Source organism: Phaethon aethereus (assembly GCF_964289735.1).
Source record: "Phaethon aethereus genome assembly, chromosome: 7".
NCBI lineage: Eukaryota > Metazoa > Chordata > Aves > Phaethontiformes > Phaethontidae > Phaethon > Phaethon aethereus.
In genome coordinates, this window is record NC_138583.1 from 23,068,408 (window position 1) to 23,140,496 (window position 72,089).

Below are 72,089 nucleotides of genomic sequence, written 5' to 3' on the forward strand. Positions count from 1 at the left end.
GCAAGGTATTTTGCTATGTAAATAACTATGTAAGTATTTTGATTACATCATTAAGTTACTAGCACCAAAATGCAGTCTTGCACATTTTACAGGGAAAAAAAAAAAAATCCTTCAGTAGTTGTCACCTCCGAATCTATATTTAATTACTGTAAGCAGCAAAGGGACACTTCTATTTTTCTGGAATGGATTGCTAGCTCTGCATTTGGGTTTTCGTGCTACAGATCTTCCCCTAAAAAGGAGTGGGCTGCAGGTCACAGAGTATGTGAGCAGTATCTTGCTTCCTCCCCAACTTCAGAAAAAGTGTACTGAAACACTGTTTCACATTAACAGGAATCCAGTTTCAGATTTTTTCCAGCGCAGCAAGGGCCTTCGCCGGGGGCGGGAGGAGCAAGGCGGTACTTTTTTGAGACGAGAGTGCCGTGGAGATGGCCGGTAGACCGGGAGCCCCCTCGGTGCAAGCACACCTCCCGCAGCCCCTTCCCGGTTCTAGGCCCCAGCGATGAGCGCCCGCCTAGCCAGCGCCTCCCAGAGCGCAACGGTCACACCGGCTGCCGAGGCAAGGGCCGAGCTGGGCTGGGCCGCGCAGCCCGCTCACACTACGCTCAGCGGCGCCCGCAGGCCGCGGCCACGCCGAGGCACCGGCGCGGACAACACCGCCAGCACCCCTACAGGCACCTCGCCGCCCCACTTGCCCATGCTCGCTGCGCTCTCTCACGCGTGCGCGCCTCGCGCGTGCCCAGCCTGTCGGGAGAGGGAGGGAGCGCTTGCGCAGCAAAGCCGGCAGTGGCGCCTGCTGCCGCGGCCGCTCCGCCTGGATCCCTCCGCCGCGATGCGGTGGGGCGAGCGCCCCGCCCAGCGGCGCGTGTCGAGAGCCGCTGCCGCGCAGGGCTGCGGCCTGTGAGCAGGACGGCGGGGGCTGCTCGGCCGCCTGCGGCGGGCCCGGCATGGCGGGGCGGCGGTGCGCGGGCGGCGCGGCCGCCTTGGTTGAAGCGGCGGGCTGCGGCGTGGCGGCGGCGGAGCCCGCCCGGGAGCTCTTCGAGGCCTGCAGGAACGGGGACGTGGAGCGGGTCAAGCGGCTGGTGCGGCCCGAGAACGTGAACAGCCGGGACACGGCGGGCAGGAAGTCCAGTCCGCTGCACTTCGCCGCAGGTACGGGCCCGAGGCCGCCGTTACCGCCTCTGTGGGGAAGGGGGAACCCGAAGGGCAGCTCCGCCGGGTGCCAGGCCCGCTGCCTTGCCGCGCACCTCCACCTCCCTCTCGGCGCGGGGCCTGAGGAGGGCCGGGCCTGGCCGGGCCGCGGAGGAGCACTGGGTGTGGAGGTGGCCGGCTGGACCCGCCGCAGGGGCCGGGCCTGGGTGCAGCGGGGATCGGGGCGGTTCGTCGGCCCCCGTGTGCATCCGGCGCCCGTCCCGCGGCTGTCGCCGTCTCTAGGCGCGACATCCGCTCTCGTGTGGCCGATCGGCTGTCACCCACGCGGTGGTGGTTGCTGAGTGGTACAGGCGGCGTCTTGGGGGGGGGGGGAGGGGGGCTGGCCTCAGCTGGCCTTGAGGACATCTGGGCTGAGGTTTTGACTGTTCGCGTTGTGGCACGTGAGCTCTGACAGGTTACCTGTGTCCCGGATACTGTTTCCATTGATTTCTGTAGGCCTGCTCATTTTTAGAATTTCACCCATGACGGATGCCTGTCAGCTTTTTGCATTCTTATCTTTAGCAAATAGATTTTGTTGATTCGGACTCAAATATGCAAACAACTGACATCACAGAACGACTGCTTTCACTGGCAACAGCCAGAAGATTGTATCCCACCTTTTCAAAGACCTGACTGTGACTGTTGTTTTCATGTTGTTTGTTTTGATTTGATTACAGCGTTAGATGTAGGACCCAAGGCTGGCAGGCTGCAGGAGACAGTAGCTTCTTTTCAGCTAACGAGCACAGATAGTAATAAAGGTGTTTGTTTTTTCACTGAATTGTTTTGGAAAAGGCTTCTACTTAAGGTGTCCTTTCCTCGCATTTAGTAGTCTTAACAGGTCTAAGTTCTTGAAAGCCTGTTCAGGACACATGGCATTTCACAGATGTAAGAAACTTGATTAACAAGAGAGCCCAGGAGACAAAATACCCTGTCAGAGGAAAACCGTTTTGCAGATATCTTTCTGTATGCAGCAGTCCTGCCGGTTAGCTAATAAACGCTGAACTTTTAAACAAATGAGTGTGTGTTACAGCATTTTTGGAGAAGTGATGGGTTTTCTTTTTTTTTTTAAATGTGCCTAAGGAGTTGCTCATGGAATATAGTGATGTGGTGTATCTCTTTGGACAGGATTGATCTGTCTTGACTTTAAAAAACAGAACTCCTGATCTATAGAAGGCCTTTTCTTTAAAAAATATATGGCAGAAAGTTCATGTAGTTGTTAGACTTCTAATATTAAACAGGTTGGTGTGTAACCATTGCCATACTTAAGTCTATTTCAGACTTGATACAGAGAAATTAATTGCTCCTCTTGCAAGACTGTAGGAGATGCCAAAAGTTTCTGGTTGACATGTGACATAAAATACTTGTGTAATTTCTTGATTTAACACTCTTCCACTGCTTCAGGTAGAAATCACTGTTGTCAGCCTACCTGCAATAGTCTCAGTGTGAACTATGGACATGAGTAACTCCTGGATTTTGAGGTTATTGCTTTTGTTTTGTTTTGCTTTTCCTCTATTATTCACAGTTGGAGTAATAGTAGCTTCTTTTGTCTTTTGTCTCTAAAGGAATTTCATTCCAGGAAGTAAAAGATAAAGTCTGCTGTATTCTTGCTTTGTTTTGCCTAGGTGTGTATTCTTAGAAAATGCATTACAAAACTTCTCTGACTAGTTTCAAGATTGTTTTATGGAAGAGGTGGAGCTGAAATATGAAGATAGGTTTTGTATTGCCTTTTTTCTTTTTTTAGTGGCATTCAGAGGTCTGAACTTGGGTTCCATTTTTTAAAATATTTTTCCAGATCTTACTTAGCAATTTAAATAAAACAAATTCCTCTTTTTGTATGTGTCCTTTTGTAAACGTGGGTTTTAAAATATATTTAAAAAAATATGCAACCTCTCCATGGGCATGTGTCATTATGAGAAGTAATATATATTGGGATCGTTGTGAAGGTTGCTCTTTGGATTCCGTAGCACACAATTGTGTGTGTGGTCGACAAGTTGTACTGAAGCTTAAGTGAAGAGCCCACCACCCTTTGCAATGTACTAGGCTCAGTCCCCTCTCACCATAAGCTGCATATACTTCCTCAAGTCAATCCTTTTCATCACAGTGTATGACAAACTTGAAAGTATCACAGGGTTTTAGGGACTTGGCAGGAACCAATATGCCCTTCCTGCAAGCTAAAATTCATCAAAAAAGTGAAGGTCTGGGGCAGGGGAGAAGAATCGGAGCTCAGTTGTTTTCTGTTGTCATCCCGTCAAAACGAGGTGAATGTTAATTATGACACAGCAGTGACTGTAAATAACTTTTTTTTTTGAAGAAATATTTATAAAGTTACAAGTTTCTATTGTGATTAATACTCAAGATTTGTCACCTAACCTAAAAGTTTGTAACTTTTTGGGGAACAAGTGCAGTGAGCTACTCAGCCGTCGGATTGTAGAAGAGTGTGAGCTGGAGGCCCTGAGTAGCCCTTCTACTTTGCAGTAAGAAATAAAGTGCTCATGATGATGACACAGTTACCTTGCACGGCTGCAAGTCGTGATACCATTTAGTTGGTCTTTTGATAGAAGCTCATGAGCCAGAAACCTCCCCTGCCCTTTAAAAATTATCATTTTGGGGTTTTTTTAAAGTGGTGAAATTGTTTTTGTAGCAGTGGACTAATAGCAGAGAGGAACTGTTACAGTAGGTAGCGGCTCCCTGCCCTGTATCAGCAAAGGCCCCTCTTGCCACTCTCAGTGAAAATGAGAGGAGGGAGACACCATTGTACGGAGTTTGGCCACCTCCTCTGTACACATACATCCTTAGAAAATAATGAGGAAATACTTCTCTTTCCATATATGGTGCCCTGTTGTACAGATGCTTCCACAAGGAAGTAAGGAATCCGTGTTGTGCACTCAATGGTGAAGAGTGGTTACAAAAATTGGTATGGTGCAAATGAGCTGTCTCAACCTTAAAATAACTATAGGTAGTTTAGGGGTGTTGCTGTACTTCTTAGGGTATTTTCCGAATGGATGCAGGCTTTGCGTGGAGGGAAGCTATGAGGTGGTCATAAACTGTATCCTATTGAACCTATGTACTAAATAGAGGCCATCCAGGTGAATGCTGTACAGCTATAATGAGATTTACTACAGATGATTTTCAGTTATGGTATTGATTCTTGCTAAGGTTGGCATTTTACATTCAAAAACATGGCTAAACATCAAAGCTTTGAGGGACAGGAATGCCTTCTGTACAAGAATGAATGATGTTTAGCTAGCAGGCATATAACTTCTGGACAGAGAATTTGATCAGAGGCTCTTCTAACATAACTAAAGCGGTTCTGGAAAATATTTTTTGGTACTGAAAGAAGATACCAAGCACTCTGTCATCAAATAACAGCTTTGATGTTTGCAGGACTCTGGTACTTGTGAAAAGTCTCACCTGAGAAGATCCTTGAAGAATTTCGCAAATTTTGAGTATGCATTCAAACTAGAAACAGAATTTTTTTTAATTTTGAGGAAAAATTCAGGAGGACACATTTAAGAAAAATAACAATATTTATAATACCTAGTTTTGAAAGCTAAATTTATTTAAGAGTGAGAAATATGCTGCATGTAATTTACTGTATAGCCCATATGGCTACATGGGTATATGTTGTATAGGTACTGATTTTTTTTTTTTTTGGCAGCAGAAACATGCATGCATGTGCAGTGAACAGGTCTTACTGTGCCTGTTCAGTTAAATTGTTTTTGCATGGACCATAGGTCTGATCCAGTTCTCATCTCAACTGTGCTGAGCTCCTGTTCTCTGTTAGGACAGGCAAGATGCCTTCTGGCAGTTGTAAGATGAGTAACTGGTGTTGAGACTCAAAAGTGAATTTGCTGTACAGTATGTGCTTCGGTTGAAGTTAAGGTACTAGCAAGATTTGTATTATTCATTAGTAATGTATTTTGAAGAATTGAAGCACATCACCAGTATACTCTTGTGCCTGTTACTTGAAAATACCTTGGAGTTCATTCTGGGATTAAAAAGTTTCACATAAAATTATTTCTATAATAATCAGAAATCTGTGGGGAATGTGGTTCCTTACGGGGGGGGTGGGGAAAGGTGGGGTATAGAATTTACAAAGGCGTTTCTGAATACCTTTCCTGGCCTCTTTATCTTTGGCATATACAGCTTGTATATGAGATCTCTCAGTCAGTAGGAACCAGAAATTGCTTAATAATGGCAATGTTTGGTTTTTTGAGCTCTGAATAGCGAAGGTAAAATTGCTGCTTGCTCCAGGATTTCAGTTGCTGTCAGTCTCAGAGAAGGATTTACTGAATAGTCAGGTTTAGTGAAGAACAACAAATTGAGTTACAACTAAACTAAAACTAGAAAGTTCAGTTGTAACAAAAAATGCTGACACTTCTCATATGCTTGTGTGATTTTTGTCACTGAAATGCTGTGTAGTTACCAGGAATAAACATCATTTCTAGGTTATGGTTGCAGGGACTTACACTATTGACATTCCATGGATGATTTGTAACAAAATATAAATTCGCTACAATCTGAGTATGCTGGTGTTGGCAACTGTGTGATGATTCAGTCTGATGGAAAAGCTCAAGACTTTGTCCCCACCCAGTTCTTGATCTCTTCAGGAAAATGATTTGCAACTCACATTCAAAGCAAGGAAGGCCAAGTCCTGCACACACAAGTTGTTTTCCAGAAGGTACTTGGCACAAGTCTGATACGCACCAAAATATGGTTCTTACCTGCCCTAATAATCCCCGAGACCCAAAGAGACCTTAATGAAACTTTTGAGGGATTTCTGTAGGCAGTGGCCTTTGGAAAGTAACCAGATGGGCATAATGGCTACAACCAGAAGTCCTAAGTCATTCTGGCCTCTTGTGAAGATATCGGAGAAGACACAGATACAGTTGATAAGTTTGGTGTTTGTTCTGGTTTGTTTGCTATTATACAAATGTGCAATATACAGCTGAAATGTAACAATAGTAGCTCTAGAATTGGCTTGTAAGAGCAATTACCTTATTTATGATATGTTTCTAGCCCCAAATGTGCAAGTGGGCATATTTTTTTGCTGTCTGCTAACTTGAATGACAGGCTTGTCAAAGTGCCTCAGAATGTGTAAAAGCATTTTTGTGCTTTAGTCATGATCAAATTTTTATAATCATTTTAGGCATCACTTAGTATAGACATTATGAATATCTTTAAATTATGGTTGTGCATCCTCTCATAATAAAATTCTTCAATAGAGGATGGTCTCGGATAGATGACTTATATCCATAAGGGGTTTTTTTAAGTGATTATTTCAGGGATGGAAACTGTGTGCACATTATGTTAATTACTCCTTAGAAAGCAAATAGCCATGCTTCTAGTTTTAACCTAAAAGCAGTGCTGCTTACTTGCTTTTTTTAAAAAACAAGGAACGTGTTTCTGTAAAATACTTTTTGTCTTACATGCATCTTTTTTTAAAAGCTTAGAATATGAATTGTACATGCATTGGCTTGTAGCCAGTCTCATCCTTATTGCTCCCAGGGCTCATCTATTTGGTCATTCCACAAACTGGCTGTGGGTTGGCAGAGTATCATATAAAATATTGTTTGGCTTAATAGCCATATAAAATTACTGAAAAAGAGGTTTCGTTGTCAGCTTTTTGTTAGCTTTCAATAAACCGTTGACTCACGGGAGCCCTATCAAGATATTCACTGTTCTGGTAATCTTGAATATTATTTTTCTACTGATTTTAAGGTAATTTTTAGGAGTTTCAAAAATAACCTTGGTGTGTAAATGCTCCTTTAGTAAAGAATGCCAGTTGTGCTTGTTATTTAGAGTGGTTACTGTTCTTTAAGTTTGTTGCTTTAAACTGTCTGTGTGGGACAGGGAATCCTCTTACCCTACCCTAACACCTTTCCTCCCTTTATCTCTTCCAGGCTTTGGTCGGAAGGATGTAGTTGAATATTTACTTCAAAGTGGTGCCAATGTCCACGCGCGAGATGATGGAGGACTTATTCCTCTTCACAATGCTTGCTCTTTTGGTCATGCCGAAGTTGTCAATCTTCTCTTGCGGCATGGTGCAGATCCTAATGCTCGGGATAATTGGAATTACACTCCCCTTCACGAAGCTGCCATTAAGGGCAAGACAGATGTCTGCATTGGTAATTTTTTCCCACTCTTCCTGTGACTGATTCATTTCTTTTAACTGTGAAAAATCAGTAACTTTTTTAAGATCATTTTTACTATATAAAGCAATTGCTGGTATAAGGATTAAAACTAAAAATCTTTCCTAAACTTAAATTCATATGCCAAATTTATAAGAAGCAAGTTTTTAGACCTGTTTTTGGTAATTGCCTAAGTATAAAGGTTCACATTGGCATCATGGGCAAAGAGCTTTAGAGTAACGTTATAGACCTAGGTTATCTTCTGCTTCAGCCTAGACTTAATGCTGCCTTCTGTTGCTACTCACAGTGCAGTGGAAAGAACAAAACTGGTTTTAGTAATGCATTCATTCTGTCTCTATATGTAACAGCCATGTTACATTAGTTAAGGATAGGAGCTAAACTTCAATTACATTGACCACTTGTTTTGCCTACGCAGTTCTTAAGAGTTAGGAAGAAGTAGAAAGTTATATATGTGGTCAAGAAACTTAATTTTTTTGATTGTGTGGTTTGCTCCCACTTACTTCATCCTAATGCTGGAGCACATCTGGAGAGTTGTATATATAACGTTGCCTGTTTGGCCCCAATATCAGTGCAAGGTGCATGGCCTGCTACTGCTCTGTTTAGGGTATAGTCACTTATGGGTTTGAGGCCGCATGCTCTGGAGCTGATGGGAAGTAGCGACTGTTTTTTTGTGGTGTGTCAGTCAGAGTCTTTAAACTGAGGTTGCCCCTCCTGCTAGTTTGTGATTGTTCCATTTCTGCTCCGCTTTTGTCTCATAAAATGTGTCCAGGCATGTTTCACTAGTTAAACTGTTCACAGCTGACATTAAGGAATTCTGACATTAAAAATTTGAGAGGGGAAGTTAGGATCGGTAACTGTATATTTCTTTTGTTGCTTGCAGCTTACAGTAACGATACATCTCTGTCTCATAAGCCTTATCTTGTAGAATTGTTTTCTCATGGAAAACTTTGGCATTTTGTAGTACTGCTGCAACATGGTGCTGAACCAACCATCCGGAACACAGATGGAAGAACAGCTTTGGATTTAGCAGACCCGTCTGCCAAAGCAGTGCTGACTGGTAAGTGATAATCTTTAGATTACGTTATGACTAATAAGAGTTGAATGAATGTAATACAGTATTTGGGGTGGTTTTCCTTCTGATATTACTTCTCTCTTTTATAATTCTAAATAGAAATTCCCGTATGGCCTTCATCTCAGTCATGGAATGTGTTCTGGATAAATGTTTTATTGTGCTAGTTCAGTAGTCATCTGTCACATTTTTAGCACTTATGTTCTCTAAAATTTTGGAAGTGGAGGATAAGTGCTGCATTTCACATCTATAGATATTTATTTAACAACTAAAGAAACTCCCTTTTGTCTTCCAGGTGAATACAAGAAAGATGAACTCCTAGAAAGTGCCAGGTATGCATGTTTGGAAGATATCTGGTATTTAGTTACATTTTCAGAATTGTCTGGAGGTTTGTAAGATTGCTATATATATCTATATATGTGTGTGTGTGTGTGTATATATATATGCTTTTGAGCTGGCATTCTATCTAGATGCTAAGCTTTGTCTGGTACCTGTGAATAAAGCTACAAAAATAATTATATAAATGCATTTTTGTGTTCCCTTTAATGCTTCTAGTACAGAAGTAAATGTATGACTTCAGAACAGATCTGCTGAACATTATAGCAAAGAAAAATATAAAAACATAATACTATACAAAGTAATATAATTAATATCAAAATAGTGCTAACAAATACAGCTACTTAAAACTGGAATAAAAGCATTTCTGCCCATTTCATGTCTTGTTTTTCAGGAGTGGAAATGAGGAAAAGATGATGTCTCTTCTTACACCATTAAATGTTAACTGTCATGCAAGTGATGGCAGAAAGGTATTTTTGTTTAAAACCTGATTGAAAATTAGTTCGCTCTTACATGTTTCACGGTTTTTGTTTGACCAGATTTTAAGAATGTTAAACATAGAATCTTTCTATTTTCTTTAATGTATGTGGGAAAATAAGATTGTACCTCTCTAGTGGCTAGCTGATTTTTTTTTTTTTTTGGTATACTATGTAGGTGTTTCCACCTAGGAGCAATAAACACCTTTTCAATTGGAACTTCTGCTTGACCTTCATATCTACAGTGATAAAGAAGGGAGGCCTTTTCACACATTCTTGTGTCTATTACAAAGAGATACACACAGGCTCCTTAGTTGCCATACACTCTAGGCAAGTTATTGCTGCTGTTTCAGGAATAAACTATTCATCACTATAAGTATTGGTGAAGAACTACATGAAAAATGTTGAAAATCTCCATTCTAAAAAATCCTGATAGTCTTGTGGGTTCAGCCCCTAGCCTACCGAAGGTTCAGATTATTGAGTATCGATTTTTGGCACCCTCATTGTTCTCATTAAGTATGTGTACTCATTCACTTAAGTTTTGTTTGAATAAGTTTCCCTGTTTAAGGCTTTGTGGTAAGGTATTGGGATTTCCAAAACACCTATGCATCTCTATTTTCTGATCTTTTAGTTACAAGACTCATCCTTGAGGATGAGCCTGTGCAAACTGTACAAACCCAGTTCAGTTGATGGGTTTGTAAAGGAAGAGGATAAGATTTCTCTTCACTAATTTGTAGCTCTGCCCTTGGTGCTGCTGATGGATATGCTTGAGTAGGTTTGCTAGAAAAGATCGTAGAGCAGTTACCTGATTGCTTGGTGAAGGGTGAGAATTTAGAAGATAAGATTGTTTCCCCCACATCCCATGAACTTCCTGCAATCGCATATGTGCACAGCAATCTCTGATAATTTCTAAACTTAATCTGTTGATTAGCAGGGAGACCTGTTTATAATTTAGCAGCCATTGTTTCTAATGACCACCTTATTTCCCCTTTCACAAGGGACATAGTTTGTCCCAGCAAAGTATTAGTAGTTGTGGTAGGCTAAAAGGCAAAAATGGACTGCAGGACTCAAAAATCCGTTAAGAGGGCCTTTGCTGCCAGAATGTATTAGTGATGGAGTAAATTCAGGATTTGTGTTTATGATGACTTGCAAGAGTAGTCAGCAAACAATGAACATAGTTATCAAATGTCTGATTCAGTCACTGTGGTTTTTAATTTGTTGCAAGTATTTTAAGGACTTCAGTAATTAGTACTGTTAAAAAGTTTTGGAAAAAGGAAAAAAAAAAAAAACACCCTTGATTTTGTGTTACTGATTACTTCTACATGCTGTCTTTTCAGTCTACTCCTTTACATTTAGCAGCTGGGTATAACCGTGTAAAAATAGTACAGCTCTTACTGCAACACGGGGCTGACGTACATGCTAAGGATAAAGGGTATGTTCATTTTTTCTTTGTTGAGAATAAACAAAATTTGTTAACAATTGAGATGAAGTAAAGAATAGTAATACTATTTTAACAGTGAAGAATTTCTAACTTGAGGCCATTATGCCGTCTTTAAACTTTCTGTTACGACAAAAATACAAAGCGTACAGGCTTAAGGCTTGTGAATCAGTAGAATCCAAATTGAGCTGACCATAGAACATGCTGCCTTTTAGGTATCATTAGCCAAATTATTCTCTCTTGTTCAATAAAATATGTTGATACACTACTGTGAAGTCAGCAAACATTTTGATGATTGAATCAATCTTAATTCTACTTTTAACTTTCTATGCTGCTTTTTGCAAAGAATATGATAAAAATTGAAGATCTGTTTCCCAGCAGAAATATATTTGGACTATATTTTCAAGCATTTGGTTGTTATGTCAGGAAATACAGTGAAATATAGACATGCTAAATTTATTTAGCTACATAAAATATAATGAAAAACCTGCTTTTAAAATCTGTATTTATGTACATTAAAGATTATGGAAAGCAAACTGTTTATTCCTCTATTTTCCTAGGATTACTTCACAACTACATAAGCAGCTGCCTGATCAGACAGCTTTAATTGTCCCCTTGGGGCTGGGGACTCTTTTTTTTATTTCTCCCTTACCATCCCACAGAGAAAGAATTCGCTTTGGGCAATTTCTCACTTGCTCCTAAGACCACTGGGTTTGAGAGAGTATGAAGCCAGCTTTAAAACCTTAGTAGCTCTGCTGTTACTGTAGAATATTGTACAGTTACTTAAACATTAGCCAGTGAGACTGCTTTCCAAGGGAGAAGATAATCTTAGAGCAATGCTTTTGTGAAAAAGGAACTGTCACAATATACTTACTGTCACTCATGAAAATCCCATGCAGATAGTTCTTCCTGCTTAGGGTTCCAAGTCTGAGCGGAACCGTTTCATTTGCAGTAAGACAGTGCAATTAATTTCTCATCTTCTGATTATTTTAAACATTTATTATTCTGAAAAATGCTGATGGGATTTTCTTGGTTCTTTTCCAGCTTCTCTATTTCTTCTCAACTTAATTTGAAGGTCTCTGACACTATTTTTGTAAAATGTTCAAGGTGCAATATAGGTACCATTTACAGTGTTATAGATGCATTTGGAATTGAAATATGTGTATTAAGATAATCCTCCCCCTTTCTCTCCTATATAGAGATTTGGTACCACTTCACAATGCGTGTTCCTATGGTCATTATGAAGTAACAGAGCTTCTAGTAAAGGTTGGTCTTGAAGAGATTAAATTGCATATTATTAAATAAGAACAGGGTATAATAGACTAATGCGAATTGCATTTTTTTACTTTTCTTGTACTTAGGTTTACAAAGGTTAAAGAATAATAGATTGCTTTTGCTCTACATGTTAGTGATTATTAAGCTGGAGCTACAGAAGCTTCTGCTTGCAAGGAAGTTTCGTCATTATAAATGTGCTTTCTGTTTTTAACTCTGTGCTCCCTAGTTGAATGTTTTTGTACCACCAAGTATGTACTTCTTATCTCAACCTTCCCACCTTCACCCAAAAAACCAAACAAACCAACCCCCCCCCCAACTGAGCAACATTATGAGTTTGACAATAGAAAAATATTTCAGAATACAGAGTATTAAGAGGTTTCTGAAAAGAATACTGATAAAGATTGTAATTTTAACATTAAAGAGTAATCAGTCTCTTGAGGGAATGGACTTTACAACATCAGTTCTGGCCTTGAATTGTAGCCTTCACCCCAAAGAAAGAAAACTGTGTCAATTTTCCTAACATAAGGGAACTCTCAGAACTGAAGTGGCTTATCTGGATTATGTTAATCTTGAAGATAAAGTATGATGCACATTAAACTAGTGGCTCGAAGATGTGGCCTGCAAAAATCTGTGAGTGGTGTCCACCAAGGGACTTTTGAACTGTGCCCATTCTCAGCTGCTACAGCAAATCATGATCATTGTAACAGCTGAGAGTGTTCTGCTAGATAACTCTAGTTGTTTGGATGCTCAGGGAATAGCTGCTGTTGTTCTATCCTGTATGTCTCAGTCACTGCTAATTCCCTGTGTCTTTCTATTTGTTTAGCAAAAATTAAGTAAAAAATTCTTTAAATAAGCATATATTGTAGTAAGTGTAAGTAGTCAAGTTTTTGGGTTTTTGGGGTTTTTTTTTTACTTCAGAGGCCAATTATAAAGTGAATCTTTACAGTTGTGGTACTAGACCAAAAAAAACCCTCTTGCCTTGACACTACTGTGTGACTTAACTGTTAAGCTGGAGTTTTATTCCCTCTTGGATTTCTGCTCCAGTGAATCTTGAATTATTTTTTGCAAAGCACTACAGCTTTAAGAGGAGCAATGGGAAAGAGCACATTCTATCAGACTTGCTTACAGACAGAACTCAAGGTACATCTAGAATGTTCCTAGAGAAGAATTACACAAATATTAAACATCCAAGAGTATTACTTGCAGAACCTTGTACTTAAATGTTTTGAATTGAAGGAAACTTTGAGTGCTTGTCTCTTCCTAGATATCTTGGCATTCATATCTTAGGGAGTATTCACAGAACATGTATTTATCTTAGTGCAACTATTCACTCTAGACTTTTTCTAGAGCAATAAGAAGTGGGAGTTTGTTCAAAGGTGACTTGGAGTATATGAATTAGGCTCTTTCTCCAGTTTGACCTGTAGCAGAGCTACTGTCCTTTTAGAAGTGCTGGAGGAAGCCTGAAGAGACTAGCCTGCCTGTGGCTTCTTTGAATGTACCTGTGAGACACTAGAGGATTAAAAACTGCAATGTGCTGAAATGTTGTTATATTGAAAATGAATGTCTTCGATACAGTTTGCATACAAGCATTGATTTTTTTATTATTATTATTAACAGTCTACTGCATTGAAACTAATGACAGAAGTCTTTTTCTAATGACCTGTTTTTGATACTGCATCTTTTTTACCCCTTTCCCTTTCAAGCATGGAGCATGTGTGAATGCAATGGATCTGTGGCAATTCACCCCTCTGCATGAAGCAGCTTCTAAGAACAGGGTGGAAGTGTGTTCTCTTTTGTTAAGTTATGGTGCTGACCCAACACTGTTGAACTGTCACAACAAAAGCACCATTGATTTGGCTCCAACACCCCAATTAAAAGAACGATTAGCATGTGAGTATAAAGTGAGATCAGTTCTACAGTTATAGATTGTAATGTATACTTAGGTTCCCTAGACAGTGACCTGCCAGAAATCAGATTTGGAAAATGCTTACACTTTCCAGGCAATTGCGCAATGTTGGATAGTACATTTCACTGTTTATAATTTGAGAGTTCTAGATTTTCCAAATGTAGGCATTTAAAATAATTTTATTGTCAGTTTTAGAATCATGTGGTTGTGATGGTTTTTGTAGCTTTTCTTCCCTGAATACGCACTTTCCCTCACGACGCTTTCATTTTCCATACTTGCTCCTGTCATTGCATCAAGACTGTTGAAATCTTAATTTTTATTCTTCCACTGTGTTTTGTTTGAAGAAAAGAAAAACCATAAGTTTAGAATGCTGAATATGTTTGAGTATGCCACAATCGCTGAAAGTTCAAAGAAATTTATGAAAGGCGTTGATTTTTTTCCAGCAAATTTAAGGAGTTGAAAAGAATGCCCTTGAATTCTGTCCTTAAGTGGTCAAACAATAACTTTCTGGGATATGTACAAAAATTATCAGTAAATGCTGCATTAGACTTCATGTTAGCATCTAGAAATGGTTTTCCAAAGAGAGGTCAGCAGTAGAGATTTATATATGCCTGAATTGGTACATATGTGAAGAGTGGAACCTAGAACACTGGTGAGTGAAGTACATGTTGTTCAGCCCATTTGGATGTCTCTGGCTTTTGTTTAGAAACAGAGCACATTCTTGTAGTGCTTTCACTTAGCTAGCAAGTTTTATCAAGTGATGTAAAAGCTGAAGTCTGAGTTGGAAATGTCTGCACCGTGGTCTGCTGAATAAAATGAGTATTTTTATCTAACTGAAAGAAACAATCCTGGTGACCATTCTTGAGTTAAGGTGTGTAACCTTCTGGTATGTATTTCTTTTTAAAGATGAATTCAAAGGTCACTCACTGCTACAGGCTGCAAGAGAATCAGATGTAGCTCGTATAAAGAAACATCTTTCTTTGGAGACAGTGAACTTCAAGCATCCTCAAACACATGAGACAGCATTGGTAATATCTCAGGATTTATTTATTATTTTGCATATGTTGTGGTTGACCTAAACGTACTAGGCAATAGTTTAGAACTAAAAATTTCAGTGTCAGTGTAATTCAGACCAACCTGGAATACCCAGTGCCTTGTTAAACAAGTAATATTGATTAGTATTTTGTTCTTAAGGTTAATGTTGAGACTAATCTAAATTGCTTGTTTAATTTCGGTTGTCTAAATTACTGTTTTTCTGTAGAATAGTCTCGTTTTAAGCAACAACAAGCTACATATGTTAGCTTTTGTTTGTAAAGCTTGAAGGTTTCCAGCAGTTATTGGAGAGGGAGCTCTCGAAAATACTGGAGTAAATTCAAAAGCCCATGTGGAATCTTCCAAATTAATAAGCTTCTACATGTTGGGTTATTTTTTTCTGTTGACTTTGCACACAACCAGCTCTTAACTGCCAGCTGATCAGCAAGCAGTAAAACCTGTATATTTCTAGCTAGTTGTTAATGCTGCAATTATTAATGTTCACAGCATTGTGCTGCTGCATCTCCATATCCTAAGAGAAAACAAGTATGTGAATTGCTGCTGAGGAAGGGAGCCAACATCAATGAAAAAACAAAAGAGTGAGTGGTTACAAATGAATACTTCTAAGTGTTTGTTTAGAAGATTTTGCAAATTACATTTTGAATTATTCTTCCTTTTTTTTTTTTTAAAGCTTCTTGACTCCTCTGCATGTGGCATCAGAAAAGGCTCATAATGATGTTGTTGAAGTAGTTGTGAAACATGAAGCTAAGGTATGAGTTACTATTCATACTTTTTTTTTGTTGTTGAGGTTTGCCTACTGTATAGGTTTTCGTAGCATGAGAATGGACACCTGAGTAGACAGACTTTTCTAAAATAATTCATTTTGGAAGGTTGTAGATTTATACACTTAAGACATAGGCCATCAATCCATCAATACAGCCCTAAACATTGAAGCATCATCACTGTTTTGATCCTATTTTATAAGAAGTGCAGATAACTTCTCACTGTTAACTGAAAGCTTGTAGAGTGTGTTATTCAGTGCTTCATTGTCCAGCAGTACTAATGAAATGCTTAAGGGGAAAAAAAAAAGGTAGGGGTATGTATGAACAACAAAAAGCTAGACTGAGCTGTAAAACACGTAGACTTTATGTGATGTTGTGTGCAGTAAAAATTACAAGTGAAGGCAAAATGTTAAATCATAACACAATGCTTAGTTCAAATTTCCACAAAAAGAAAAAGTGGAAAGGAGGTACTCTCTGTATACCTGAATCCTCCAAAACTAGGAGTTGAATCTCTCTTTCCTGGAAGTTTGATTACAGCCTGACTGCTGCGAAGTTTCCAAAGCAATGATCAAAACCAGAGGAACAGTAGGGAATACAAGTAATCTTTGCGTGCAGATTTTTAAATTGTTAAATACACCTTGACTGAAACACATAGGAAGTCCTCGATCTGAAAGACCAATAAGCCAGTGCAGATAAAAGCTGTTCTGTATGTTGGCGCTGAGAATTTGTGCTGCCATGAGCAAAATAATGTCCTACTTCTAACCAGCAGTAGTAATTTTATATATTAATATCAATATTTGATAATTAATAGCAGTGTAAAATTTCTGTAACTGTTTACATTGGTTTATTCACATGCCTCTAAAAGGGGGCTATTCTTCCTCAGTAAATGTAGTTGTAACTTTATGAACTGCTTTTGTTTAAATTTTATCTTTTGAAGTGTCATGACCTTTGGAAATATGCTCAATATATTCTTTTAATTAAAGTAAGAAGAATACTTATGAAACTGTCCCAGTCAGCAGTGAAAACAGCTTTAGTATTAAGTTTTGATGGTGGAATTTGTTGTCTGTGTTATTTTTAGGTTAATGCGTTAGATAATCTTGGTCAGACCTCTCTTCATAGAGCAGCCCATTGTGGTCATCTTCAGACCTGCAGGTTGCTGTTGAGTTCTGGATGTGATCCTTCCATTGTGTCTCTGCAGGGCTTTACAGCCTTACAGATGGGGACTGAAAGTGTGCAACAGCTACTACAAGGTACAACTGATTTATTCAAGATGCACCTCTGAAGTAATGTGTTGCTTCATTTTACTTGCCATTTCAAGTGCTGTCAAGAAATAATAGCGAACACAAGTAAAAAAAAAAAAAGTACATTCTACGAAAGACAGTACTGCATTGTGCAGTTCTTATTCCATAACCAGGAGAGTGCCTGCTCTGGGTGTAGTTAGCAATATAATTTACTCTCTAGCATTCAGTTACAAGAGAAGCTCGGAAAGTTTCATTGTATAGCCACCTGGAATAATTTTGGAAAAAACCTTGACATAGGGAGGGGGGAATCTTCTAAGTAAAAAATAAGTTTCAAAAGCAAAGAATGGCTGCTTTGTATTTGTGAGCAGAGGCAACAGGGTACATGGATTTTTCAACAGTAAGGTTTAGACGTTGTACACATAGATAAGCTTCTTGATATAATCTAATTCTGAAACTGAAATAAAGTTTGGTTCCACAGTATTCAAAATGGATAGGAAGCATGTTCCTAAAGGCAACTTTGCAAACACTGTTAGACCTTATAGCTACAGTTGTAGATAGTAAGAAAGACAAAACTTGTCTATAATTGGTTAACTTTTTTTAAGGGAAATCCTTGAAATACTCAAATGATTTCCTGTTTTAACAAATTCCTTCAACCGTATACCCTTACCTGTCATGCAATCTCATTTATTTTGCAGAAGGTATCCCATTAGGTAACTCTGATGCAGATCGACAGTTGCTGGAGGCTGCGAAGGCTGGAGATGTGGATACTGTAAAAGTAAGCTTAAACCTGTCCTAAAAATAAGAGGAAATTATATCCCAAACTATTAATTTCTCAAAACAAGCAATCAAACAGCCGTTCACTGACTGCTTTAGAGCTATGATCCGTGTCCTAAAACCTTTGTATTGCAGAAATATTATACATGACAAAATGTAACGTTCACCACCTCCAGAAGTTCATCTTGTATAAAAAGCGTAAATAAGAAGTCACAGGTGTGGATTTGGGAGGAGGGAGTGTTTTTGTGGTTTTTTTTTTTCCCTCAGGATGCAATCTGTGAAAAGTAAAGGTTTTAAATAAACTAAGGAATAAACTTTCTTCTTAATGAAAAGAATTTTTCATAATTCGATGTGTATAACAACATTTTATGACAAAAATGTGCCAACACTATATATAGTGATGTATATTTTGTTTGGGGGATTTCACAGAAACTATGTACACTTCAAAGTGTGAACTGCAGAGATATTGAAGGACGTCAGTCTACACCACTTCACTTTGCAGCTGGATATAACAGGGTATCCGTTGTTGAATATCTTCTTCAGCATGGAGCTGATGTGCATGCAAAAGATAAGGGGTAAATACTCAAATGTATGTTTTCCTGGCAATTGTAATTGCTGATATCTGTCAGCTCTTGAATATTGCTAGTTGATAAGCATCCCATCTTTCTTCAGATGTTCAATTTTGTTTTGTTTTGTTAGAATGAAGATGTACAGAATATCCACAAAAGCATTTTGTAGTACTTGAAACTAGAGCATCAAGAATTTCTCTGGCTCTGTGTTCTTGCTTCTTTTCAGCGCCACTGCTGATTACATTTTTACCACTTCAATATAGTAGGGATATCTACTGCCAGACTATTGTGGGAAATTAAAAAAAAAGTTTTTGTTACGGTTTGATTGTTGAAGGTGCACCATGTTTTGTGTTTATGTCACTTTGTGAAAAGGCCCAATTTTTAAAGGTAATTTTTCGCTTTTTTTTAATTGTTTCCAGAGGACTTGTCCCGTTACATAATGCTTGCTCGTATGGTCACTATGAGGTTGCAGAACTGCTGGTTAAACATGGTGCAGTTGTCAATGTAGCTGACTTGTGGAAATTCACTCCCTTGCATGAAGCTGCAGCAAAAGGAAAATATGAGATTTGCAAACTCCTGTTACAGGTAATACCTCTGCTGGAGAGAGTTTTCTTTACTCTCTTGTTCAGTCTGAAATGTGATTGGACTTCTTTGAGAAATTGATCTGTGTTTTGTGGTAGTTAAATTTTGTTAGCAACCATGTTGTCCTTTCTCACACAGTAAATGGAAGGCCCTCTTCTGAAGGATTTGAGTATGTGTCAGAATATTTGCTCAGTAAGGCATGAGATGTGCAAGATGCAATGTGTTTATTCTACTTACATACTTAACCACCTGTTTTTGATGTGCACAGCATGGAGCTGACCCTACAAAGAAAAACAGAGATGGAAATACTCCTCTAGACCTTGTTAAAGATGGTGATACTGATATTCAAGACCTACTTAGAGGAGATGCAGCTCTATTAGATGCTGCAAAGAAAGGTTGTTTGGCCCGCGTAAAAAAGCTGTGTTCACCTGACAACGTCAACTGTCGGGACACGCAAGGACGGCATTCAACACCACTACATTTAGCAGGTTGATGTTTTAATTAGCTGGTTTTATCAGAGTTATTAGTTAGTGTGTCTGAACTTTCTATGTCTAGGCAAGTTTAAAGTATCGCCTCAAGCTAGAGGATTCTATATTTTCTCTTTAAAAAAAAAATTAGTCTTTTATGCTTGTTAATCTTATGCTCCTCATCTAAACTGTTTAACTAATGACTTTAATTTCCTATCCTCTCCAGTCAAAGAGGATTTTTTATTGACAGAGGTTTTAAAGCCAATTACTCTTAAATAGGGTGAAGGTGTCTTCACTAATATATAATACACTGTCTTCACTTGGATTGACATCTTAACTTTCAAGTAATTTAAGTGAATTATTACTTCTCTACAGCCTCTTGAGGCTGAGTTTTTTAATATGTTTTATTTCATCCTTTTGCAACCTTCCAGCTGGTTACAACAATTTGGAGGTTGCAGAGTACCTGTTACAGCATGGAGCAGATGTGAACGCACAGGATAAAGGAGGTTTGATTCCTCTGCATAATGCAGCATCTTATGGGGTAAATATCTCAAACTTTCTGAGGCATTATTTACTTTAAAAAAAATAAATAAAAATGACACATTTTATTGACAGCATTGTGAGCCAATACTCTATAGAAAGCTCTTTTCACTGAGTTGTGATGTAATCTTATTTGTAAAATGATAAAAAAAAAAAAGTCTTAGCTCATTCTCTAGGTGAAGACTCTTTTGCATTTGTAAAAGCATGGTTGGAGTTTACAGAATTGAGTTTTCCAAACGTGAACACTTAGAAAGCCAACAGCCTGAAAAGTGTTCCATAAAATGCATTTCCTTACCAGTGCCAGTCAAATGTTACCAACAAGATCTCATTGTCACTTATTTGGCTGGTGTTGAGACACTGATTGTTTTTGTGGATTTCCTGGATATTTGTGCTTGGATCAAGTCTTTAATCAAAACAGTTGGAGAACTTTCCAAACTGGAAGTTCAAATTGAGGCTTTTTTCCTTCAGGTTCCCCTGGATTTGGGATTCTGTTGTAGTCTGTCCTTTTTTCACAAGAGAAGAAATCTTAACTTTTTACTGGTATGTTTATAGGTGAGGAAGAAAACACTTTGTTTTAATCCTTTTTTTAATCATAATTAAAAAGTGAATGTATTCTAAGAGAATTCACAATGAGGATTACAGAGAAGTATCAGTAATAGTTTTGAGTTAGTTTGGTACCTTGGCATTTACCAGGTGTTTTTATTTTCCAGCATGTTGATGTAGCAGCTTTACTTATAAAGTATAATGCATGTGTGAATGCTACAGACAAATGGGCTTTCACACCTCTACATGAAGCAGCCCAGAAAGGAAGGACACAGCTTTGTGCCTTGTTACTGGCACATGGGGCTGATCCTACTCTGAAAAACCAAGAAGGACAAACGCCATTGGACCTGGTCACTGTAAGTGATGGGGCTCTTCTTAGGAAATTTGCATGATTTTTATAGTTTGACTAATACAAAAACTGTGGCAATAAAATGTAAGAAAACTTTGTAGCAGTATAAGTTTAAGTTACAATGTTATATTACACTGGCTGTTAAGTATGTGGGTGGGTTTTTTGCTAAGTATTATAATACAATTCAAAGCTACAGTCAGAGTAACTGTTTTGTTTCATAAATTCTGGTTGCCAGTAGAAGCTTTTGTTTTTCCTAGCAAATTAATACTGTTTAACTGTCCCTGAAGTTTTTTAGAAATACTGAATTCTTTACTTTTTATCTTATTAGCTTGTATTTGTAAACATTCTACAGTTTCATGTATGCTGTTGGCACAAAAGGCCTTTTGTAAACTGCATTATAAAACGCGTATTTTTCCAATATGTATTTATTAATATTGCAGTATACTTAAGAAGTCTGGAATAATGATAATGCATGCTAGGAAAAAACACGGTGTAAAAGTGTTCCTCTGTTTTAATAAGTTGTTTTCTGCTATTTAGGCAGATGATGTCAGTGCATTATTGTCAGCAGCAATGCCTCCTTCAGCCTTACCGACTTGCTACAAACCTCAGGTTATAAGTGTATCTCAGACTACAGGTTCTGCAGCTGATTCCCTGTCCTCTGTTCCATCCAGTCCATCCAGTCTGTCTGCTGCAAGTAGTCTTGACAACTTGTCTGGTAGTTTTTCTGAACTTCCTTCTGTTGTTGGTACAAACAGTGCAGAGGGAGCTACTGTTCTGGAGAAAAAAGAAGGTGAGGCTTTCTCAGTTAGGAATGAGTAACATTTTTCACTGTATGGTAAGTAGAATACAGAAGTGTAGTTTCCCACATATGCACACAGTTACTGTGGCGTATGCAGTATTCCTATTCCTTATGATGTCATTAACGAGGAACAGAAGTCTAAAAGTGTTGTAGTATAAGATTTTAGTATTTTCCCCTTAGAGAATCTTTAAAATGTTCCTTTTTTTCTGGTTGTACAGAACCAAAATGGTGAATTGTGTTTTAAAAGAGAAGTCAAATGAGATTTGACTCCATACCAAGCAGCATATTACTACAAACTTTTTCTAGTTTCTAAGAGGCTATTCTTAAATCGGATATCTTGAAAAGGTTACTTCTGTAATGGTTTAGTTCTTAAAATATTTTTCTGTTTGAACACGTATTACTGGTAACTAGTTAGTTGCTTATTTTGTGGAAGCTCAAAGACCACTCTTGAGCAGGGTAGAAATCTTAGAGTACTAGGGTGGAATAAGTAAGAGTACAGATAGTTATTCTGCATCATCAGAAGGCCAGGAATTTCTTTGTGTCTTGTTATTGCCACAGACAGCGTGAGATGTGTGTACTTTATTTTACAATACATGTATGAATGCTCATTTTGAGTTTTTCTTCTTATGCAGTTTCAGGTGTAGATTTTAGCATAAATCAGTTTGTGCGGAACCTTGGCCTCGAACATCTAATTGACATATTTGAGAGAGAACAGGTAAGTAGCTGTATTTATTTCCAGATACTCAGCTAGAAAGCAAGGGAATAAATACTGACCGTTTAGAATAACGTAATGAGACATTTAAAATCAGTGAATGTCAGAATGAGTGGAATGAAGGAAACAAGTGTAACTGGATTTTTTTTTTAATTGATACACAATATAAATATATATTAAAATATATGTGCATATAAGAAAGTGGGGGAAATAATGTCTATATCAGTTTGAGAGTGTGGGCATGCTTCCTTTCAGTGGTATAAATGGTGGATTTTTATCTCAACTATTGTGAGGTATGTTTTTGCTGTCATTGGCAGCTGTTCTAGTCTGTTTATTGTGTTGTAGAAAAAATGGTGTTGCTTTCATTATAGATAACACTGGATGTGTTGGTTGAAATGGGACACAAAGAACTGAAGGAAATTGGAATTAATGCTTATGGCCATAGGCATAAAATCATTAAAGGAGTTGAAAGACTCATTTCTGGACAACAAGGTATATAGTTGTTTCAAATTATTATGTAACACTGCCTTTATAGAATCCATTTTTATAAATGCTTTCGATTATTCCAAATTGCATCTTATTAGAAAGAATTTATAATAAAACTTGTCCTAGAAAATGATAAGAATGTCTTCCGACTTGAAACATGAGTGCTGTTATTTGTGTTGTGAATTACTGTGAATCTTGTCTTTCATCTCTCTAATTTTTTTTTTTCTTTGTGATCACTGTCTTCTGTTTACTTAGGTAAAGTGTAGATCTAGTGCAAAATGATCGTAACTTTTTTTGAGGTAGGGAGTGCTTATCTTCACTGGAGCACTGTGGAGAGTAGAATGCATTCTCTGTTGATGATAGGCCCCAACAGGTTAGGGCCTGTTATCTACTGTTCCACTGGGTTCTGCAAGAGAGTACTATGTTTGCTCTCTCAGAAATCCAGCTGAAATTCTTTAAAATTTTCTTTAAAAATAGAGTTGGTGTGGTTCCAGTGAACCGAAACTAACATAATTGCTTTCTTTAATGGCTTCAACTTGTATTGAAGTTTATGCTACAGCCTCTTTATTTGTGCAGCATTGTTGATACCAGCACAATTCTGGGAATAGTATGCTTCATTTAATGATGGTTGCATAACAGACAAAAAAAAAAAAAAACCCACAAAAAAAAAAAACAACACACAAAACCCAAACCTTTTACTATTGTTTTGCTGTGTTTCATAAAAATGGAATAAACTAGTTAGAATTGGTAGGATTTTTTCCCTCTTGAGTCACCATCTATGAATCCTCATTCTAAAATCTGTAGTCCATAATAGTGAGAGAGTCTCTATCCCAAGCTCTAAATTATTTTTTGCTCCTTAACAGTATTAACCAGGCATTAAGATAATCCTTTTCCTAGTAGTGAAGTATTTAAGTGTATATTCCTAATTTTCTGTTAATTGTCAGATGGTTTTTGAGAGGTTCATTGAGTATTTTGGATAGAAGTTATTTTTAAGGTGTCATTTCAGACTCATGTCCTGTTTGAGTTCTAGGTTTACACAACCAGTAATCATATACTGGTTTTGCCTTCCAAGTGGGCCTGATGTATTTTTGAACATACGTATATTTGTACTATATGTTCAATATGTCTGTATATAGACAGAATGTCAAATGTCTAAATTCTTCACCATTCCCACCCCCATTCTTCCTACTAGACTCTTGCTGTCTTGCCAGAAAAGGCCTGACATTTTCATTTGTAACATTAACCACAGGCCTAAGTATTTAAACTGAATATTTCAACAGCTCTTGATATTTTTTTTTTTTTCCCCCTCCTCTCCCTAGGGTGTGGTTTTGAGGTGGAGAGGATTGTTGTCATTCAGTTGTTTTGTTAATTTTCTATATCTTTCCTTTGGGCTCTTGCACTCAAGTATGTTTGCATGTGTATTTTGGCTTCTCTTCCTGAACACAGTATAGCCATTATTTCAAGGTTAGTAGGGCTTTTATGGAAGAACTTTATTTTGGTTTGTTCTTGGCAGAGTTTGTTGCTCCTGAACGCTCTTGTTCTGGTTGCATATGCTAACATGAGGCTCTTGACTGTGGATGAATCTGTAATTATTCCATTCTAGAGAGATTATGAGAGACCCAGCATCTGACTCTGATCACCTTTTGCCCATGGCCTTCCCAGACAAGGCCATGGGCAAGAAGACACCTGATACACACTGTCTTTTTATTCTTATATCCAGTAATTACATTCCCATTACTTTCCAGTTGTGATTGAAGTCTCTATGTAAATTGACAATGGATTCTGTGTAAAATTCCATAAATTTTTTTTTGCATATTTGGAATGATCGTTTCCTTTAAGCTTTCAATACCAGACTCAGGCCTTTTAGATTCACAAACTATCTTAGTTCTTTTGTCAGCTCTTTCTGCATGATCCATGGGAAAAATATTCCTACTGAATTAGCACTTCAAGTAAATTCTTTTGTTATGGTGCCATTGCCATCAGTAGTCATGGACTCTGTACAGGTACAGGTTGATCACTGTTTCACTGCCTAGAATTAAAATGAACTCTTAAGTAAGAAACTGCTTACGTATAGTTTCCCTGTCATGTACTTTAACATACTGAGCTACAGATAGACAAATAGATGTGTCTGAAATGTTTATTTTTTTTGAAAGAATGATTGATCAGTATCCAAAGATCAATGAAAATTATTGCAGTTGATCTGCATCCAGACCCAGCTGCTGTGCTTCTCATGGCATTTACAGGATATGCATGGTAATGTATGAGTAGAGGTTCTAAGCAGAGATGCTGAAAAAGTTTGTTTGAAACTAATGAAATTATTTGAGGGGTTGCACTTTGACACCTGCAAAAATGTATGTGGCTGATGGAAGGCAATTAAAATCATTGGTAATCTCTGCCTTCCTTAGCAGCTAACCTCTTCATCTTGTAGAGTGAGTTTTGAGAAAATGGTCCCTTTAAAAAGAAAAATCTTTACTGGTTATCATTCCAAATCAGCAGTCTTAAAGCAGTTTCTGAAACTGTTGCTGTGTTTTGTTATACTCACAGGACTTAACCCATACCTGACTCTAAATACTTCTGGTAGTGGAACTATTCTCATAGATCTTTCCACTGAAGATAAGGAATTTCAATCAGTAGAAGAGGAGGTATGCCTTTCTTTGTAGTCCCTCAGTATTTCTGTAATTTCTACTGAAGTATTAGAAAAAGAAGTATTGCTAGGCAATTTAACAGTGTAATAAACGCTGCTAAGCTAAGAAAAACTTGCATAAGGATACTTCAGATTTCCAACTTTGCACCACTTATAATATGTGCTCATGACGTTCCTAACTTTTTTCTTATTATGTTATTACTGCTTGTAGTATTTTTAAAACCTCTACTATATAGAAAAGCTCTTTCATATAATGTATAAATCAATTGCCTGTTACACACAGTTTTAAGTCACTTCCTTCCAAAGTGTCATAATCACACAGGACAAGATTCTGAAGCAACAATATTCTGAATAAATTAATGACAATCTTTTTCAATTTGAAAACTAGACTGTGGACAGTTCAAGACATGTTTTTTAAAAAAATCATTAAACCTGTTTAATGTTCATCCACAAAATCTGACATTACTAAACATACAGGCATTGCCTAAAAATTTCTTGTATGATTTTTGATTATTTTTTTAAGGCAGAATCAGTTCTTTTGATTATTTGAGTGTGTGAAGGGTATGTCTGTTGAATGTGCTCTGAAACAAAGTGGTCCTCCTTAAAATTCTCAATCTTCAGATGCAGAGTACTGTCCGAGAGCACAGAGATGGCGGACATGCTGGCGGAGTCTTCAATAGATACAACATCTTAAAGGTAGCTGTTGCATTTTTATGGATGATGGTTACACGTTTAGAGTTACACCTTTAGAGTTTTGGCTGAAAGTAAAATGTCCTACATATGTTTGAGTTCCATAATGTGATAAGATGTGCCGTTCTGAGACACGCACAGGAAAAAGATCATCTTCCAGGGAAATTCAAAGAGTAAGATTATATGGAAAAACTTCTTATAGGTTAATAGTCATTAAGAAATTCTATGAGAAATTTACATAAAAAGACCTCACAGAAAACTGCAGAATGTTTGAAGAAAAAGACAGAAGGTTTTATAGGAAACAAAAGAAGGTTTCCGTTGAGAGAACGGCAGAGGAAAAAACAGCAAAAAGTAAAAGGAAAACTCTTGAAGCATGGAAGTAAGGGTACCTGTTTTGGCTTGATTTAACACCAAAGAAGCTTAAAACACCAGGCATTAGACAACCTTGCTTTAAATAATTCAGTGGAATTTTGGTGGTGGTTTTTTTTTTTTCCCCTGAAGAAATGTTCATTTTCATTAAAATTACAGAGATTATGATTTGCAAGTAAGTACTACTAAGTTTTATTCTGAACTGATGTTAGTTTCCCCAGTAGAATTCATATGCTATATCTACACACATAAGGCTTTGTCAGTGTCCAGCATACCTCTGCAGAGAGTACATAATTTACTTGCTCTTACAAGTGTTCTAGAAGTCTTCATGGAAGACACTTTTTAATTTACTACGTGATCTTCTTGCTAGTGGTTTGGCATCAAGCCATGTTTGGAGTGATACTCAAGTAGAATTGTGACTAAACTTGCTAAATCTAAATTAAAAAGTATTGCTCAAGACATGTTTAAAATTAATTTATTCTCAATTAAGCATATAACTATGATTTACTGAAGTTATGCTACATCAATCAACTTCTGCAGGGTAAGTTAGAGAATTTTTGTTTTGAGTTCTAGGGAAAGTATTCTTGTTTAAGTGGCACTAAAAGTTTACTGTGATGTAGCTGCTATAGGTTAAACATTTGTCAAGTAAAGCTAACATAAGTTTTTAGTTTCAGGATGGAACTTACGTTTTGACTGTTTCAGATTCAGAAAGTGTGCAACAAAAAACTATGGGAAAGATATACTCACAGGAGGAAAGAGGTCTCGGAAGAGAATCATAACCATGCTAATGAAAGGATGCTATTTCACGGTGAGATATTGAAATGCACCTTATGAACTCATTTCATGATCAGCACTTTTTATTGAAGGGTTTCTACTGGCTCAGACAAAGTAGATTTTCTCAGTGGAAATAGGTTCTAGGTTTTGCATTAATTTTATATGAACAAGTGTTTGTATATGTCACAATGGAGACATATAAGGCACTGCATCTTTCTTCTGAAATTTGCATGTCCCTGTCTCTCCCCAAAGGAGACTTCAAAGATCCAAGTGAAAACACTTTCACAGTCATGAATGGAGATTAAGGAGTGTGGCTTCTCCTTGGTTAAGTAACTAATTCTGTTTTATTGGCTCTATGACCAAAATGATTATATGGGTTGTTTTGGGGTTTGGGGTGGGATTTTTTTGTTTTCTTGGTTTTATAATTTGATAAATTTAGTTCTTGATCATCATTGCAGAAAAGCTAGCTTATAGTTAGCAAATTAAAGCAAATTGAAAGCTCTTTTTTGCACAAATATGTAGTTTGTCCTGATGAGCAAATTAAGCAAGTTCATGGTACATCCTTACAATGAAAGCTACATGGTTCCCAACATAATACATTACTGTTGGAAGCAGCAGTAACACAATGATTAACTGCTTGCCCAAACTTGTAGCTGTCTAAATCCTGTCTTTTGACTCTGGTCTGTAGCCCTGTAAGAGGAAACGGCCTTTTAATGAAGTGACTTGTCTTTGAAGGAAAGTCTTAAATTAGTTACATAATAACAAAATTATCCCTGGAACAAAGCAATTAATGCCTTATGAGTGTTCTATTTTTTTTTCTAAGTCTTTAGTTCATATAAATTTTTTTAAGCATTAACATCAGCCACGTATGTCACTTGCAGAAGCAATTGTCGTAGGTTTTTCTTGTAATCTGGAATGTTTTTCTGCTTCATACATGGTTTTATCATCTTCATGGTGGAGGATAAGGCTTTGGATTATTGGCACTCTAATTTCCAACATAACACTGAAATGCCATGTTCTCTTAGAACAGACTTTCTCTAAAGGTGCTTTCATATTTATACTGTTATAAAAATCCTTATTAAAAAAACTGATACCCATTAATTTTCACAAAAAGTGCAGGTGTCTTGAGATGCAGAATCCAACCATTTCAAACAGATTATTCTTTAAGGCTAAATTTTATGACTATTGCAAGTAAATAAATGTTGGTTTATGTTTATTCCTTTTTAAATGCAGTCTACTTAATGTTAGGAAGAAGATGGTATTTGTGTAACTGCATTCAGTGAATCTTGGTTACAATGAAGCTCTCCCAAAAGCAGGTTCATAGAGCCTTCTCTTGCAGCAAGAGTTGTCTCAGATATTATCCTTTGTAAATCTTTCTTAAAAAGATACACCTATCACCTATAGCTATTGTCCTTTGTCCTCTAGCAAATAGGCTGTGTAAATCCGAAGTCAGATTATCTGGAGATTGATTTCCTTGTTTGTGTAGAAGAATTGTACAAAAAAAAATTCATAATGGACGATTGAATTATGACACATACAAAAATCTCTGGATACTGTATTTTCAATATTTTAATTCCTTTCTCTTAGGCTCCCCATTTGTGAACGCAATCATTCACAAAGGCTTTGATGAGAGACATGCCTATATAGGTGGCATGTTTGGAGCTGGGATTTATTTTGCTGAAAATTCTTCCAAAAGCAATCAATATGTTTATGGAATTGGAGGTGGCACTGGATGTCCAATTCACAAAGATAGATCTTGTTATGTTTGCCACAGGTAAGTCCTTCAAAAGAATCTTGATTTTTGCCCTTGTATATTGTGTTATAGACCACTAGTCAACAAGGCCAAATTCAGGGTCCTGCACCTGGGTCAGGGCAACCCCTGGTTATCGGTACAGGCTGGGGGATGAAGGGATTGGGAGCAACCCTGCCAAGAAGGACTTGGGGCTACTGGTGGATGAAAAGCTGGACATGAGCTGGAAATGTGCGCTCACAGCCCAGAAAGCCAACCATATTCTGGGCTGCATCAAAAGCAGCGTGGCCAGCAGGTTGAGGGAGGTGATTCTGCCCCTCTACTCCACTCTGGTGAGACCTCACCTGGAGCAGTGCATCCAGCTCTGGAACCCTCAGCACAGGAAAGACATGGACCTGTTGGAGCGGGTCCAGAGGAGGGCCACAAAAAGGATCAGAGGGATGGAACACCTCTCCTGTGAAGAAAGGCTGAGAGAGTTGGGAGTGTTCTGCCTGGAGAAGAGAAGACTCTGGGGAGACCTTATTGCAGCCTTTCAATACTTAAAGGGGGCTTAACAAGAAAGATGGGGACAGACTTTTTAGCATGGCATGTAGAGACAGGACAAGGGATACTGGTTTTAAACTAAAAGAGGGCAAATTCAGACTAGATGTCAGGAAGACATTTTTCACAATGAGGGTGGTGAAACACTGGCACAGGTTGCCCAGAGAGGTGGTAGATGCCCCATCCCTGGAAACATCCCAGGTCAGGTTGGACAGGGCTCTGAGCAACATGATCTAGGTGAAGATGTCCCTGCTCATTGCAGGGGGGTTGGACTAGATGGCTTTTAAAGGTTCCTTCCAACCCAAACTATTCTATGAAGTCTCTCTCTGAAGAGAGATTTGCCTGGTAACCAAACATTCTCAGCGCTATGTGCTGGGCCTAATACAGACTTTCACAAAACTGTAATATTTAAGTCTTAAAGAACCTTTAACCGTCTTCAGTGCATTTAACCAAATCTTTGCCCTTAACTTACTGCAAAAAATCAGACTTAGGTAGCCAGAGAATGAAGAGGATCTGCTAGGTGGTTTTGTGAAAGATGTAGCGATATGAGGGTTTAGTCCATTGCCTGTTACAGAGAAAGGAGAAATTCAGTGGTAATTCAGATGCTGTATTTCTTTGAGGAGGATGTACTTTGTAACAGTCAGCCCCCCCCCCCCACCCGTCACTGCTGCTTCACACACTAAAATACAGATGTGGATTTGTGGACTCTGTATTGCTAATTCACTTTTCTGCAGAACACTTGTTATGTCTTATTGACACCATCTGTTCAGAATAAAGTTACTCTTACTTCATGGAGTTAATTGTGGTGGTGGCCATCATTTCAACCAGGAGAATATTTTGTGTGTTTCTGTGCATATTGTTTTGCATTGATGTCACAGGGATAAGGCGATTCTTCCAGTTTCCTTCCTTGAGTCTCTGCCCTTGTTCATATTGCTTATTCTTTTCTGGCACTCTCAAATAAAGAGAATAATCTTTGAGAGTTAGAGGATGTCAGAGTTTTTTTCATGCTTTCTAAAGTTTTGAATAAGAAAGCTTGTTTTAATCTGTCTTGTGCAAAGAGTTAGAAAAGCAAAAGTTTTGGCTGAGCAAAACGGTACGTAACATTGGTCTACAAAAATGCTGAGATTCCATTGCCACTGCAGTAGTACATATGTAAAGAAATGAGTACCCTTGTTCTGTCTGTTTATAATGAAAATGTACTGACAAATGCTAGTATGAGGTATTTCATGTTGACCTAGAGTTTGCATTTGGCCTTGATGTTGATTTGGCTGTTAGACACAAATCTAGTGTTAGAACACAAGTGAATTATGTTGTTAGTATAAATGATTGGGGGGCACCCTCGGAGAACTTTAAAAAAAAAAAAACTTTAAACGAAAAAAGCCCAAAAGGTTCAAAGGTTCACAAAAAGGTAGTGACGATCTTTGAGTACATTATTAAGCGTGCTATGTCCAGTAGTTAAGATGGACATTTTTCGATGTTACTTCCGACCCTTTCCTTAGGCTAAACAGAACTTTAGAATTTTGTGAACTACGAAGAGTGGCTAAAATGGCTTTAAACTTCCGCTGTTCTCCTCAAGTGAAAGTTTCAAGTTACAAAGATAGTCTTTCTGGAGCATCACAAGCATTTTGTATTCACGGTCCTTTTTCCATTTGCCAACAGGCAGTTGCTGTTTTGTCGTGTAACACTGGGCAAGTCTTTCCTGCAGTTCAGTGCTATGAAAATGGCTCATTCTCCCCCAGGACATCACTCAGTTACTGGGCGACCTAGTGTGAATGGATTGGCATTGGCAGAATATGTCATATATAGAGGGGAGCAGGTAAATAGCTTTTTGGTTTTATTTTTCCCAAACTCTTTTTTTAAAGACATGTAATATGTTGGGTTTTTTTCTGTCTTTAGAGGTGCTAGGACTTGCCTTTGCCTTAAAACAAACTCCAGCTGTGGTGAGGTTGCAGGTGAAAGGATCAGTGTTTCCTGACTGCTCCATGCCTTTTACCTTTGCCATTTTGCCTTTTTTTCTTTAGCATAAATATTTTTTTCCCCTCTCTAGCAAACATTCTGAATTTGTCCAGAAAATTAAGTCATAATAAAGAATGTGTGTGTCATTCTTTCAGGCTTATCCAGAATACTTGATTACTTACCAGATTATGAAACCTGAAGCCACCACTGAAGCTTAAGACAAATTAATTGTGGAAAGCATCAGACCTTGGATGCGAAGATACCAATGTCTGCCATCTTGTTAGTTACAATGAGTTGTTGAAAAACTTTCATCCACAGGTGGTGTGATAGCAAATGTGAAAAAATATACCATTTTTGACTTGATAAAGCTTTAATAATGTACAGTTTGTTTTTCTAAAATTTCAGAAATGTCCTCTTTTTCAGCACTTTAACAGATACCATTCCAGGCAGAAACTGGGGTTTGGCTGTGCTAAATTATAAACAAAAATTAACTTGAAACAATGGTTTTATACAATACTGCATTGAAATTTAGCAGGAATTGTAATGCTCTATACAGGAACTCATTTTACTAATATTGTGTTCTTTAAAACACTGCATTTACACTGAAAATGTTTTCATTTGTAAAACTGTAAATAAGAGCTTTTGTACTAGCTTGGTATTTATTTACATTGCTTTGTAATATAAGTGTTTTAGAACTGCAACCTTGTACAAAATGTTTTTTCCAGATGTTGGTTTGTTCATCTGTGTTTTCTCATGCACAATAGAATTGAAAAGCCAATTTTTTTTTCAGGGTTTATCACTTATTTGTGAGGGAGAAATCAAACTTTATCTGAAGAGGTTTAGAAATATCCAACTTTAGATTGAATATGCAAATTTTGTTCTGTATTTTTATTTATGAAATATACATTCCTGAGAATGATGAGCTATGAAAATAGCATGTTCTAGCTGAATACGAAAGTGTTTTTCCACCTACTTCCTAGAGCTGCATATTTTATTTCTGTAAAATGTTTTCTGAATTTTTTTATTTAACTATATAGGTATAGTTAACCTGTATCCTCACTTCAAGGCTAGTAGACCTTGCAAGTTACAGTTTTAGTAAATTATTTTCTTTGAATGTAGTTGGAAAACTAACCTCAAGGAGGTCTGTCTGAGTTCCTCTTGCTTACATTTAAGCCTGGAAGTTAAATAGTTTATTCCTAATATGAGGGCAAACAGCTTGGCCTTTTTTGTATGCTTATTTTGGTAAATTAATCTACTTGTTGGTGCCCTCAGGATATGAGTATTGCGAGGTGGAAACGTTAAAAACCATCCTGTAATCTTCTGTGTTTTTTCCACATTAATGTTCAAGCTGTAGTTGAAGCAGGTGTGTAGAACTGTGTTAATCTGCAGTGCTTTTGGCTGAGTGGAACTGATCAGGGTGCAAGGTTCTGCTCCCTGTGCTTGGCCAGCTAGGCGAGGAGCACATAAGCGGGATGAGCAGCTCTTCCACGGCAGCAGCTGCCTTCGATAGCCTTGGTAAGACCTCTGGGGTGAAGGAAGAGTACAAAAGGTACAACCCCCTGCTCAAGTCTCATTTGGCGTTACGGAATGCACTGATCGGTTCAGTCAGCCCTGTCGTAGCTCTTTTGCGTATTCTGCTTCTTTTCCATCTGCAGTTCTTACTTACATATTTCAAAAATATGTAAATACAAATTATCATTCATTTGGGGTTAAAGTGGTTAGGAGTATATTTTACTTGTTTTATATTTCTACATACAGGACACTGTCCCAGAAGACAGTTTGTTTGCAGGGCACGTTATCATACCATGGTTTTAAATGTAATAACTGGTCAAGATAATGAAATTGTCTTGCTGATGTGGTGGTTATGTGATTACGCTCTATGTAAAAATGTATTGAACCTTACCCAGTTATTTGGGGAATCTGAATAATAAGGTTGCATAACTCTTGCAGAAAGTAATATTGGCTATGAATTAAAAAGGCTTTGATTTTTAGGTACTTTCTCCCAGCATGTTGCCTGTTCCTTAGTATAGTAATGCTGGAATTGGTGTTCATGCAAAATCTGTTAAGTCTGTTTAAAACTTTTCTGTTACTGCTAAAATGCTTCATTCTCTATGAATGATCACTTAATGTCTTGTAAAATACTGTGGTATGATAGCATTTTAAGTGGTACCACAATGTTGGTTTTGTCTGTTTGGGGATTTTTTGAGCTGTTTTTTTGCATGACATACTGAAGATGGAAGCTGTAATGATTTGATAATGCTGACCGTTGAGGTGAACCTTTAATCTCTTGTGCAATTAGTTCTGCATTACTCGTCTTGAAGTGTCTTTACATGTACTGTGTAACATTCCCTATCCATTTAACACTAAATAAATGTAATTCACTGTTTTTCTGGTAGCATGGGAGTAATTACAGAGGTAGTATGTCAACCCATTGTTTTAAATGTGAGCATGCACAATACTATAACAAACTATATCATTAGAGGCAAAATTAATTCCATTAGATGGAAAAGCTTTTAATGTGGATGAAAAACTGTAAATACTGTGGAAACTTGTAGTTTGGTATGTGGCTAACTAACAGCTTTAGCTACCAGTGAAAATGTTTTAATAATAAATCTAGAAGTAATCTATACATTTAAAACTCCCATTATATAGTCCAAAACTGAAAAAGAAAACTGCTTTCCATTGGTTTTGTAAAATTAAAAGTAACCTGAAAAGTCTTACCTTTCAGGTAACTGCTTAGGTAGCAGTATGATAGAGACATGAGCAACAACAAAAGTACTGCTTAGATCACTAGTTGTATTGTGCTAAGTAAATCATTTTATTTCAGTAGGACCACTTATATGGTAGGAGGTTTCCAAAACGAGACTTGTATAGAAGATTTAAATAGATATGAGCACTAGAGGGCAGGAAAGCAAATGTTTAGTAAGATCAAGGGTAGTGAAAAATCTTTAAAGTATCTTGGGAGTACAACTTCTGACAAAATGGCTTCTGAAAGTTCCACCTATCTAGGTTGTAAAAAATAAAAATTAACTTTCCATTCTGCAAATTGTTTTAAACTAAGTAATTATTATAAAAACAAGTGCTGCAACTAAGCAAATTGAAAATGTTAGGGGTTTTTCTTAAAAACTTTACTCAGACCTTAGTTCTTAGAAATTAAAAAATAATTTAGCCAGACTCTTCTGTCATATATAACTGAAAAACTTAAGATTATCCATACGATGCATGTTCAAGAGGTATGTTGGCACTAATTTTGAATGGGAATAACTGTGTATAAAAGGAGTTGCCACTGTCTTTTCTACCCTGAACGTGCTCATTGAACACCATGCTCTGTGTGTGTAGACATATGTCTCTATATGAGTACACACACACACTTGCTTACTTTCCCACTCACATCATTCACCAAGAAACTGAGAAAAAATTTAAAAAGTGACTTCTCCAGCAGACAACCATTGTCAGTGAGGGTGCTGCAGCCTAGGAGCCATTTCCCCTTCTTCTGCCCATCTCCTGAACTTAATGTAATAAAACACTTTTTCTCTTTTGCTGGAACCACCACCATAGCTCCATGGGTGGCTTGCCTTCTGCCTTCCGGTAAAAGTAAAAAGGCTTGATTAGTACTCATCTAATGCAACAATACAGCAAAGACTGCTTTCTCCCCTTCAGTGAACTGGAAAATCAGACTGACTGAGGTCTGCCCGTCTGTGGTTCTTGGAGCTGAGCTTTTCCTGCACCCACTGAAGCTGCAGTAGGAGGTGGAGAAGGTGTCAGCAAGGAAGTGCTACAGTCGAGGGTACGGAGGGAGGTGTGTGCCTCTTTCTGCCCCTCTCCAGCACGCATAAGCAGTGGTGCTTCTGAGAGTATCGAAGGGTTTCTTCCCTCTGCCTGTGGCTCACTAAATCAGAGAAAGCTGCAGGCAGCCAGAACAGAATACAAGATAAAAAGAAAAAGCATGTAGGTGACTGGTTTGAAGTTAACATGTTCTGCGCCAAAAAGGGGCAATGTTAGTAACTGAGAGAAGACAGACAGGAGGGGAGAGAGAATTAATAATTAAGAACGAATAACAACCTTGAAAGAAAGAAAGGCAAGTTCTACAAGCACTGAAAAGTTATGGCAGGAGTAACTAATACAGTTATTAGGAATGGCCAAGATAATCATGGTAGATCAACTTCCCAACTTATGTTTGAGTTAAAACAGCAAACAAGCATTGATTTGTAAACTTCACAGGGATTTCAGAATAGTATCTCTTGAGAAGAACACATATGTTTAGGAGGAGAAAGTTGCAGCCAGTTCAAAATATTAATAATAAACCTGGGGAATAATGAGTGCAAGAAAAATAAGAGCTTAAAAACTGAAGGCAAATGTCCTATACAACAGTTCTTAAAAACATGGGGTTTGAAGCATTGATTATCAGAGACAAGGTGAAAAACCACAGTAAATAGCACACCAGTAAATTAAAGTACGTCACATTAAATGATCTACCTGCATTCTGTCGAGTGGTAGGACGTATGTGGGGAGGTGGGGGTGGGGATTTTAATGCAGCCAGAAAATTCAAAGAAGGAATTGGAGGTCAGATCCATCTCTTCATCTGTGATCTTGATAAAACTGCTCAATTTACTCGGCCACAAGTCAAGTATGCTTCAGCTGGGATCTTCATGGGTGGCAGGGAAGGGGATGGGGGTGGTTTCTTACATGGTACAATTGCAGCGCACACGATGCCATTGCACAGCGCGTGTGCAGTGGCACAGCCAGGGGAACGCCTGCTTGCAAAGCGTATAAGCTGGGACTGTCAAGAGTTTTCAAAAGATCATAGTAGTAGTATTTGCAAATCCTAACATTTAAAATAGATCTAAATTGTTGAAGGTGCAAAAGAAAACGCACTAGTGCCTGAGAACGTATGATTGAGACTTCTTATAGTTGGGAAAGTAGCTTCATGTCAGCTGATAATACTGTTTACAGATCTAGGTTGGTACATGTGGGAGAGGATTAATATTGAGTAGTGAAGCCAATAGAAATAGCCTGAGAAATGGGCTTGAAAGTAATCGCTTATTTTTGGGCTAGTGGTGTATGGTTTTATGTAGTCTAGCTGCTCTTCAAAAAGGTAACATTTTCCAGCAATATATTTGGAAGCTTCTTTTACAACAAGAAATTAATTCATTTTTGTAAGGCAGTGGGTATCATAGATCAATAGATGTGTATAGAAGTAGAACTTCTAGCCTGATAAAGAAGCAGGTAAATAAATTAAGCAGGTAAATAAATTAAGCAAGTAAATAGGATTGACATGTAAGTAGAACTGAAATTACATGAACAAAGGAAAAAATGGGTTTTGTTGCAAAAATTAGTAACAATAAATTGATTACTCTGTATAATATTTATGACCCAAATGAGAAGGATATTGTATCTAGTGGTTTTTAATTATCGAAGTAGTCACAGTGGAAGCTGACAGCAGTTAAATTAAGTATTGTTTTAATTAATGATAGAGTGAACTACCAAGCAGTCCAAAAGTGTTATCTTTAAATAAATAAATCTGTATATGATGGCCAATGTCTGATAGATAGTGGTTCCCTATTTGAAAGTATTTTACTGAAGCATTGTAAACATGCAATAGAATAAATTAGATTTGGGTTTCTGTTAACGGGCTTCATTTTGAATAAATAGCCATTAAAGCATATGTTTTCATAAAGTCTAATTCAGGATTTAGGGAAAGAACTACTTTAGGGGAAGAACCTACGTAGCAGTAGGTTACTAAAACCTGAAGATTTATAGATAATTGAAAAAATATATAAATAAGGGCAATTTCGTAGATAGCATAGTCCCAGTAATAACATGAGGCCCCTGAAGTACGTAGTATGGAAGGTGTTATTTAATGCAAAGATTCTAAAACCAGTAATCAAAGAAATCTGAATAAAGGGCTTAATGCTAAAGCTTATTTCAGAAGAATTTAGGAATGTGAAAATGCACTAGAAGCTGCAAAAACATAGGTTTTAAGAGAAGAACGAGTTCTCCTGTTGGGACTAGAGCTCTATGAATGGAGAACAGGTTAGCACGTTACTTAGAAGATGGATTTCTAAAGGTGCAGAACAGACCTTGAACCAAAAAATGGGGTTAAAAAAAGGGGGCTGAGGGACATTGAGCATCTCGGAGTGGCTGCAGATACGTTAACAGAGAAAATCTGGTCAGTGGTATACCAGAAGATCTGAAATAGCCTACACAGAATTAGGATGAAAGGCACTAAGTGTCTTGATACCAAGACAAAAATAGAGGAAAGCTCTGCTTTTAAACTGTGGTGAAGAGTAAGTCAGGTTGCTGATTTTCCTGAAATAAAACACTTTTAAAGCGAACCTTCTATGCAACGTCCTATTTATATATATGCCACGTAAGCATACTAGATATCTTTAAAAGCCTCTGGGCATTTGTATAATCAGACTTTTTATATAGTTTGTATAATCAGAGTGGCAAAATGATGAGCTGGTGCTAGCACTTTTCAAGCTGTCCTCAGTAGTAGCACAGAGCAGACTAGTTCCAGGGGGGAATTGTAATGGGAATAACCCATTATGGATAGGATCGGACATAAAATATGGATACCTGCTCTTTTTATATAATTGTGTATTAGACCATATTTCAAGGCACTTCTTCTGAAATATCACCTGCTATTAAAAGTGCATTTAATCAATTATAACTTTAGAAACACCTAATAAAAAGTACAGATGTTCGTAAAATACAAGAAAGAAATAATAGTAATTTCAGACCTGGACCAATTAAAAGGAATATTTCACACTTACTGTAAATGGAAAGATTTATTCAGGGACATGTTTTAAAGCCAGTTTTGGATTGTTTTTATATAAAAGTACCAAGTGTCTGCTCTAGGGAAATAGTCCAGCAGAGATACTGAAATCATGACAATAATTTCCAAGAAAGATGAGAACCTTGTACACGTGGCAACTTTTAATGGCCAAGGAATTGTACAAAATGGTCCATAAACGAATAGTTAGGGATTTAGGTATGCCTGGTTTCCGTCTTCTGAGACTTCCCTCCCCACCCCCAGAAAATGCCAGCTTTTCAGTTAAGGGAGTTTAACAAAATGTATGAGGTAAATATTTCATATATCAAGCTTTGGTTGTGTTTATTTTTTTGAAAAGAAGAAAGAGTAATGATGCAATGTTGTAAAATTAATAGCTTAAATATTATTAATTGTGTAACAGGGTACACTGTTATGTATTACAGATGTTTTATTGCAATATCAATAAATAACATATTTTCCTTTAAAAAAAGAAAAAACTTTTTAAAATAATGCTTAATATGTCTCCTTCACTGGATTTACAGTATAGATTTTGGGGAGTTTGTGGTTCAGCATCTTCAACCTACTTGAAATACTGTTAAAATAGTGTGTTTGGACTTGCTGACCTATGAGTTTTAGCATAATGAATTTTCTCATATCTGCAAACATGATGAAATCACATGTATTTGCCTCAGAATTCTGTTATTCTCAAAAAAACAATCAGAACTATATTTATACATACCCTAATTTAGCATACAGGTATTTTAAGGTTATTAACCGGAACAGTTGGCTTCTCAAACTCAGACACAATTCATTCTCCCCTCTTGTGTCTAATTCTGGAGGTAAAAGGTACCCGGGATTTCCCAAGCAAGTTCATAAAGCATGTCCTTTAGTTTTAAAGCTTACTTTATTCTGCTTTCTTCTGTTTTGTAGCATTTTGTCTCTTTTGACCCACTGGAATTACTTTATTTATTTAACTGTGGCTACCTAAAAAAAAGCCTCACTTCATTACCGCTAGTTCTCCCTCATACTGATCAGAATGGGGTTTGGCACTGAATGCTGTAGGGGAGAGGCTGTGCACGCATTTTGTCTCTAAAATTTACTTCCTGAACTAAGCTTTGCTTGTTCACGTCGGGAGGGGCTTGCTTCAGGAAGGTCCAGGTGGCCCAGATGATCTGCCTCTTCCCTGAGCGACGCTGCGGGGTCCCCATCGCGTTCTCCATCACCGCTGCTGTGGGCGGCCCCGGAGACCCCCTGCCCGAGACATCGCTGAGCAAGTAGCGTTGCAGCCTGCGTTCGCCTGAAACTCGCGCTCTCCGCCGTGGCCTTGGACCTTCTCCCACGTTGCAGGCCACGGGGACTTGGTCCAGAGTCTGCCCTGCTATAGACTCTCTACCTGCTCTGACGAAGCATTAGAGTCTGTTCTGTGAGGCTGGAGCTTCGTGATCTAAAATGTTAGCGTGATGTTTTGGATGGCGTGTGACAGGAATGTCCACGTCCTAAATAAGCAGCAATTTCCAGGGGGATCTCTGTAGCTATAGATAGCAGACAGCCCAGTATCATTTTTATTGCTGGAAATTCACGTTTCTCTACAAATGTTTCCCTACAGGATTCTGTATAAATTTTGCCTCGTTTCTTTTTCCAGCCCAACTCTGTAATAAGGCATTTCGACCCAGAGTTCTGTGACAGTCACAATATCCGCTGAGAAGCTGAAAGGCATTTCAGTTTAGATAAAAGTAAGGTTTATTCAGCTTGCTCCCAGGTAACTTCACAGAAAAAGTGTATCTGCTGTGGTGCTTTAATATACACCCTGTAAAAGCAAGTTAGATTAGTCCTGGTTGGTACTGAAGAACCTAAATTGCAACTGGTAATTCTAAACTATAAATTTTTTAAACTTTTTAAATTGTATTTCTAGAGGTCTTTGATTTAGAGAACTTTGCTTGCTTTGAAACAGGATGTTTCTGTTCTCAGATGTTAAGTCATAAGAGCAAGATCACGTCATCACGAAAGCTGTTTGCCGTTTTAAGTAGTTTCAAGTAAATAAGAAGTATCTGCCTGAGGGAAAAGGAACTATGTCCAGCGTGTATTTAGAGTTTAGGATTCACGAAATTAAGTTGAGGAGCCTATACTGCTAATTGCTAAGAACAAGATAGATTAATCTGCATCCTAACGACGTAAAATGCGTGTGAAATCTATAGCTCCGTATCTGGAAAGCAGCACAAGCGAGACCACCAGTTCTGCCAATCAGTCATTCACATTTCCCACTGTTTTCCTCTATTGTAGCAAGATGTGAGAAGCTGCTCTCAGGCCACACAAACAATGCTCTTTATTGGTCTTTACTGAGGCATGATCAGGCGTCTGTGCCGAGGCTGCCAGCCTCAGAGAAGTGCTGCTGGGTGACATCTGGCAGCCTGGCTTTGCTACAGATAGATTTATGAGCTGTGAAAGATGGTCAAATTAACATCTTCTGCATTCTTGATAGGATTAGGGTTTCTGGGACATGCAGCCATTTGCATATTGCCCTGACTTACCGCATTAGTATTGTGGCCGTGGCTCATGGTAATAGATTTTTGTGGAAGGCTTTCTCCCTTTGCATCCTACCGTTTCTCAGTCACTGCTGGCAGTGGCACATCTGTGCTGCTTTAACAGCCCGAGCAGAAATCATACTTCTTGCTCTGACTTCTTCCAGTTACTATCTTAATGCAAATCAAGAGCAGCCGCCGTTGTAATAAGCTCTTTCACGCGGGGAAGGATGCTCTTCACTAGGGATGAGCTCACACACAAACGAGGTTGAATGACTAACGCACTTCTGTGAGAGCCCACAAAAGTTGCCCCTAGGAGTTAAAGAGAGAAGGTCTAACCCAAGCTACCTTTCTATAGCCTCAAGCAATTATTGAAGGTCTTGGAAAACATAATTTCCTCAATAAAAACTGAACTGAAACCCCTGATAGCATTAAATGCCTGTTCCTTTCCCTTCACCCCCTCCCCACACAAGAGAGACTGCATGATTTTTTTTTTTTTTTTTTTCCATGCTGGTCATCCAGTGTTGCTAAAATAAAGCCCGTGCATGTCACTAGACTGGAGATGGCTTCAGTCCGCTGTGTCTGCACCAAGCGACAATGGCCACGCACCCCTCGGCAGTGCCCCAGTGGCCTGGTGCCTGCCTGGGTGGTGGCACAGGGAAGGGTCTGGGCTGCAGATGTTGAGCCCTGGTCAGCATCAGGGCAAGGCTGACAGCAGGGGTGGCAGAGGGGGCTTGGGGGGCCCCCATGGGATGGCAAAGCAGGTGAGGGCTGGTGGGGTGAGAGCTGGTGGCGTGAGAGCATGGCCAGCGCTGGAAGATGCTGTACGAGAACACAGGCCACCGAGGGTGGCCATCGTCCCTTTAAGCCCTAGGGTGGCTCTCAGCCGTCAGGTGAGGGTGGGAGCAATAGTGGAGGATGTAAAATGCAGCTTAGATGCACCATTATAGCCCCTTTAAATGTAAGGCCAAAGACTGTTTAATGGAACTTCTGATCAAAATACTAGCAGGGAAGCTTATGTCAGCGAGGCCGTGATTTTTGTCATCACAGAAAAAAAATGCCACATTCTCTTCAACAGTCTTAACTGGTTGAACAACTTGTCTGAGTGGTCAACCCCACAGCTATTTTTTCTGCCCTTCAGAATCACAGAATCGCAGAATCACTAAGGTTGGAAAGGACCTTCAAGTCCAACCATTAATCCAGCACCACCATGTCCTGAAGCACCACATCCACACGTTTTTTGAACACTTCCAGAGATGGTGACTCCGCCACTTCCCTGGGCAGCCTGTTCCAAGGCTTGACCACCCTCTCGGTGAAGAAATTTTTCCTAATATCCAATTTAAAACTCCCCTGGTACAACTTGAGGCCATTCCGTCTCGTCCTATCGCTGGTTACTTGGGAGAAGAGACCAGCACCCACTTCACCACAACCCCCTTTCAGGTAGTTGTAGAGAGTGATAAGGTCTCCCCTCAGCCTCCTCTTCTCCAGACTAAACAACTCAGCTGCTCCTCATAAGACTTGTGGTCTTATGAACACAGGATTCGAGGTGCGGCCTCACCAGTGCCGAGTACACGGGTACAATCACTTCCCTACTCCTGCTGGCCACACTATTCCTGATACAGGCCAGGACGCTGTTGGGCTTCTTGGCCACCTGGGCACACTGCCGGCTCATGTTCAACCGGCTGTCAACCAGCACCCCCAGGTCCCTTTCTGCCGGGCAGCTCTCCAGCCACTCCTCCCCAAGCCTGTAGCGTTGCATGGGGTTGTTGTGACCCAAGTGCAGGAACCTGCACTTGGCCTCATTAAACCTCATACAGTTGACCTCGGCCCATCAGTCCAGCCTGTCCAGATCCCTCTGCAGAGCCCTCCTGCCCTCCAGCAGATCAACACTCCCACCCAGCTTGGTGTCATCTGCAAACTTACTGAGGGAGCACTCGATCCCCTCATCCAGTTCATCAGTAAAGATACTGAACAAGACCAGCCCCAGAACTGAGCCCTGGGGAACACCACTTGTGACCAGCCGCCAGCCGGATTTAACACCGTTCACCACAACTCTCTGGGCTCGGCCATCCAGCCAGTTCCTCACCCAGCGAAGAGTAAACCTGTCTAAGCCACAAGCCGCCAGTTTCTCCAGGAGAATGCTGTGGGAGACGCTGTCAAAGGCTTTACTAAAGTCCAGGTAGACAACATCCACAGCCTTTCCCTCATCCACTAGGCGGGTCACCTGGTCATAGAAGGAGATCAGGTTAGTCAAGCAGGACCTGCCTTTCATGAATCCATGTTGGCTGGGCCTGATCCCTTGGTTGTCCTGCAGATGCCCTGTGAGCACTCTCAAGATGAACCGCTCCATGATCTTCCCCGGTAACGAGGTCAGGCTGACAGGCCTGTGGTTCCCAGGATCCTCCTTCCGGCCTTTCTTGTAGATGGGCATCACATTGGCAAGCCTCCAGTCGTCTGGGACCTCCCCTGTTAACCAGGACTGCTGATAAATGATGGAGAGTGGCTTGGCAAGCTCCTCCGCCAGCTCTCTCAGTACTCTCGGGTGGATCCCATCAGGCCCCATAGACTTGTGGGTGTCTAGGTGGTTTAACATGTCCTTAACTGCTTCCTCCTGGATTATGGGCAGGTTATTGTGCTCTCCATCCCCATCTTCCAGCTCAGGGCGCTGAATACCCTGTGGATACCTGGACTGGCTATTAAAGACTGAGGCAAAGAAGGCATTAAGTACCTCAGCCTTGTCCTCGTCCTTGGAGACAATGTTCCCCGCCATATCCAGTAGGGGATGGAGATTCTCCTTGCCTCTCTTTTTGTTGTTAATATATTTGTAGAAGCATTTTTTATTATCCTTTACAACTGTGGCCAGACTGAGCTCTAGCTGGGCTTTTGCCTTTCTAATTTTGTCCCTGCTTGACCTAACAAGATCCTTGTACTCTTCGTGAGTTGCCTGCCCCTTCTTCCAGAGGTGATAAACTCTCCTCTTTTCCCTGAGTCCCAGCAAAACCTCCCTGTTCAGCCAGGCCGGTCGCCTTCCCCGCCAGCTCTTCTTACGGCACATGGGGACCGCCTGCTCCTGCGCCTTTAAGATTTCCTTCTTGACGGCTGTCCAGCCTTCCTGGACCCTTTTGTCCTTCAGGACTGTCTCCCAAGGGACTCTCTCAACCAGTGACCTGAACAGGCCAAAGTCTGCCCTCCGGAAGTCCATGATAGCAGTTTTGCTGACCCCTCTCCTTACTTCGCTCACAACTGAGAATTCTATCATGTCGTGGTCGCTAAGCCCAAGACGGCCTCCGACCACCACATCTCCCACCAGTCCTTCTCTGTTTGTAAACAGCAGGTCCAGCAAGGCACCTCCCCTGGTGGGCTCACTCACCAGCTGTGTCAGGAAGTTATCCTCCACACACTCCAGAAACCTCCCAGATTGTTTCCTCTCTGCCGTGTTATACTTCCAGCAGATGTCCGGTAGGTTGAAGTCCCTGACAAGAACAAGGGCCAGCGAATGCGAGACTTCTGCCAGTCTTTTATAGAATGTCTCATCTGTCTCTTCGTCCTGGTTGGGTGGTCTGTAACAGACTCCCAGCAGGATATCTGCCTCATTGGCCTTCCCCCTCATCCTTACCCACAAGCACTCTACTTGGTCTTCACAATCGTCGATTTCTATGCAATCAAAACACTCCCTAACATACAGAGCCACCCCACCACCTCTCCTTCCTTGCCTATCCCTTCAGAAGAGCTTATAGCCATCCATTGCAGCACTCCAGTCATGAGAATCATCCCACCATGTTTCTGTGATGGCAACTAGATCATAGCTGTCCCGCTGCACAATGGCTTCCAGCTCCTCCTGTTTGGTGCCCATGCTGCGTGCATTGGTGTAGATTGTTTTGTCAGATTTGTTTTCGAGATAGATATAAGCGGTGTAAGTGAGACACGCTGTGGCAGGACGCTGGAAGGGTGATTTCGGCTGCACAGGCAGCTCACTGCCTGTGGGGCCTGAAAACAACAGCAGGCAGCCAGCCCAAGCCCAGAAAATGTAACTTGGAGCATTTACAGGCAAACAGAACTGCAGTTAATTCTGTGCAACTGCATAGATTTCAAGTTTTTGGTGATTCTTTAGAGCCAGAGATCCATGGCCTTTCCATGCTGCTGCTGAGACAGCCTGGCACCCTGTAGATGCTCTGGCGAATGCGCACGGGGAGTTTGGTGGTTCCACTGGGTCGTCTTAATTCTGCCGTGTAATGCACTGTACGTGACGTTAAGCGAGGCGTTGCTGTTAGCTGGTGTGAAGTCACCCTTCAGACCAGTTACAGGGAAACATAAATAAATGGATCTTTGTGGACCCCTAATTGCATTCAGTTGCAAGAAACAAACCGCTTATGCTGTAGACTTACAGCCATTTCAAACGAGATTTCAGCAGCCCTGTCACTGGAGGAGCCAGGCCCGCCTGCCTTTGGACACTCGCTGTAGCTCCTGGGCCACCCCTTCCCTGATGCTGATATGACCATCCGGAGGAGCTGACCCAGCCGAAACCTCCCCTGCCCCAAAACGCTTCGACTCCGACTGGTTCCCTGATCTCGTTTGCCATGTGGCTGCGTAAACATTTGCACTGACATAAAAACATGGGCAATAGCAAAAAAAGGAGAAGGACAAGGCTGCCTCTTCCAGGGCAAGGCCAGCTTCTGCCGGCTGCAGCTGATGGCGTAAGCAGTGATGTTCCCCAGCCCCGGGGTGCCGGTGCGAGATAACCCAGTTAACCCCACACGCGTGCGGCGAGTGGGATTTCCAAGGTGCATAGAAAAGAGAAGGTATCCAACAAATCACTGTTTCAGTTTTACGAAAAGTACTTACATGTACTTACTCCTTACCTAGACTAAGTAATAATAAAAAATATATGAGCTATTCTTCTTCAGGAAATTATAGCTTTTCCAGCCTTATCTTCCGATTTTTTTACACTCGCTTACACTCTCATTTAATGTTAGGTGGTACCTTCTCTATAGAGCCAATCACTTTTGCTGCAAGTGATGCACGATGGAAGCATTTCCATTAACCTCATTCAGGAGTTAGCCCTGACTTTCCAACAAGAAGTCTACTCTGCTCCAGCATTTTCGTTCCAATAACTTGAAAGGATTTAGCACCTCTGAGAGTCCCACCACACCATCAAGTCGTGGGCAGAGGAACTACACAGACAAACGTACACGATCATCTGAGTCTAATTTCCTCGGGCAGCAAAGAGAACGAAACAGTCGCCCGCCCGTGGCAGGTGAGGACCCACACAGAAGGCAGAGCAAGCGGTGACAGAGTATATTCTGGTGGCATTGGGCGTGTACTCCTAATTGTGCGACGCTAATTTGTTCCTAAGCCGCATTTGCTACCGGGCCACATTAAAAGGAAGGCGGCAGCAATTCGGGCTCTCCCCACCACCCTGGCACTGGCAGAAAGGCTCAGCCGGAGCCTCTTGGTGGCCCAGTGACGTGTTGTCCCCACAGGTGCCCCTGCACACAGCTGGCCCCAGCCCCAGGGCTGCCTTGTCTCCCAGGAATGAAAACAGGAGCCTTTATCTCCCCGAGAAAGGGAATTCTCCTTAAACCAAACTCTTTTTTTCTTTCCCGGTACTGTTTTCCAACAGAACTATGGCACCGTAAAGTTCCTGGCTCAGAGACGTCCATTGAAACAAACCGTCACGTTACCATTGCTAATTACCGTGGACTAATAAAGCTTTAAAAAGCCCCCAGAAGCTATTAAGATGCCGTTGATGTGTACGTGTGTGACGGAGCCAGGGAGAAGGATGTTCATTGGCCCTGCGCTGGGTGGGATGACATCGGGCCCCGCTTTCCATAGGGCCTCCAGCTTGCCCCGACGTCTGCTGAGGGCCGCGAGAGAATGGAGCTGAAGGGAGAAAACCTTCACGCTGCACCCTCTCGGCTCCAATGAGAACACAGGCAGCTTCAGCTGGGGATAAAAGACCTTTAAAAAAACAAAAAAAAACCCCAAACAGAAAACAAAACAAAAAGAGAGAGCCTGTAGTCTTGGAGCTGCTGTTAACGGGAGATGAATCGCAAGAGACCATTTCATGGCGAGGGACCTGAGAGCGCAGCATCCCCAAGAGCCGTCAGCTCTCAGCGAGGGTCGTGCCAAAGCCCTTTGCTGTCAGGACTGAAGCATGCATATAAATTTTATGCCATTTGTCTTTGAGCAGAGACAAAAGATCAGTTCCAAATCCTCAACATCTTGTCTCGACTAACATGAAATAATACTCTCTTGTGTGGCTGTCTTGTTACTCTTTTCCCATGAAAAAAATACTAGTGATAAATTTATTCATAATTTTGAAAGGTTTTGCTCTTAAAATTAAAAAAGAAGAAGACAACTTGGGTTTGAGGCTATATTTATTCCTGTTAGTGCAAATCAGGCTGCTGCTAAGGACGGTGACTTCGGGAAGTACTTTAACTGAAAAGCAGCACAGCTTTAAAAAGTCAGCCACTAGATTTTCTTCTCCTGCTTTTCACTAAATGACCTCTAAGGATGATACATCTCATGTATTTTCTAGTTACAAGTGCAGTCTGAAATAAAAATTACTGTAGGATTTTTTGTTCTTTTTCTACTGAGAATTCAAACCCTATAGACATTTTGGGACCTACGACCTTCACATACTCATGCAAGAAAATCTGCTGCATCTGGTAGTCAGGCTAAATAGGGGGTCTGGATGTAATTTGCAGAATAAAATGCTTTAAGATCTTTTTTATTAAATTAACAATGTGTGCTGAAATAGATACTATGCACAATTTTACGTTTCAGGATTTGGATCTCTCTTATTGGACCAGATTCTGTTCTATGTGATTCCTTTGTTAAATAGATATTTTAACATCAGTACTTTGTGAAAATGTAATAAGAAATTATTTAATTCTATGTTCACCATGGCCCTTTCATCAAGCTTTTTCTCATTTCATGACAGTTTAAATAGAAAATAACGTCATGTTAGAGTCTGAAATTAATTACAACTTAATCCTAAGGAGCTTTATTTTACAAGGAGCAATTATTCCTAGATTTCCTCTGAGAGATGAACATAAAACTCTTCCAGCTGATCCAACAGCTCTACAGGGGGTGTGAAATGGGTTTCCCTAGGGCGAGTCGCGCGGCAAGGTGCTAGCGTGGCGATGGTGCTGCGCGTCTCGGGCACTACCCGGGCAGGCAGCGGAGTCCTCTGCAGCGACCCAGTGTCGCTTACGGGAGCATCGTCCTTTACTTGCCCGCCCTGAGAGCGCACAACCTGCTGCCTTTCGATACCCTGTCTAACTCTGCACGTCCTGGAACGGGTCAGGAAGAGGGGAGCAGGAGCAGGAGCAAAGCTGGGTGCTGCTCCTGCAGGTCCTGAGTGTGTAACAAATGAAAAGAGGAGAGGGACAGTGATGTGCGGTCAGTATTTAGTAATGTAGGTGTGTGCGGAGTACTGCTGTGCTCTGCTGCAGTAACTGACCCACTGAGGAGGTACAGCCAGTGCACGCTAAGCCCAAGCTGCAAGGATTCGAAATATGCTTACGGCAACTCAGTAACACTGTGGCACCTTGAATTGCAATAGGTATACTCTATGTGGCAGTACGCTGGCATGCGTCGGCTTATTTTAGTTTCCGTTTCCCTTTACAAACCAAGGATAAATGGATGGATGGTCCTTCAGACCAAGAGCTAGTCCTACTGTCCAGACAGGGCTGAGCACAGCGGCCGTTTGTGGATACTGGACTTTTCTCCCACCTGGGTCCAGCGTCACTCACAGCTGGCAAACTGGCTTACAGGAATGGAAATGCTTTCAAGTAAGACACAGCCACGTCTGTTGAAAGCAGTCGTCACGGTGAGGATCACTCCGACGCTGAACCTTTGGAGATTTCTTGTTCTTAGTTCAGCTCTGCTCAGAGAGCGAGGAAAGATTCATTTCATTTATTAATTTTGTGATGTCACTTTATAGGAGGGGATTGTTGCAAACAGCAAGATGGCTCACTCTCGGCTTTAACCTCACAAATTAGAGTAACATCATGTAATTGTCCCCTCAGAATCAGAAAGTGGTGAAAGAGAGATTATTAGTTTGCTACTTAATAAGATCAAAGGTTTTCTATGTGTAAAAAGAGTAATTAAGGCCAACTGCACTAAAAACATACCCAGATTCAGCATCACTGATTTTTCTGCAAAGGAAAATCAAGAAATGGTGTTGTCAGCTCTTGAGAGTCTGTTGGAATCTCCAGACACAGGGATATCTGTTTGTATGGTCTCATGAATACGTGATGAGCTGTGCATTCAAACTGGCTGCCATTTCTACTGAGCAGCCAAGGAAAGAAAACAATGCTGACTGTGTGCAGTATGGCACAAAGCTGCCTTTTTTTTTTTTTTTAACCCCTGAAAACTTCCAAAGCGTTAGAGCCCCCGGAATTCAAAATCCAGAAGCTAAAAAGTCAGTTGATACTTTTTTTTTTTTAAGGGTAGCTCATGCTTCTCCTTGAAAGACAAACTTAGCATCCTGCTACCTTTACCTGGCAGCGCCCTTGTGATGATAACCCAGCCTGCAGCCGCATGGGGGAAGGTGCCCTCTCGTTAATTATGCCCAGGACCACCTGCCTCCGGGGTGGGAGAGCTTATCAGGCCTGCGGGGCAGGCAGCCAGGGCTTGCTCCTGGCAGGTTGGCTACGCTGGGTCTTCTTGCTGAGGGCACTGAGTGGCCAGGAGGAGCTGAGGAGGGAAGGATGAGATGACAGGAGCCAGCCAAGCCAGCAATCAGAGAAGTGGTGAAGGACCACCACAGCTGCGGTGGGAGAGCAGAGAGAGGTAAGGCTGGCTGCAGGGTGGGCGTGTGGGCACATTTGGGTGGCTGAACTAAATCTGGTGGTGGTGGGGGGGTGACAAGCATATGTTGTGGTGGAACTGTCATAGGGCTGGAAAGGAACAGATTCTGTTGGAAGTGAAGCTCTTGGCTACAAAGCCTCCCTGTGTTTGGCTGGCTTAGCTGGTGGTGTCAGCTGTCACCTAACCATGGCAGAGGATGAAAATGTTGAGTTAGGAAGCAAAAAGCCACAGTCTTCCCCCTTAAAAACAAATCTGAGGATCTGACAGTGGTTTTCCAGCCTTTGGCATTTGCAATACATAACATAGAAAAACTGAATATTTGTTGCCATTCAGCTCTGGGCACTGGTGTTATGAACCACAGTACAGGTGCAGTGAATATAGACTTCTGGGTTGTTGTGTTTCATTAGTGGATGGTGCTGTAGGAAAGACTTTGAGCTCCTTAGGAGAGTTGGGTGAATAATATGGTGAAACATAGAGCAAGGGACCTTCTTCTTTTTCTTCTCTTTCGGGTAGAACAATGAATTTGTTCAGAGTTGCTAGTTGGGTTTTTAAACACAGGGTGATGTGGGTAATCAGATCAGTTGCCATGGTGTTCCACCTTTGCATGAAGGCAAGCTCTAATGGCACTGCACAAAGCTGCTGTGCCAGTGCCATGGAAGTAAAACAAAGCTGTGTATTATTGCAGGATATTGTGCAAGGCTATGACCAGCAGCCTGCTGTATGACATATAGATGAAGGAAAAATGAGCTGTCATTAAAAAAAAGATTGTGTAAGTCACATACAAGCTTTTTCATAGTGCTGCTGAGGATTATCCAAGCTGTTTGCCGTAAAGGAAAATGCCTTGGGACTAACATCTGTATGCAACAGTCCAGATTCTCTTGAAAGCCACTGAGCAGATCCTTATTGCCTCTTGGTGGCCTCCTCACAGCCACCCATACAGAAAGAGTCTGCAGGTCCTCCCAGTCATGGGCAGGCATCTGGGGCTGTGTGGGACCACAGGCACCTACATGTGCCAGGGGACGGTCAGGGCGCAGCAGAGGAGGACTGGTTTGCAGAGTGGGGCATGCTTGTGGGGGCCCTCCTACCACCCCTCACCTGCACTGTGACCATACTCAGGTGCATCTGTGGCACTAGATATATGAACCAGGTCCAGGGACTGCAAGCAAGGGGTTCAACTCGAATACTCCTTCTCTATCAAACGTGGGGATTAATTGTGCAAAAGAAAGGCTAAAGGACAGATTGCAAAGGTACACATGCACTTATAGAGCTGCATAAGCAATAGTTCTGGTTTGGTGCTTTTGTTGGCTTTACCCCTTTTCATGTGGCTTTCTTCAAGCACGTTGAGTTGTAGGCTGGAGGTCGTCTGAAGGGGCCACACTTAGGATTAACAATAAGTATCTTGCATTGCATAAGCTTTCTGAAGACTCTGTAGTTCAGCTTTAAAAAAATAACTTCAAAACTAACACTGAATTTGTCCCTGGGCAGTATTTCATCAAACAACTCTGCTTGAGCAACTACATTACAAACTTATATTAAGGAAAGTGAACACTACTTGTTATCTTGCCAGATTTTGAGCTTCCAAGTTGCAAGGACTGTAAGTCAGAAACTGTTTCTCTCTTGTCAGCATTAAGTTCAATTTAAAATAGCTAAAATTCTGGTTTAGCTCCACCGCATCACATCTGTAGGTGCTGCGCTTACCTGTGAGGCTGAATAACACTTTGTCCTAATAAGCTTGCTGACAGGCAAGCTAATAAGCTATGAAATTCAAACTTTTGCAACACGTTGTTTAAAAGGTGAAATTCTGTAATCGAGCAAGGTAAATAATGCTGCTGTAAGCATATATACTACATATATAAGCATATATACTACATGGCTCATCCATCTGTAATGCTAGAGCTTTGACGGGGGTGTACTTTCCCCAGTCAAAGTGCTGATTAGGCAGTGACCGCTAGCCTTGTAAAACCACTGCTGGCTTCCTCTTCTCGCCCAGTTGCTTCCCCAAATGATTCTTCAGGTTAAAAAGCAAATATATGTGGTGCTTCCTGATGTGACTGCCCCTTTGAACACCCTCGTGTGAGAAGGACTGGGTTTTATTTTTGACACTGCTCTGGCTGCTTTATCCCTGGTTTATGTGGTTGTTGTACTGCACCTGTCAGGGATTTGATGTTTAATGACTGGTCCTGTCTCATGTGGAGGGAGCACAGTGGGTGCTCTGCTGCTGCCGGGATACTGCGCCTCTGTGCTTGGTCTGCTGAGGTACCGAAGCGTTCTGGTTCAGGAATAACCTATGAGAAGCAGCCCTCTGAGTGACTGCAGGGGTAATTTTGAGCTATCTCCACGGAACAATTAATGCAGTCTTTAACCAAACACCTCTCCGCAGACAGAGAGTTTATTCACAAGTGATTCCCCAGGACCTTTTTTTTAATGAATGAAGGTCCTTCCCACGTTTACCTCAAGCGTAGCCCTGCTTTCCGCACAGCTGCACTGGGCGGTGGGGCAGGACAAGCTGTCAGCGCGTGGTCAGGTTTGTGGTGTAGAAGCCACCATCAGTTCTTTTGGAATGAGTGGGATGCGTCTGCATGAAATAAATCGGAACTGAGGAAAACCTGAGCTCTCTTTACCAAATGGACCACAGAATTGTGCTTTGGGAAACAGATAAAGTGTTTAACATCTCAAATCCCTCTTCCTCCTTGGTAAAACAACTTGCCTACTTCAACAGCATGTCCCTCTAAACATGACCCTTGCTTTGGCCTTAGCCAAATCAGACCTCATTAGCTAGGTGAAACACCATTAACCTCCAACACCCAGTGTGTGTGCCTAGCTGCTGCTTCTGTGTTTCTCAATCTTTTCACAGCTGGTTTCTCACTCAGCTCTCTTCACGTTGATGGTTGAAGTCAGTCAGTGATCATCTGCTCTGCGGAAACGGGACTGGACTTGCTTGTTTGTGAAATCTTTGTAAGCAAGAAAGTTTTTTCTAGGACTTGCTGTTTAGTGAAGTCTCAGTTGTTCCTTATTTTGACATCAATGTTTTTCTAGCTGGGCCATTTCAATGTAACTTTAACCTTTAGGCGTTATGGAAATTGATCTGAGGGAAGGGAACAGCTGCCTGTCGGTGTTTATCTCCTTCGAGAAACTTTCACGTACCACAGGAGCTGCCCTGCTCGCCTGCTCTGCCCGCCGCCAGCAGTCACGCGTGTTGCTCAGCAGCGCAGCCGTGCTGCCGGCACCGCAGCGCTTCGACGAGAAAAGACTTACGGGAGCTTCTTGTCATAAAATAGTCACCGCTTTATTGGGGAGGAAAAGGGGAAAGCTGACAAAGCCAAGGGACACGGGGAGCTGAGGGCTGGGCGCGCGGGGCAAGCCCTGGCGCGGGATGGGGGGGGGGGCAGGCAGGGGCGGCTCAGCCCTCCCAGAAGCCGAGGAAGAAGCTGCACAGCGAGTGCCACCGCTCGGCGCAGTAGCTCTCCCCCGGTTCCGCGGTGGGCTCCGCGGCCGGCGGGGCGGGCCCGGGCCCGGGGGCGGGCAGCAGGCGGAGCTGCGCCTCGGGCGGCGCCCGGCCCGGGCCGCAGAGGCGGGCGCTGAGCGGGCCGCCCCGGGCGCAGGGGTGCCGCCGCCGCCGCAGCCTGCCCAGCACCTGCCGCCAGTACTGGCGGCTGCGGACGCCGTAGGCGGGGCAGCGCCGCGGCTCCCCGCGGTAGGCGCAGCTCCGCGCCGCCCCGCCGCCCGCCGGCGGCCGGCAGGTCAGGCGCAGCTCGCTGGCCCCCGCCGCCGACCGCAGCTCCCAGCTGCAGCGGTGCCGCTCCGGCGTGGAGAACCGCCCCGCCCGCGCCGCCTCCCGGCCCGCCCTGCTGCCGGCGGCGGCCCCCAGGGCGGCCAGGGCCAGCAGGGCCAGGGGCAGCCTCATCTCGTCGGCGCCGCGGGAGCCTCCTCCGGTGCCTCAGCGACGGAGCGTCCCGGCGCGGGGCACGCCGGCCCGCCGCATCCTCCGCGCCCTGCGGAGACACGGACGCTGGTGGGCGGGTGCCCTCGCTGCTCCCACCCGCTGCCCGCCCCGGCGGGAGCGCAGCCCCCGGCGTCGCGCCAGGCTGAGCCGGCTGGGGTCCGTTTCGGCGGAGGGGCGCAGAGCGGGCTTGTCCCTCCAGGGCCTCATCCCCGGGGCTTTTAGTTTGTTTCTCCCTCTCCCGGGCTCCGCTGACGGACCGCCCCTGCCGGGAAGCCGTGGCCCTGGGGCAGCGTGAGCCGAGACCCTGCACCCGCCAGCTGCGGCAGCGAAGCGGCGAGCGGCCGCCGCTCGGCAGCCAGACCCGGCTGCAGGCAAACCGCTTCCCTCAAGCCCCTTCCCCGCCCCTGCCTCCCCCCGCCCCGTACCCGGTTTCCCCTCAACACACCCCGGTACTTTCCGCTCTGTCCCGGGGGCACTCACGGCGCGATGCGGGGTGCGTGGCGCTGCGCGGCGGTCGGCGGCTGCCGGCGGTGGGGCCGGGCACGGGGGTTATCAATGGCCGGGGTCTGCCCCCGCCGACGCCCCTCCCCGGCCCACCGCCCGCGGCGGGACAGGCGGGGAGCTCTGTGCCCCACCACCCCCCTCCCCGCTCCCCTTTTGTTCGAGGAAACCGCACGCCGGCACCGCAGCACCCTCCCAGGGCTGCGGCGGCCTGGGGAGGCAGCCGAAAGAGCGGAGTCTGTGCGGAGAGCCTGCAGCCGGCGGGATTCTGGTGGGTGAGAACCGACGTGTGTGTTTATTTTCGTTTTAAATCGATGGAGTTAGATCACAAAAAGGGATTCTCGTTTCGGAAGTAGAATACCAGTGTGGATTATTCTAGGATGGCTATTTTTTGTCAATGTGGAGCCAGAAGTTTTGAGCAAACATCGACGTGATCTTTATGTTACTGCAGTTTCTGAAGTCTCTGCTCAGAATTAGGCTCTCGAAGTCCACATGTGCTTCAGTTTCATGGGTGGTGTACTCTGCATATCTGTTCCAGGCTCCTTTGCACTCTGTCCTTGTCACAAACATCTAAGCAAGCTCTTGACTCACCAGCAGCTCCCCGCTGCCTCCGCAGTAGCAGATCAGCAGAAGAGCATGTCCCTGCTCAGCACACCGAGCCCAGCACCGCACGGCAGAGACGCTCCTCACCCAAGGCTCTTGCAGGAAAAGTGCAGGCTGTCCCTTGGGCTGTCACAGGCTTTTGGAAAGAATATTACTGAGCTCTACATATAGAGACACCCATATCCCCCATGTATGTTTATGCACTATATTTCCATTGATGTGGAGACATAAGCCAGACCATCGTACTGCCAAGGTAAATGCAACAGTGGAACTGCAGCTATCTTGGAGCAGCCAAGGCTGCGGGCACAAAGCGCAATGCTGAGGCAGCCCCAGCTCTCGCCCCTCAGCAGCTCACAGGGCAATGTCCTGCCTGGTGCGTGGGCGACATGCATGTTGGCCACCGCCTGGGCCGGAGCACGGTGATGAAGCTGTTGGCAGAGCAACACTAAAATGTAGCCTTCTTTGCACAATGAGATGAATGTTGCTGTAATGAATACTGGCTGGGATGGTGGCATCTGCTCTAGGCTTTCTTCTTGTGTCATCCTTCCTTTACAGTGACTTTTATAAGGATCCCCTGTGCTTGTAGTAAGGTACCCATGGGAGAGGTGTTTGCAACTCTGGCCACAAAGGAAGAAGTGTGCCTAGGTGCCTTCGGAGTCATCTGCACCCAGACATTTAGACATTGGCTTTCACACACTTTCATATTCTAAATCCTCACGTGGATGAGGATGTGATTTGATCAACATCTTGGGCGAGTCTTAAGCGTGCCTCCCTCCCTGCCTTCCCTAGGCCACCCCTTGCCACTCATGTCTTTGCGAGGCACCAGCTCCTGACTAGTTGCAGCACGAGCTGGGTCCAAGAACGCTTTAGTTTGCCTCCATGGCCGGCTCACTGGGCAGCTGCCCTGGTGGGTCAGAGCAAGGACATGAACTGGAGCAGTGGCTCAGGCAAAGCATCCCAAAAAAATGCCTTAGTTACTCCTGTGTATTTGGGGGTACCAGTAACCCTCTAATCTTTCCTCATGGGGCTGTTCTATTTTGAACAAATAATACTCAGTGAGACTCAATGGAGAAGAGAGAGGCTGATCGAGAGTCATTTATCTTTCTGTGCAGTAAGTCCTAAAAAGAAAAGACTTCTGCAGAGACTGAGAGAATGACTGCTGGAGAGGAGGTGGGATGCCAAGTCCTTTCTCCAACTCGGGATGGGGGGCAGATTTTCAGAGAGATCTCCTGTTTCCCTGCTGTATTTCATACTTGGAGCATGGGGACATTGCTCTCCCTAGTTGGTTGTTTGGGGGGAGGGGAACAGCAGTGGAGAGGGTCATGAGAAAGAAATAAAATGGCTTAGGCAACAAGCCATAGGAGAGGGTTTACAACCAGGAATCTCAAATGGGAGCTAGCATCTCCTTCTGTCCCGGAGTTACATACCTAACCACCTCTGGAGGACAAGGCTTAGCTGACCGTTAGCTGTGCGTGGCTCCTTGCTCAGCATGCTGGATCGTGTAAATACCTTTCATGGACACTGAGCACTTCCCATGGGCTGTAGGAGGAATCTTAGCATCTAACTTAGGGCTGTGGGTACCATGAGGCATCATAAAGAACTGCATTGTGACTTTTAAGACCCTCTGTGGCTCCAGTGAGCATAAGGCACATCATGTGCCTTAGCTTATGAGTCCACCAAACCTTGCAGTTGCTTTCAGATGAAGTTCTGACCACCTGTAATTGCTCTATATCATTACACTGAGATCCTTGCCCATTTTCCACATTCTTGCTATCATTCATGCAATGTGAATGGAGTTTTCCAATATGTCTGAGATCACCTTTATAGCAGGTTAAGTGTATAAGGTTTGGAGGGAAACGTTACTGTGTGTTTCAATGAACGTTTTGCTGTTATGCTTTTTGGACAGTTTACTTTAAATCTCATACAAGTTATTACTGTTCAGAAACTAAGGAAAGAAAATGAAACAGAATGAAAACTTGCCTAGCCTCCCCATATAGTAATTTTATCCTCCTTAATCTTCTTCGCCATGTTCTCCTGGTACCTATATTTACACACACATTTTTCACCATGATTGTAACTTATCTTTTGCAGTAAAGCAGATGTTAGTCTTTGATACTCATTAATTCTATACTCATTTTCCTGCAAATGCTACAATTTTATCTCTTGGTTTTGATGGGAATATGTGGGGGGAACAAAAGATCATTCTTACATTACCAAATATCCTTTTGTTCCGTGCTTGCAAGTTAAAATAATGTAGTTAGTCTATGTTGTTCCTGTAGCTGGGTTTTGACTTCTCTTTGTCCACCATCCCTCTCACCTTAGAATCTAGAAGTCAGCTGGTTGTGGAGTTAGCTTTGAAAATGTGATCAAAGTGTGCACTGTGGCAGAGACCCTTGCCTTGTATCTGCAGAGAGCCTGAAATAAATCTCTGAGGAGTTAAGGGGCCTGTCCATCTAAGTAAATGAAATAAAGAGTGTCCTTACTATGCGACTCCTGCAAGGAGACTAAGCTTGCAGGAAGGAAGTACAGATGTGCTGGGCTGGATTGCAGTTTGGACTCTAATCCAGATTCTAACCCAAGTTAAAAGTGAACATGAACACTCACAGGAACAGTCTAAAACACGGCGTTCAGCTCAATGGAGAGAAGTATAAGATGCCAGACTGAAACACCTGCGCAAATCCAGGCTGAGGGATGCTGATTAAATAAGACATTGACAGAAATGCATATAAAGCTACCGTGAACCACAAGACGGATTTGAGACATTTTTTCATGCAACTGCAAAAAAGGCAGACCCATAAACAAGGATATCACCTGTAAGACACAAGAAGTAATGCACGGGCAGAAGCCAGGCTTTGACTGGAGCATTGTATTCAGTTTTAAGCATTGCTCTTCAGGAAAGGTCAAGATCAACTGGACTGAGTCTGCAGGAGAGTAATGGGAATATCGCAGACCTAGAGAACTTGATTTGTGATGAAGCAGTTTAAGCAATGGGCTTGTTAACCTAAAGAAGAAAAGAACTAAGAGGGCAAATATGGCAACAGTGAAAATTCAATCACTGCTTAAAGCTGTCTCCTCCTTATGCATCTTTCCATTTCAGAAGTTCAGACCATAGCTTTAATCACATTTTTCATTGGACAAGGAATAAATTATTCTGTTAAATTTTAACTCTGAACTGAAAAACCTATATTCCATTTATAGGCCACTTCACTCACATCAAAGATACTGTACAAGGAACTGGGTTAGGGCTTTGACTTCAGGCTTTTGAGCTTTGAAAATTCAGTTGAGTTAACCATTTGTTTTTTATGAAAGCTCCGGTCACTGTGAAGAATCAAACTTATTCCTCTTATTTTAGCCCCTAGGATTGCAATTAACAATTGTTAATGATTGCAAGAGTACTTTTCCTTCACAAGTGGAAAGTAGCCACAGTCTCCAGCCCTGTCATTACAAGCACCGTTTCAGAGAAGTGGGTAGTGTAAAGAACATCGACGATTCATAAACCTTAATTGTTCTAAATGTACAACATGAGCATAGCTGTGTTTAACCTACTTGTTTGAGCTACCCATTTTCTGATTTCTCGTTACTGCCTTGAGTGAATAAAATCATATTTAATGTGGTAATAATCTACAGGGAGATAGACTGACCTTCTCAATTACCTGGTTTTGTTCGGGGCAAGCCAAGCTCTTCATGGTATTAAAAGACAAAAACTGGTGTCTGAAGAGCCATGCAGAGACAGATTTCTCCATTTGGTCATGAAGCAGAAGAAAATATTACTTTACACTGCGAAGGTGCCCAACAGTCCCATTCATCTCTGCTGGGTACCTCAGAAGTTCAATCCTTAAAGGGCTTTACTGGTGGAGGTGTCTAATGCTTCATGTTCAGTTATGCTGGAGAATCTTCTGAATGCAGACAGTTATATGGCCCCTCACTCTGAGCTAGGGCACTACAAGCATTTTTCATCATCTTTCCTCCTTCCACCATAAGCTGGCAAATAAATGTGACAACTGAAAAGAGTATTGTAAGATTATTTGCCAGTTAATATACTATTAGCACATTTAACCTGCAGATAGCTGAAATTCTGGAGTTTTTGTCCTGTTTACGAGAGCATAGAAGGAACAAATTGAAACTAGAATTTCCTTGCTCACATTTTCCTTTTAAGTCTCTTTTAGATCCTATTGAAGCACTTCTCCAGGGTCAGATAATGCCTTTCTCAGGGGTTTTGGCATGTTTGTATGCCGGTTATTTCCTTCCCTGCCAATAAAGTTCCAATGAAGTTCAACCAGCCTTTCATTCAAAAGACAGCTTTTTGCAAAATGATAGAAAAGTTAAAGAAAATGCATAGGATTGACCAGAGATTAGACGATTTACAAGTCAATTGCCTATGCTGCAGAATCTATTTAAAATCATCCATATGCCCATCTTTCAGCCAACAGATCATGCTGCTGCTGAATGCTCGGTGGGAAGCCAGGCCATTGCAGGGCGCTTCAGAATCATCCCAGAACAGGGTTTCTCCTGAATTCATTTGCTTTAAAAAAATGTTCCACATGTTTCTACCATCTCTTCCGTCTCGCATTCCCCGCAGTTTTTTTTCACAAGCTGGTCTGAGTCACTTGCCTTGTGTTCTCCAATGCTATTTTTCACTCTGGAGTTCAGGAAGTCTTAGTGATTTGAGTTTTTGGTAGTGGTTCCATTGCTCCATATGAACCGCTTTGTTCCTCGCACCATGTGTATAGTCCTTTCTTGCTTTGACTTGTATATTCTCGACTCAGGTTGTTGTATCTCTGATTAGAGAAACATAACTACATGCTAATTTTTCTAAGCACATAATTTTTCTTATTTAAAACACCACCTATTAGACATTTTCTTCTAGAATCTGCTTTCCACTGTGAGGATGCTGCTGCTTTAGTCATAAAGGTTACTGTGCTTATTCTTTACCTCCATAAGCAAACTTATGAAGCCTTTTTAATTTCTGTTTCTGAAATGTTTGTCAAAGAGCCGTTGTTGTCTCCTTTCACAGAGAACCCACATGACCACCACTTCCTACCTTCATTCTTCACTGTATAATTAATGGACTGACCTCGGCATTGACAATGCCCCTTGTTGAGCTTGGTATGGGAGCCGCTAACACACCCCTACCACTCCAGGCTTTTCTATCAGCTGATCAAAACTTTGTCTTGTGAAAGGCTGAACTTCAGCTTTGCCTTTCCCATTACTTAAGATGGTTCAAAATAAATCAGCCTCTGCCCTCTCAGGAAATCACAGAAAGGATCGCTTTCAAGTACTACTAAACAGAGGACTTCATTAGAATACCAAAAAGGACCATTTCCTTTCATAGAACTTACAGCTGGTCATCCTACAGCTGATTTAAAGAAGCAGAAAATACATTCCTCTTTGCAACATGCATACAGACCTACACTATGTAATTCAAAAACCATGCAAATGTTGTAGAACGAAAATGAGTTGTCTTTTAAATTGATCTTGGCCGCATGTTTTAGACATAGACAGAAGGAGGGGAGGGCAAAAACCTAGCATTTAATCTGAATGTTTCTAGAAATGAAGTGAAGTGTTAAAATTAAAACAACAAATAGCCTTGAGGCTATTTCTTTGCCATCTTTCACAACATGGTGGAGATGACCAACATGCTATGAAAGTCTAATTTCATCATTTAAGTCCGAAGAGTAGCTGAAGAGTAGAAAGGGAGGAAAAAGCTAAAATGATGCAGGAGATCGGTTATTAAAATGTTACCAGAGAATGGCTGTATCACATGGTGGGAGAGTGTTTTTATTCAAGAGGCATCAGACATAGCGTGAGGATGGCAGACGGCTGGTAATGCAAAACCTGGTACTGTAGCATGAACTCCCCGTTGGCCACGTGTGGGTGGAAACATGTACAGATCACTGAGAAAACTGAGGGGTGGGCTGGCTTTTTATTTTTCTTCTTTCTGTGAAATGCGAGGAGATTTCATATTCTGAAAATGTAAGTTGTGAGGGTTTCCTTTACAAAATGTAGTTGCAGAGCTTTTCAAAAAGGAAACAGATTATAATTATTTGACAACCAAGTTGTAAACAGAAGACTGCGCTCTCTAAAATAGATTAAATGTCTTGTCGTTTGAGTAAAAAAACTTCAAAATTATGCATTGGAATACAAACTTAAAAAAAAAGAAAATTTCTAGAACAAAAAGGTCTGACCGTGTTCCAGTCAAAATTCCAGAAAACCTAAATGGCAAATGTATAAAAAATACAATAATCTGACCTGGTATGCTTAATTTCACTTAATTTAAAAAAAAAGAGTCTATTTTTTTCCAAAGAAAAAATGTAACATGGTGTACTGGGTTTGTCTGGCAAGGTTCTGGTGGTGGTAGGCGGGGAGCTACATGGGTGGCTTCCGTGAGAAGCTGCCAGAAGCTTCCCCTGTGTCCAACAGAGCCAATGCCGCCGGCTCCAAGACCGACCTGCCGCTGGCCGAGGCCGAGCCCGTCAGCGACGCTGGCAGCGCCTCTGGGGGAACAGAGTTAAGAAGGGGAAAAGTTGCTGCACAACAGCATCTGCGGCCAGAGAGAGCAGTGAGAGCGCGTGGGGGAAACAGCCCTGCAGCCCCAGCTCAGAGCAGCAGGAGGGGCAGGAGGGGCTCCAGGCCCCAGAACAGAGGTTCCCCAGCAGCTCCTGGTGGGTGAAGGCCGTGGCGAGGCCGGCTGCTCCCCTGCAGCCCATGGAGGTTCGCAGTGGAGCAGATCTCCACATGCAGCACGTGGAGGACCCCACGCCGGAGCAGGAGGATGTCTGAAGGAGGCCGTGACCCCATGGGGGACCCAGGCTGGAGCAGGCTGTTCCTGAAGGTCCCCGTAGAAGGGACCCAGGCTGGAGCAGTTCGTGAAGAACTGCAGCCCGTGGGAAGGACTCAGGCTGGAGAAGTCCGCGGAGGACTGTCTCCTGTGGGAGGGACCCCAGGCTGGAGCAGGGCAGAGGGTGAGGAGTCCTGTCCCTGAGGAGGAAGGAGCAGCAGATACAACGTGTGATGAACTGACCACAGCCCCCATTCCCCGTCCCCCTGCGCCGCTTGGGGGGAGGAGGGAGATAAATAGGGAATGAAGTTGAGCCTGGGAAGAAGGGAGGGGTGGGGAGAAGGTGTTTTAAGATTTGGTTTTATTTCTCATTATGCTGCTCTGATTTGATTGTCAATAAATTCAGATAATTTCCTCAAGTGGAGTCTGTTTTGCCCGTGACAGTAATTGGTGGGTGATCTCTCCCTGTCCTTATCTTGACCCACGAGCCTTTTGTTGTATTTTCTCTCCCCTGCCCAGCTGAGGAGGGGAGCGATAGAGCCACTTTGGTGGGTACCTGGTGTCCAGCCAGGGTCAACCCACCAGGCATGGATAATGCTTTCTGCAAATCATCACAGTAAAGCACCCCACCTGAAACTGGAGCAAGTTCAGACATCCAACTTGTTCAGACATTCCATTTATTCTGAGCTTAATTCTTTTACCAAGCTGCTCACAAACTGAAGGCTGGAGATTGGTTTTCCGTGATGTGAGCTGGTATGCAGACTATTTACAAGTAACAGTAAGTGTTGCAAGAGGTAATTATGAAAGATTTCACACATCTAAGATGTGGATGTTGTTCTAAAAAAAAAAAATGGGTTATGTTTATCTTTATTTTGTGTTTTTTATCTGAAGATCTGAAGTAGTGGGGAAAACGGTGGTGTATTAGACACTAGCAAACAATGACATTGTCCCTGCCCTATAAATTAAAGTGATTTTTATGGGGCAGGAATACACAGGCTATGCAAGCCCATGTATACTCTGACGACGTGATTCATGACTCTTGTATTACAAAATTAAAACCAGTTTGATATTGTGCTTTTAAGTAGAACTATACTATGCATCAGTATCAAATAAAAACCACACTGTAACAAAGAAACATCCAGGAAAGACACCTGATTGAAAGGAGAACTAAGAGCCTAATATTAATAAAAGCAGCTGAGCAGCGTGTTCTTGCTTGTGTGTGTTTTCACCTTGACACTACACAGGCCACTGAGTTTCCAAAAGGGCGTTTTCTGGTTTGGTACAGATCTGCATCCAGTTACCAAGCATTCGCTGCAGGCACAGTTTTTCAAGCAGTTCTGGCATTTTCTTTTGTGTGCTAGAACAGAAAGTATTTTATTCTCGTGGTAGAAGACATGGAATAATCTGCCCATAAAAGCTAGTAAAAGTAAACACTGCACTTGTACATTTTTACCCATCTCCTTTCTTGTTTTGGTTTGCTATTGCCAGCAATTGGGTCTGGATCCCTGGAAGCCCAGTAGCTTCTGTGAGTTGTGCTGCCAGGCTCTGCCCACACTCATAGTCCTAAAACATCTATGAAGGGCTGCTGGTGCACGTGGAGAACTTCACGTAGGCAGCTGTGGAAAGTCTGGAGGCGATAACGGAATTTATACCCAAAACATAATTTTTCCTTCACATTCCATAGTTGCTGTTCTTCCTAAAAGGTATAATTACTTTCCCTGTTGCCTTGCTACTCTCAATATGTACTAAGGAATTAGCAAAGTAGGACCGAATTGGACAGTGATAAACTGAAGTTCCTTCTCTTATTTCTTAAGCATGAGAAAAATCACTAAGGTTTTTTTCCCCCTCAATTTAGAAAGAAAAATTAATCACAAAACCTTTTTGCACCTGTGCTAGTGCTTCAGTGTTGTGGAGAAAGTAGTTAATTCATCCCCTTTGCTCTGCAAGGAAGGAAATAGATATTATTTTTGTGGTATATACAGCAGAACTGAAACGCAGGTAGAATAAGTGTTCCCATCCCCAAATCAGGAATGTCAAATGCCCGGGCATCCTGACACCCAGCCAGACAAGCCTCTCCTCCTGGAGATGTGGGCTGGCTCCAGCTGTATTTTGGTGAGGTGCAAAGGAGAAAACCCACATAAATGAAGGCCAGCCCTGACATCCCGCTGCTGTCCCTATGCTTTAGCCCACCATCCCCTCTCTCGTGTTGACTGTATCGCTGGGTGACCACCGAGCCTCTGAGCAGGACCGGGGACTTGTTCAGCCTGGAGAGGATCATTCTCTGGGATCTACATTTTAATCTTTCTAAAGACCTGATGCTTCTGAAAGAAGTTTTCCCATTGTGGACTGAGTGCATCCAGAAGAAGGCTGCTTGTTGGAGACAGGAGACGGGAGGTGCGCAGAGTGTTAGTTCCATCGCTGGACAAAGCACCTCGTGCGTGCGCTTTGCCCCTTTTCTGCAATCTTGCTGCGTCCAGCACAGTCAAGTATGTGTCTTTTCTTCTGTTAGCAGATTATAGTTGCTTTCCCCTTTCTGCATCCTGGTCCCTCTGGGCCTAAAAGGCTCAATTAGAAATGGAAAATATTTTTTCCACGCCCTGACTTATTAGGAAAGCATCGTGATGAGACCTTTGTAATTACCAGGCCAGGTGGTAACAGAATCACAGCCCATACCACAGCACCAGGCGGGGAAGGAACTGCCGGTAGCGTATGGAGGACGTGTGCCAGCGTGGCGGCCGGCAACGTAGAGCAGTGGGATTGCCCGCAGGCAGGCTGAAATTTAGGAAAATCTATTCTCTGGATTCAAGCTTGCATGATGTTAGATGCTTGGCCTAAAGGCTATCAAAATTACAATGACTCCTCTGCTACGTACATCCAGTTCTTCCAGGTTAACCCCTTGGGGGTGCTGAAGTTCTTTGTATTTTCCGTTGTAACATGTTATCAGCAGACTGAAGTTAGAGGTCTATGTTCCTGGACCAATATGGCATGAACAGTTTTTCCTTTCTTACCACACATGATACCTTCGCTAAGGGTGATGGGTTTTCTGCCTCTAAAATCCTATAGCCTAAGTCAGAATATAATGTTGATAGGGAAAAATGCCCGATTCATTGAAGGCACACTATAGCTGAGGATAACAGCCAGTGATGAGCGTTTTCTGAATGAAAATGTAAGATTTTTCTAAGTAATGTAGAAATATCAGTGTCAATACTCAGTGGTATTAAACTACATGATTTTTTTTTTTTTTTGCCTTCAACCTTATTTCTTTCTTTATTCTATACAGATTTCCTGTATCTTCTGTCAGTGTTCATCCCAGGGATTGCTCTTGACTGGACAGCAGGAGAAGTAGGCATGTTGTAGCAACACCTGGGGAGAAAAAACAACATTTGAAAGCACATGACTTGAGGTATTGCTTGAACTCAGCTTGTGCCACCCCAAAATTACACATTTCAGCTTTATAAAGTAAGACATACTAAACAACAACTGAAGCTCAACAAGACATTTACAATTCAAATTTTTTGCCTGTCCAGCTTGCCTGTCTCTGAAAGTTAGGCTTAGATTCACCAAGGAGATTATTCAGAAGCAAAATAAAGTTATGTTTCTATAAATAAAAACTAATGCATATTCAGATGAACAGCTATTATGCACGATCTGGAAGCAAAAGTGGTGGTAGTAGTGAGTGGAGTGACTTGTGCTTCAAACGAAATCAGAGTTTATTTGAATTATGAGTCTCGGATCAGACATCAGAGCAGCACAAAAGACATTACACTTTTTCTGTATTGCCTTGTCCCTGGACTAGCCCCAGATGTGCTAAGATGGTGCCTCTGAAGACCGTCATAGCAACTTCTTTACCACGAGAGACATACCCCACCTCAAGGAAATGGCTTCCACTACAAACATCTTTAAAAGCTGCTTTATGCTCCTTCAGTAGCATAAGCTGTCAGCAGTACAGTGAAAATCTAGCCCCTTTTTTGAAAGAAGCCTGCAGTAAGCTGTTGTGCCCCAAAACCATCCTATTGTTCCCGGTGATAGTTGTTCCATACGGTATGCTGGCTTGTGTCTTGCGTAGGTACATTTTATGAAGTCATTTAGGCAGCTTCCTTGCCTTCCCCTGAGAGCTCGCTATCTAAATATTCATTCAAATCTGGCCTTAAAAGGTTCTTGAAATGCATCAGTGGTGCAGAACTTTTATTGCAGCTCAGTCAATAAAATTTGCCTTTGTTTTTCAAGAAGAGTCTTCCCACCAGTAGAATCCTGTTAGGCTGGGTTAAAAAATAGTTTAGGTGGCCGGACTGGCCCAGTGATGAATACCTGTGGTCAGCGCTAAAGTGTTAAGACAAAACGGGGCCTAACACTGTGCAGCTGGAAACGAAAAGTGGGAAAGGAAACAAAAGCAGAAGTAGCCACTATTACCTTTTAAAAAACTATCCAAAAGGAAAACATTGCGCTGGAGTAAAACGCAACGGCAAATGTGACTGTTGTTGTTGATGCCACTTACCGAGTGATTTGGTTACTAAAGGCTTTGGTTACTAAATGCACACCAAGAACACTTGCTGTGATGCTGTCTGATGACTATATTACTGATTGAGGCTTTAGTAAACGTTTCTCTGCTCCATGTGATTTTACGCATTCATTTATTTAAACTACCTTGGAAAATGGAGAGTTCTTATCACAGTGATCGTTTACGTCTTCTTATTTCCTGAAATCTAAATGGGATGTGAGACTTTGCAGACTGACCATCAAACAAAAGATCAAATCCAGCTCTGTGTACATAGTAAAGATCATTACCTCTTGTCAGGTTTTTAGTATGATCTCTAACTGATTCAGCTTTGTTACCAACTAGTGTTGGTTACGCAACTAGTTTGCACACTTGATCATGTTACCTCCTGTCTGTTACTGTCCCGCATCCCTGGGCTTTTTCCCCTTCAACTAGTCAGAGGCTAGGGAGATTTTCCTCTCATCCTAAAGGAAGGTTCTTCACCTGGTTCAGTAAATCACCAGACACATTGGACTATTTGGTCTAGATCTCCATTGACTGTAACAGAAGCTCAGACAACTTGCTCGCATGTGGATAGTTACCTTTCGTGCAAAAGTCATCACGGGATTTGAGCCCGTGCAATAGTGTATATAAACTCTGTTCAGCCAGTTCAGATCTAAATATGAAAAGAGTAAAATGAAGTGACATGTTCTCACCGAGGGCGGGTGCAAAGATGAATTTAATTAGTTAAAAATACATTAAAATGTTGAACTGCGGAAAACTCTCTGAAAATGATCTTTAAAGAAAAAGGGGAACCTAGCAACGGTTTCTGCAAGTTTTACAGATGGAAATGTCTTCTCACTACCTAAACTAAAATAAAACTGGCTCAAGATGAAATTCTGCTCCTCTTTGTGCCTTTCTTTGGTGTAAATGGAAATCGGGTCTTAAGAGAACCGGAAATCCAAGTAGTCGTCCATGCCCAGGAGGTGCATCCTGCTGTACGTCCCTTTGCAGTGGGAAAGGGGAGAGGATGCGGGAAAGTGAGTTAAATTATAATGATGAGGTAAATAAAGTTAAGAGTTATGCGGTGGGAGTGTGTAACCATGGTGACAAAACTGCTTTAGTGCATCAGAGTCCAGGGGGACTGGACTGGACTGATAGTGCTTAACTATAAATTATCCAGAAAGGCGCTTCAACCCCCCAGGTGAGGAAAAAACAGTTTATGAAGAATAGACAATTTTTCACAAAAGAATCTTTACTGAGAAATACTCAACTGATTGAAATATACTTAATATGGTATGCATAGGTGCATCATCCGAAATCCAACACAAGAGGCGTGATTTTGGCAAAAGCAAAACAACAGATCCTTATGACAACCGAATTGTATCACAGATTCCTCTTTTTGCTACCTAGGTCAGCTGTTCCTCGCTGAAATTAAACTTTTCTTGAAATATTAAGGCATCAGGTTACTATCAGAGGGATAAGAATAAAATATATACAGCTGAGGTATGATCTTGGCTTTCTTTAGATTGGTATTTCCACTGAATTCAGCATTTGTTAAAGTTATACCTAACCATAAACTTCAGATGAGATTTAATTTTTTTTACCTTTATCATAGCAACTCTGTAATAGTTGCTAAATCAGAACTAATTAAATCATTTTCCATTTGTACATACATTCAGATGGACTTTCTAAGGACGGGCACAATGTTATTTAGTCTGTATTCAACTCAGCAAAACAAATTACAACAATTTAGCAAGAAATAAAGGGACGATGAGGAGGGAAGACTAATTTTGGAAAAATATTGTCTCCTCTGATGCTTTGGAAATATATTTTGCAGTATACAAAGGCTAAAATAACTGTCATAGCCTTTTATGAAGTGCCCTTCCCAAAAACATCCAAGTGGAGGAATCCAAACACTTCTATAAATATAAAGCTGAATATCCGTATGACTGTACCGGTTTTGTCCTGAGAAGTGGCTGCTTAGACTTTAGACAGTGGAATGCTGTGTCACTTTGGTGGTGGTGGTTTCCTTTTGATTTTCACTTCTGCTTTGCTTAACGTTCAAAGATGGAGTAGCGGGTTGTGGGAAGGAGGGGAAGAGTTAGAGCTGGAAGAGGGGAAACCCTTTCACTCTGCAGTATCTACACGTCTGTGTGCATTGCGAAGGAGAAGGAAGATGGGGAAGATGGAAAATTTTCCCTGCAGATTGGATACACGGGTAGACTTCTAATCTGAGGGGAGGGGGAGACTGGGAGAAAATCTAATCTTTTTAGGTTTTGCGTATTAGGGTTTTGCTAATGGGGAGTTTCTTTGAGGATGTCTTTTTCTGTTGTTACGGTTTGAATTGTAAATTGTCCCAAGGCTTTATGTTTTCTCATGCCAAGTGGCACATGCTTTTTCAGTGCCTTCTCGTTCCTGGAACCGATTTGTGTAGAGGCAGCGCTGCAGCTGTAACAAGCTTCCTAAAGTCAAAGGTGATCTCCTGAAAGTCTGTGTGTAATGCAAAATAAAGCCCTATATAAATAAGATGACAGGAAAACAGATAAGCAGTAAACAAGAGAACACAAAAATGTAAGTGTAATGTCAAGGATGCGCGAGTGTTGTAGTTAAACTTTTACAAGTGTCGCTTCGAAAACAAGATGAAACTTTGCATCAACGCGGCGTTCAAACACATCTTTGCTGTCCTTCTGTTGCCTCCTGCTACAAAGGTGCTGCGTGTAACTGGTGGCACTACTTTTGGTCTTAGAACCAACACCCCGATGCCTGGTTAGGGAAATGTCACCTGGCACCTCTGCTGGCACCGCTGCCACACAGGGTTGTGGCAACCAGCCTTGGTCTTTCATGAGGAAGGAGTTCTTGCCCTTGCCTTGCTGTATCTCCAGCTCTGCCTTGAATCTTATGTTTCCTTTTCCTGGAGGACAAATGCTGTTTACTTTTTAGCCCAGTTGTCTAAGAAGGTATGCGCACGTGCATGCACATCTCTGTTTATCCCCATGATTAACTTTTAAACCCAATGAACAATTTCAGAGAAATGGGACAGCAAGGGAAAGCTCTCAGCTGGCTCAGCATCTCTGCAGCCACCCAAGGAGGCTACAGAGACGTTATCCCTATTTCTCACGTGCAGTGTAATAGCGAGAAGGGCTGCCATGGCAGCTCAGCCACATAAGCTTTTAACTGACCACAAGAAGTTTGTGTTCATTTCAGTTGTGCAACAAAGAAATAGGACCTGTTGCTGGCTGAGAACTTTGTAGACTGGCAGAAGGAAAGGGAGTGGGAATTATTTGAACAGAGGAGGCGTTTGGTATACATCGTAAAGCCCTACCACTTGTACTTCGCTGAACTGGAACATGGTTTGATTCGGATGTTTAGACATTGGCTAATAAGAGCGTTTAGATAAGGTGTCTGTAAGGTTGGACTGTTTTGACACCAAGGCTGTTTAAAAGCTATTTTTCAGGTCACTGTGACGTTGATGGTATTGTAAATGCAGAACTACTAGGCATGGAAGTGAACTGCTTTTAGTCAGTGAAATACCCTTACATATATTGTGGTGAATACCTAAAGTCATATGTAGGTTTGAGGAGCCGAGTTACAAAAAGTGTGTTTGAGGAATAGCTGTCGATCTCTGTAAAATACCTTCACCATTTGTGCTGCATTTTGTCCTGCTGAGACAAGAAAGTTGTGACCCAGAAATGGATAACAAAGTGCTGCCAAGGTTTTGCTTTCAAAGCTGTTTCTTTTGAGTGACTGCAACGGTGTAATTAGGAAATATAATTTTGCCTCTAAATTTCTGTTGAAGTAAACCTTTGGCTTTTTGTAATAATTTTAATATACCTCATCAGACTTGAGCCTAATAATGCTAACCACAGTGAATCACTAGAAAAAATTCTTGGGGAAATAAGTCTTGCTCATTTACTGTTCACAGGACTGTGTGATCTGTAGTATGCTTAACATTCAGGAGACTTCCCAGTCTAGGAAAATAAAAATACATACAGTATCAATATTCATGCGTTATGAAATCAGCAACAGCAAAGATGTAGTCTGAAGGCCTATGCAGTGTAGCTTTCATATGAAGTACCTTCAGTAATATGCCACTTAAAATGAGTATAAACAATTTATAATATGCAATTTCTGAAATTTATTGCCGCCTTGAACATTACACTGCACTTACTACAACGGACCTTACAGCTGTAAACTATTGTAATGTGTATCATCTGCACATCAGTAACAACCATTATCAATTAGGTACAATTATTTCCAGCATCACTTAAAAAGAGCAATTTTAAATTGTCCTCTTAAAAAGCTTCAGTAAGGACCACGTTTTTTCTGCTGGTAAATATCCATTTATTTTCACGTACAATCTGACCTATTAGTGAACCTTGTTTAAACTATAGCCACAAGCACTGATACAAATAGCTTTTTCTGTTCTTAACACAATTATAGTTTCATAAATCAAAGCTAACATGCAGTTCTGATTATTCTTGAGGGAAAATGTTGTTCAAATATATTCATTGCTTATTTCCCAAAACCCACTCTGTCGTACACTAAGTTTTCATCACTATGTATTAAGTCCAGACTGCTTCCTTGGGTGAGACAGCTCCCACAGGCAGGGCAAACCTTGTGAGAAGGTCAATCTTTCCCTTCCATTAATTAACACGTTTTATCACTAATAATGAGACTGTACACACACTAAAAAAAAGAACTGCTGTGCATAACAATTTCATGTGTGGCCTTGACTGCCAGAAGACTGCCTGCCCACAAGAAGGAAGATGTGGGTGGGCAGGGAGAGTTAACTCTCTGCGGGATGGAGCCAGCTGAAGCTCTTGCAACCAGAAACAGAAGCGTAGCAGGCAGCGAGGGAGTCACACTTCAGGATAGTGTATTACCAGGTGTGTCAGTATATCCCCAGGGTGGGTTTTAGTGTGGAGGGGGTGAGACGAGAAGTCTTTTACAGCTCTAAGATATAATCCTGGTTTTTTGGAGGAGATAAAAGATGCTGACACTCTTACAATACGTCTTTCTGGTTTATGTAAGAAGGAAGAAATATAGCAAGAAAAATCCTCTCACAAATTGGTTGATCCTTTGGCATCTGAATGACCATATGTACAGTTCATATATGATCACCTAGAAAATAATAATCAAAGGAAATAAAAATAAAACCCACAGATCTCATATCTCTTTTAAGGAAAAACTAGGTTTATTTCAGGACTGCTCTCCAGATGAGGCACTAGGAATGCTGAATAATTCTTAAATGCTAAGAAAAGTGGCTAATCACTAAGAGAAGGGCAATACACCAATGGGGCCTCACAGTTCTTATCTGTGTGCTTTTTTGCCTTCAAGAAAATAACTAAGGATCATTGCATCCAAAAAAACCCCATTAAGCTTAATCTTAAGCTCTGTTCTTAAGGAGTCATATTGTCATAGTGAAGCAGGACTAGAAAAGATCTCAAGAGACCATTACGCGATGCCTCTGCCCCAAGACAGGATTAACAATGACAATGTCATTTCTGACGCATGTTTAGCAATGTCATCTTAAAGACTTCTACTGAGAGAGATGTCATAACTTCCCTAGGCAATCTACCCCAGTGCTTAACTATCTTTATTCTTAGGAAGTTTTTCTGAAGTTTTGGTCTCTCTTACAGTTAAGCCCATTACCACTTGTCCTGCTAGTCTTGGCCATGAAGAACAGCTTACAGTCACACCCAACTATCCATCACAGACACATTCCTGAAAAAAGCAGGGTAGCAAAAGCAATTTTTCCCATAACAGTTAATGTGATGGAGGGAAATGTGTAGAAGGACTTAAGAACTACGCATGGTTTAAATTCACGGGGAGCAGGAGCAGGGTCACTGAGAGGAGAGTTTGGCTTTCAGCAGCTGGCTTTTCAGCAGGGATCACTGTTCTGAATGATATCAGCTATGCAATCTGTAAGATTGAATGTCCAAGAAAACTCTTGCAGTGTAAGCATTCTTAATGTCTCTTTCTGGGCATCTTCATCATCTTCCTTAGATGAATCAAGGTCAATCAACTCAATCACAGGTGAAGGACAGATGGGGTGATGATGGTGGCTGGTGGAGCACAGTATTAAATGGTCAGCAGCAGAACTCCTAAGCGATGGATAGAGAAGTGGAGGACAGTGAGGTGCCGCTGTAATCCCTCAATGTTTGCTGAACCCTTTTACACATACAGAAATGATCGTCAGGTTCCCCCAGTATTTTCTCTCCTGCAAGCCATCCAACA

The 72,089-nt window shown here is 41.6% G+C and overlaps 2 protein-coding genes across 2 annotated transcripts; one reads left to right on the forward strand and one right to left on the reverse strand.

The window, feature by feature from the left end:
* Window positions 1-944: 944 nt before the first annotated feature.
* On the forward strand, window positions 945-31,657 carry TNKS2 (tankyrase 2; the record flags this gene model as incomplete). Its single annotated transcript, XM_082002467.1, has 27 exons — window positions 945-1,149; window positions 7,092-7,316; window positions 8,302-8,397; window positions 8,705-8,741; window positions 9,140-9,215; window positions 10,559-10,653; window positions 11,859-11,925; window positions 13,638-13,824; window positions 14,747-14,868; window positions 15,380-15,471; window positions 15,564-15,642; window positions 16,733-16,904; window positions 17,591-17,670; window positions 18,099-18,244; window positions 18,658-18,823; window positions 19,089-19,308; window positions 19,719-19,828; window positions 20,538-20,726; window positions 21,257-21,509; window positions 22,151-22,233; window positions 22,602-22,722; window positions 25,261-25,358; window positions 25,982-26,056; window positions 27,122-27,227; window positions 28,781-28,967; window positions 31,143-31,299; window positions 31,595-31,657. The coding sequence occupies 27 exons, from the start codon at window positions 945-947 to the stop codon at window positions 31,655-31,657; spliced, it is 3,507 nt and encodes a 1,168-aa protein (XP_081858593.1).
* A 21,293-nt stretch (window positions 31,658-52,950) lies between these two features.
* On the reverse strand, window positions 52,951-53,720 carry FGFBP3 (fibroblast growth factor binding protein 3; the record flags this gene model as incomplete). Its single annotated transcript, XM_082002155.1, has 1 exon — window positions 52,951-53,720. Exon 1 carries the CDS (start codon window positions 53,452-53,454, stop codon window positions 52,951-52,953), a length of 504 nt encoding a protein of 167 aa, XP_081858281.1. The 5' UTR covers window positions 53,455-53,720.
* Window positions 53,721-72,089: the final 18,369 nt, after the last annotated feature.